Raw genomic sequence first — 72,089 nt, 5'->3', positions numbered from 1 at the left:
CACACGTACACTTTGCTGACAACACATCCAGGCAATGACAGACAGGGCCTGGTCATAAACCCTCTCTCATGTCTCACGCCCATGCGTCTGCAGCGCTGCCTGTAAATCTCACTCTGTTATTGTTTTAATAATACTAATGTTAGTATTATCCAAGTCGTAAAAATTTCAGACATCAAAAGACAAGAACCTAGGAGCTATATCAGGGCAGAGGCAAAGGGCAAGCGCCCAGCTTGTGAAAATAGCTGGCCTCGCTGAATCAGCAGAGATGTGTGTGAGGGGCGTGTGTGAATGTGTGTGCGCAGTCTGTGCACACCTGTGTGCGTGTGTTTGGGTTTTTGTACGGGTGGGGGAATATTACTATTACTAAGTGCAAGTGTGTGGGTATATTTATGTCCATTTGTGTGAAAAGCGTGTAAGCGTGCGAACCGCTAAGCATCCTTACTGTGCATAACAAAGCCCTCCAGCGGCTTGGTGAATCTAACTTTCTAGAGTTCCATTTTCTCCAAACCACAAAAAGCCCCATAAAGCCAAGCAAGCCATACTTTACTAATAGCGTTGAGTTCTATACTGATGCCTATGGTGCTGCTTATTGGGGGAAAGCACCCTTATTAGACTGCTTACAAACACATGACTTTGTTTTCCAAACCAACAATCTTTTAGCCAAGCCAAAGGGAGAGGGCTCTGAAATCATGTCTGATCCACATATAGTAATAAAAGTGGAGTAAACGTAAGACATGAGTCAAGTAAAAGTTCCACATGTCTGGAGTTTGTTGACGACAGATCATCACATCGGAACATCTGAACACCCAGTATAGGCAGTAAGACTCAACACACAAGTCAGCTGAATTTGTACTGTTCAGTATTATAACAGGTTTTATCTCTTATGCCATGTAGTGTAGGTTAACTCCATACCAACATTGACATATCTTGGTTTGGGGCCATTGACTTTCATTGCCGTGGCCTGTTTTGTTTTTATACATATGTGAGCAATAAAATTGGGCTGCTTAAATTCTCGGGCTTTGCCAAATGGGCCTATTTTATGTACCACCGAGCTTAGGGAGCGAGCAAAGGACAGTATGGGGGCAGGGGAATATAATGTGTGCCAAGCCGGGCATAATGTGTCCTGACACAACACATTTTAATGGTCTCTCTTCAGTGCCAAGTATTGAGAAATTGAAACACTTCAAGAGTGGCACACTGCGGAAGTCCACATTTTTGTATACTTAGGGCCTGAACTATTTAAATGTTACAAGAAATATCCCTGAGAAATGCATGGCAGGATTGTGTCTCTAATTTGCAGACATTATGAAATGCTGCAGTATTGTTTTCTAATTGCACGCCTGTCAAAACCATTAAAATCCAAAAAGCTACCATTTTACTTCTTGACATTTGATAGTAGGCTACGCATAAAAAGCATCAAGGCTTGATGATTCTTATCAAGGACATTGCATTATGGGTCCACTTAGAACTAATCTCATTGTAGTGGAATCTTGGAATGAAATCCGGAATCTTATATCAAAAGTCAAGATGTAATCAGCTCCATATGTACCTCAAGTGAACATTTCTCCTTAAAACTCATATTTCACTTCAAACCCTGAGTAACTTTTGAACAATGAGCTGAGAGCCATGTGAGGTCCTAGTGTAGAGCACAAACGTGTGAACCTCAGCCATCCCCGAGCCATATGCTAGTGAACACCCAAGCAAGCAGACAATAGCGGGGTTGTCTGGCCTCCGAGACCTAAATTAAAACGGTTTTCTCTCACACACCCTGCAGGGCCTTGTCGAAGGCCCATCATCGTACTGATCAAAACGCTCTGGTCACATATCCCGTGCACACATTATAGCAACGTAATGATATTCTCATCGTTATTCTCATCCCATACAATCTGGTTCTTGTTTGTTCCTCTCAGGTCGCTCTGTGCTGTGGTCCAAACGTCTGCTGTGAGTTAGTGGGGGCTGCAGAGACAGTGGGCGGGTTTCTTTGTACAGAGTTAGAAGGGCGGTGCTGACCAGAGGTGAGCCGAGCTGAGATGAAAGCAGAGGGCTGACGTCACTATTTGGCCATCACAATCGTGGTGAGATTGCAACAGATTGTTGACATTATCATCGTGATATTAGGCCTGGGTGGCCACTTCATCACTGCATGCTGAAAGGTTGTGGCGGAGACGGCATTCTGGCTGGATTAAGTCCTCCCGGTGCACGACTAGGTCAGGACAAAGATTAATCCCTAATTCATATTCCACTGTACTACAGTGGCACTGGCACGTGCGCAGAAAATAGCAGATTTATACAAGCTTGAGCTCGGCAAGTAATTCAGGCTCAATTCAGATGATGTCAGAAAACACAGCGCTTTAGAAAAGTAATGTTTTTTATTTAAACATACACAGACATAAATAAAAAATAAAAAACATTGAATGAAAAAAATCTAAAGGATGAAGATTTTATGGATATGCTACAATCACGTTAGAAAAACATTATATTCTGCTTTTGGCTAGGCAAGTGCACACAGAATTGTCAGGACAAAGATACATAAATATGCTTTCTAAAATTGAGCCCCTGTGTTTTAATATCAAAAAAGCGTGTCTACTATTTTGTCTAAGTGCTGCATAATGAATGTCATACAGACATAAAATATAAATGATTTTCTTTACAGTTGAAAGGTCATTTTAACAATGACCTATCTCTGTACATCTATATCTAATAAATAAATACTAATAGTGCATATTCCCATTTAACTCGGTGAAGAGGCAAATGAAAACCAAAAAAAAAAAAAAAAAAAGGAAAAAAAAACTTTTAAGTTAAAGACAGACCAAAGTCAATTTGGTCCCCCAAGTCAAAAGACAAGAGTTTGTTCGTGTCACCTACGGTCAGACAGCCCAGCTATCTGCTCTAGGATCACTTATATCTTGATTGTCATTGTCATTGCCACATGTTCTCCTCAGTTTGATATGACATTGGTGTGTCATTGCCTTCACTGTAGCACCCCACACATTGGACTTCACTCATTACCAAGGCAGAGAACTCTCATTAAACGTCATGGCTTATGCTGATCTGCTCATTCTCATGTTGGTGCGTTCAACTGTGACTGTATCTGTTGAGGGTTGTCTCGTTCAACCACGTGAACCGCTGGAGTACCCCACAGGTCTATACTTGGTCCCTTCCCTTTTCCCTCCACACCACCAAATAGCCAATGTACAAGTTCACACGCAACACGTTGCGAGCTTGTAGATCTGCTGTTTTCGCGGCATGTTCCTCTACGATAACATACCCAGAATAGGGACGCAAGGGTTCATATGGTTAAAATGTGAATGTCAATTTGCTATGATGTCATTTTGCCGTTCAATGCGAGGGTGAACTCTACACATGGGACAGCTGGCTACAATACTGTACGATTAGAGATTCAGAACTAACGACACACTACAAAGTATGTTTGTGTTGTTTAGGCTACTTACTACAATGGAACACAGTAATTCCTCATCACCAACTGTCTTGTTCACACTTATAATAAATGCCTTTCATTAAATCATTTTAGTATTAAATGTGGTGGCTCATAGCCACGCCTGGGAATGTTGTTATCATTACCCTGTGTTAATCCGCTAAGTACAAGCAGATGCTCCGTTAGCTAAAACGTTACACCGCTGAACACACGTACTCTTTTCCTGAAGTTTCCAAGAAAATAAGGATCAACAGTGATAAATCCTTTCTCACTGCACGGTCCTGCCAAAGGGCTTTTTGTCATGGCTACTCCCTTATGGTTTGCTTTTGTTAGCAGAATACACGTGTCTACTAGTCTAGTCCATGATGTTGAAGTCAGTGCCAATGTCAAAACTCTAGCTCATGTGTGTTCCTGAATGTTTCTTTCAACATGTAATGGCCAAAACCCACATAGAGTCACAACCGTATCACCAATACCATGACACCATTTACTAAACTGTCAGAAGATAGCCTCTATAGGTCACATCTCTAAACAGAAGCATCCAGTGCCATTTTAGAACCATATGTTTAAAGACTTTGAATAGGATGCCACGGAAGTGAATGGCCAGACAAGTACTCCCTCGGTGACTATCAATCCTGTATTTCTCCGCATATTCAAAGGCCGGTTGGTGAAGAGCAACGTATAAAAAGAACCTATACAATAAAAAAACACATTATTTCTTTTTGAACAGCTCAATAATATAAATCAGTAATCTTACAAAATGACAAGTGCTCGCACAGTGGTTCTTTGGCGTATCAAATGTTCAGTAGCACAACCTCCCTCCCGTTGCATGTTCTCTAAAAATTTCAGTTGCCCAGTTTCATGGCCCCGAAATACGTCCCTTTCCCCTCCGGGTCCAGCAACCAGGCGTTGGACACGTTGACGTACAGGGCGTCGCCCTCCTCCAGCCGTACCCCCCGGCCCTGCTGGGAGCAGTACATGTTGTAGTCCTTCTTCCCCCAGCGCATGGTGCTGCCCGTCTTCATCAGCACCACGGCCTTCACCACGTTCTGCTTGATGCGCTCGTGGTACACGTACTGGATGAGCTGGGTGTTGCTCACGTCGGGTGCCGGGGTCCTGGTCTGCCCGGCGCTGTCCTCTGGTTCGAGGACGTAGTAGCGGAAGCAGGTCTTGGCGTAAACATAGTAGAAGCCGGATTCTAGCACCACGAGTTTGCCCTTCTGGTAGTCCATGCGGTTGCGCAGTCCGTGTACTTCGTCCCAGTCGATTGTGATGTCCCTTGGCTCGCCCTCTGAAGAAAACCATGGCAATAAGAACAGGTTAGAGGTAATACGGTAGATGGGGGATGGGGTTTTATTGTGTGTGTGTCGTGTGCTTGTGTGTGTGTGTGTGTATATACTTTGAATACACACACACACACACACACACACACACACACACACACACACACACACACACACACACACACACACACACACACACACACACACACACACTCTCTCTGTATACAGTACATACTGTTCTGTAATATAGCATTTTCATTTTGTAGTTACAACAGGCTACATGAATTCATTATTGCTTACTTACTGCTTATTGTTTACGAAAACTACTTTATTGGTACTATTATGGCTACTATTATGGCTACTATTACTATTACACACTATTATGGCCACATCAGATACTTCTAAATTAAGTTTGAAGGACATATTGCATTATGCAGTCGAACAATCAAGGTCAATCTGTTCCAACTCTGGACTTACTCTTGGCGTACTCCTGTTGCGATTTGATGGGTAGATGAGCGGAGGGCAGGACGTCTTTGGAAGTCTTACATCGTCGGTTTTTCCTTGTGTCCTTCAGGGCATCAAGCACTGGCTCTGTCTGCACCTCCTGCAGAAAACAGGAAATGGTCATAATCGGTAAAGGGTAAACGGTGCATTTATATAGCGCCTTTATCCAAGGCGCTTTACATAGATTGTGCCTTACAATCAGCAAAATGGCAGCTGACAAATGGAAATTCACATCATTGTGGAGAGAACACTATATAATGAGTGTGTCAGTCAGACCACACTCTGTGGACAGTTGCTCAATGTCAGACTTTGTATAGTGACATCTGAAATTCACTCCAAGCCACAAATAGCTTAGCTCAGAAACAATGCCATTTTGACATGCCACACCACAGCTTTATCTTGCTGTCTCCTTGAATAATTATGCATTTGCATGAGTGAGTGAAATGTATATTTGTGTTAAATGGTATTTAATGTGTGTGTGTGTGTGTGTGTGTGTGTGTGTGTGTGTGTGTGTGTGTGTGTGTGTGCGTGCGTGCGTGCGTGCGTGCGTGCGTGCGTGCGTGTACTGTATGTGCCCATGCATTTGTATGGTTGTGCATGCATGTATAGCTGATAATAACTGTGATTTTTGTGTGTATGTTGGCCTGCAAATACTGTAAGGGGATCATGAAATCTCTTTCTCTTGGTCCAACGTGACCTTGCCTGTTACAGTAAATATCTTATCCCTTTACAGCGGTGGTTGAACTTGGTGCTGGAGGCTCTGTCAGCTAGACTGTCAGTGAGTGTAACCTTTCAGATGGATTGCGCTTTTCACATACTTGGCGCCGCTTATCTGATCAGCCCCCCGAGTGATGACTCTATAGGTCTAAGCTACAGTGCTTCTTCCTCAGGCAACACGGAGCGCATACAGTAGAAGAAAAACATGGTTTTCAAGCAGGTAAATAGTTACTGCAGCAAGGTTGCCAAGTCTCGTCAGCCTTTTGAGACGAGGAGAGCCTGGCATGAGACTCATGTTTTCCTGCTACATCTCTCAATAAAAATAAATAAATTCAGGTCAAAGTTCAAAGAAAGATAGACACTTTTTGCATTTGAATAGTTGCTTGCTGAGTTATAAATGAGTGAACATATTTCACTACCTTTAAATGTTTTAGCTAAAGTATATATATTTGTGTATGAAGTCAGTGTGCACAGCAATTGTACAAATTAATTTGTGCGACTGCATTAATGTTTTATGCACACACAATCATACATGCATTAGATTACATTAACTTTTTTCTCACAAATGTTGGTCCTAATGCTCACTTCTGTGAAGAGTATAAAGCACTGTCACGTTGAAAATGTTTCAACTTGTTTCAGAATTTATGGGTAATTTCCTCCGATTCAATAATCTCAGGTATGCCGGCAATGTCATCCTGCCGTCGCCTTATGCCAGGAAATAAAATACCACAGTGAAAATGAAACGGGCAAGCCCCTTAAACAGGCCACCCTAACAAGAACAGCACACACAGACAGTCAGACACACACATTGCCTCTTAAATACAAACAACACTAAACAAGCCAAAGAAACCTAAATTACCCCGTGACAATCACACCGAGACCGCGAAACGCGGTTCTGTGCACGTCAACATTGCACTGTGCTAATATTACAATGTAATATTTACTCAAAACCCGAACTTGGACAGATTTACACCGCTCTCAAATCTAAGATTAGCACCGTCTGTCCTCCAAAAACAATTTGCTGCACAAACATGTTTATAGAATGGTGGTACGGAATGAGACAAGGGGGTAAACAAGGACTTGCCAAGGCCACTAAGACATCATCAACGTCTGTGCTCCCAACTGGCCTTACATTGTGTGGATCTGTCCCTGATTTGTGGTTCGCACTTGACCGCCTCATACCTTTTTCACCAGCAGGATGACATTGTATAAACAAGGGAGCAACAGCTTGGCTGTTTTCTGGGTGTACAATGGTGATGCTCAATGTCAACGTGACCTACGGTTGAGGCCGTAGCGCGGCGAGGGGGAAAAGCCACACACTGTAGCAGAGGGGGCTATTTAAAGGTGCTTTCCACAGAACTAGACCTAGATAATGTTGTCTCCGGGTGAATAATGGCACACACTGTCATCTCACTGTATATGCCTCTGGGCCAGAGAATGCACAGCGCTGCAAGGCTTTGGTTTTTAGTCCTATGACTTTATACTAGATGTAGCTCAACTTCTGTATTATCTTGTTGAGTGGTTTCTGCCTCAGAAACACAAGTCTGTTCACTCACAACTTGGCCAACGAGAGCGGGGCAATCCTTGTATGTTTAAAAGTGCATCAATCAGACAAATCTCCGAAAACTGTTAAGTGTTCACATCGTGAGTCAGTGGTCCCAATTCACTGGCTTTTCACCATCCTCACCACTCCCAATAGTTCAGACCACAGCCCCAGATCCAGCGTAGGCCAGGCCTAACATCCTGTCTTCCATCAAAGGGCATGGAGCGTGTAGCTAAACAAGAGAGCTGACAGCTGTCCAGTGGGGCCCGCTCTCTAACAAAACCCTCTGGTCTGTCAGAGGAGAGCGGCGGTGGTCCAAGGGCAGACCCTAACACAACACAGTGTGGGCCAAGTGGACCTGTCACCCTGACACCTCATAAAGCTCCCAGCATGCCTCACTCTGCGCCATGGGAAATGGCCGATAGTTGATGACACAATGAGCTCCTCAGTCCAAAGACAGGCTGGGTGGTTTTGTCTGAGGACTCCACCGGGGCTACCCGGGGCAAACACAAATACATAATTTCAAAAGGAGTTACTGCATAATGGGAAACCAAACACAAGTGAAGCAAAGCAGCCCTTTTCTTCTGTGTTGTTTTACTTCCTGGAAGGTTTTTGCTTGTGCATGGCAAAAACCTGTGCCAAGAAAATGGCGGCGCCTTCCAAGAAAGGAATTAGAGAAAAACCCCTATCAGACCTCAACAATGGAGCATTCCAACCTGACCACTCCGTTATGCCACCCTTACTGATGATTGAAGGTTACCGAGGACACTTGGCAACCACAGATGGCAAACAATGACATCATGCAGAAGCACAAAGAGTTGATTGGTTCTCTCGCTTGTCTTGGCTGTCAAATCCAAACGTTTGGCCAAGTCACTAGCTAAAGTGTCAGCGGCACTCCCATTTAACAACAACACTTTCTAGTGAGCCACATCACAGGCTAATATTGGTGGTGTCCTACAAGAAAAAAGAAAACACTTAAAATACAGCTTCATTCATAAGCTATGGGACACTACTCTATATCAAACAAGGTGTATTTTCCGCCCTGTGGTCTACCATCACCAGCCTTCCTGACCACCACTGGTGGAAGGCAGTATGCACCACGGCACTAAGCGAAATTACTAAGCACAGCATTTAAAGTGGTTAAGCTTTTGTTTGTCTTTAACTATTCTTTAATTATGTAATACAAATTCGAAGGCAAGGCACATTATACCTCCAGTTTGGAACAAACATAAGAAAATAATACCTATCATTAATGTAAACATTCTTAATAACATGTTAATAGCCTACAGGGCTTTTTATGTGGCATAAAAACTTTGGTCTTGTTTATACCATATAACTGCGAGAGTGGTAGTTTTCAAATTAATTTTGTTTCCTGGTATGTTGATGACATGTGACAATCAAAACAAAACAAAATCTGATAAAATGTTTCTTCCTAACCTTCATGAATAATTCATATTTATTATTCACTTGGAGGACCATGTTCTGATGGAAATTTAAATTGTTGGTGTTCTCCTTTTCTCATTTGAACCAAAAGGTTTACACAGTAATTTCTGCGGTGAGTGAGGTTCATGAACCCTTGGGCCCTTTCGAAGAAATAAAACCACACGGTGTAGTAATATAAAATGAGTGCAAAACAAGCACTCTTCATCCGCCAACTTAGAACTGCAGATATTTTGTTGCTCTCAGCAATAGGCCTATCTCACAGAATTTCCCCGCCCCCTTAATACGCCCCCTTTCCGTGTTAGTGGTGATAGCGTGACGTCACTCCATAGACACTACATGTTAACAGAGGTAATTTAAGAAGTCTACAACTTTTGTTTTCTCAAGGTAAGGTTTGTTCTATCTGTTCGAGCTGATTTACCATCTTGTTTTCTTCATAATAATATTGGTCTGTCACATTTTTACATTAGGAAATGTACTTAGATTCTCCAGAGAAAAAAACGTGTAAATGCTAATGTTAAATGACACCACTATTTACCGGAAGTGGGCGTGGAAAGCGGGCTGTGAGATAGGCCTATTGGTGCATCTACTGTGTCATATAACAGGAAGTAAAACGGTTATAAATAATGGTGTAGGCCGTGCTCCAATTGAAAAGAAAGTCCCTGCTGTTGTTGTGTTGTTTTGCACGGGGTCATGCAGGAGACAACTCACCTCTATGGGTCGGTGTGGAGCTGACGACAGGTCTACCTGGAGACAGATACAGAGAGGTTAGAGGTCAACGTTTCAAAACAACAACAACAACAACAACAACAACACCACAATCATAGCCGCCCGCGGCCCCTAATGAGGACACAAACCTAGCAGGAAACATTTCCACAGCTCCATGACAGGTGTGAGTGGGAGGGATATTTCACAAAACTTTGCAGGAAGAGGAAGACGAAAATAAGTGTGGGGGCTGGTTGGATTGGAGCTCTTTTACCGCATGTCACTCCCCTGGCAGATTTGCCGCCAGACTGCCTGGCTGTCACAGCATGGCCAAATTAAAAGTAGCTTTGAGAGTGAGTCACTCTGTGGCTCAATTGTCAGGGGTCAGCTTAACTCACTGTCAACTATGAACACAAACTAAACCGTAAACAAATACTTTGTCCTTTGCCTTTTTGTGTGTACTACACCACGTGCATACGCACACACGCACGCATGCATGCACACACACACACACACACACACACACTGTACACACACACACACACACACACACACACACACACACACACACACAAGCAGCGTGTCAAAATGCCCTTACACCAGCACATTCCTGCGCAGGCACCAGGCACGGCACTGTGCAGATTCCTGCTCCCATGTCTCTGTCTCCAGTAAGTCACACAGGTGTTTAAAGACCAGTGATGGTGCAGTGCCAAACAAACTGTGGTCCATGCTAGGCTATGACTCAGCTTCAAAATGCTACCACATGGTGCCATCAGGGTCAGGAAGGATAGGCATTAGGCATGGAGTATTAATTCACAACCCAGCACGCTGTCTTTCATGTAAATCGAACTCTGGCCAATCAGACTGAGTCTCGTAGCAGAACTGCGATTAACAAGGACGCTGATTACTCCCCACAGCTGCACACATCACAGAATCATATTTCCCCAATAGACAGAATACAACTACACAAAAGTATTGGCTTTCTCCCTTAATTTCTTGGATTCTTCAATTCCACTCTGGGGCTTTCAGAGTCAACTTCACTCTCACTGACTCCCTGCCACCAACAACCCCCCCCCCCCCCCCTCGCACACACACACACACACACACACGCACACGCACACGCACACACACACACACACACACACACACACACACACACACACACACACACACACACACACACACACACACACACACTGTCTGTACTTTTCTGTCTCTAAGAATTCTAAGAAGACATATTTTGTCCTGGACACAAGTCTGGCTTGTGTCCAGGACAAGTTACCACCACGCACCGATGTGTTTATCCCAAAAACAAGCCAAACAGATCTGACACATAAACATACAGTGGAGTGGAGCGAGAGAGATAGAGAGAGAGAGAGAAAGGGGGGCTGGGAGGAGGGAGGGGGGGCTCAGAGAGAGAGAACTTTTCAAGTAAAGCATCTTGACAGAAAGGAGATGCGGTCTCTTCCATTGGCTTGTCGAAACACGACCATTATTCAATTCCAAAACCGCCATAAAGTAACAAAAACAACCGGGGCCTAATGTAAATGTTGCTTTTACAAGATCACAGATATGTACAACGAAGATAAGACTATAAAGATGAGTTAGCTATACCTGACAAGCCGTGAACTAACTGTGTGTGGATGCATGTTTTTACCAGTTGTAATATATTCTGAGAATTTGCAGTGTCTCTCAATACTTTATGTGAAGGATAACATGACGGCATAAATTTATACCCAGAGACTTTTGTCTTGATATTTTCCAGAGAGTTCAAATGCATTTCCAAAAGTGTTATTTTCAGTCCATGGCCTTGAAGAAACCTCTGTTTATTCTCAAAGGTCTTCACTTTTGACAGATAAATTACAAATATAGCCCAAATCAAATGGCATGTAAACATGTGCATGAAAAACTGCAGGCAGAGGCATAAGTGAAAACATCTGCAGTTTGCAAACAAGACGTCTTGCAGAATGACATTTGTATTTACAGTAGAGCCTGAATTAGCCTACCAAGATTTATCACCCAAACGGAGCGATGCTTCAGATAAGGTTTTGCAGCCGCAGGAAAATATGATCTCGCTGAAATAGCTGTTAAAATGCAACGCCCTAATCTCCGTGGAAAATCTCAGCAGCAATGCGAGGTGATGCGTGTGAAAGAACAGCACTGCGCGCTGACAGCGGAGTAGGCCTACAGTAACATACCATGACCTACGCGGGCAATGTTCAAACTTAAGTAAACACACTGAGGCGCAGCGCCTTAAAACAGAAACCAATTATGTTTCCTTTCCTTGTAACAGGAGTAGGCTAGTCTCAAATCCTTATCTCAAAATTCTCGAAAAGCAAGCTTCAAATGTTCATTATCTTTCGCCTACTCTTGTAGATTAGATCCGCTTTGTAAACGAACCCTGCGAGCATGTATCATACTTTAGTCTACCTTTAATGGTAGACATTAAAAGATTGCGCTATGTTGACACAATTTAATTCTCATGCAGTTTGCCAGATATAATTATTGTGGGCCCACCTCCACAATATACACGTACACATTTCGAAGAAAGTTGTTTTCAAAGAAATTGAAAGTTTAAGCAGCCAAATATGCTGTCAGACAAGCACTGTGGGAAAAAAAAGAAAAGAAAAGCGCCACGACAAGTGAGAGGCAAAGTGTCGCATGCGTTGCATTGAAGTGAAGTGTGTTTGAGCGTGCAATAGAAAGCGTTGCCTACCTCTTGGAGGTAACCTGTCAAGTGTAATAAGATCGCCACGCTCGACGCCACCTGAAGCAATCCCATAACAGCGAGCGTGCCGAAGAGCAGCGGCCGGTACGTGGGTTCCGAGCTCTGCACGGGGTGGAAGCGGTGCTGCCCCGACTCAATGTCGACCGTGTTCCGAAGGTAGCCCCGGTAATCGTTATGGTTAGCTGCCATGGCTGAGCGCTGTGTCAGGTCCTCTCTCCTTAGTGCAAGAAAGGCAATTGTGACCGAGGAGTTCTATAAGCGGTGGGTGGGCTGGGAGAGTTCGGCTCCTTTGTAAAGCAGGCAGCCAATCAGACAGATGGACGGTACGGAGAGGGATCTCTGGTGCGTTGATCGCTCTCCTTGCAACGACGGAGTTACGTTACGGGACTGTCTCACACCGAACGACAGACAGACCGACAAGACAGAGAGACAGACGCGATCGCACTACAGGTAAAACGAGACGTGCGCCTTTATTTGCTCTGTGTGCCGCGGTGCTACAAAAGGCCCTTCAGCAAAACGAACTGACGTCACGTGAGCTTTTTACCCCTTGTGTCACAATTCTTCATTTAGGCAACAACAGTAGCGCCTCGGGGCTTTGATTGCCACAAACTAAAAAACAATAGCCTACCTGTACTGTATGATCAAAACAAGATGTCATCTTAACTGTTATGTTATAACTAATAATTCTTTATTATTATTAATAATTGAATCATGTCATTTAATTATGACACATGATCACACGCATTTTAGCAGCATGGTCATTAAATTAATGGCACACAAAATGTAACTAATGCAAGTTATGAATAGCCTATAACTTGTTTGTCTATAGCCTACTATAGCGGAGCCTATTACTATTACTGTGCCAAAGCGCACAAGTCTGCATGTGCGCGGCCTGTACTAGAAGGTGGCGCGCGCATGCATTGGCCTGGGCAGGGCATGGCCAGACCCTATATGGGCCAGAGTCCAGACTAATATGATATTAGTCTGGACTCTGGCCCATAGGGTCTGGCCATGCCATCACGCACATACAGTTGGGTGCCACCGATATTGTCCCTTATCATTTGACCCATTTAGGCATGACCTCAAAATTTAAAAAAATCCTTCTAAATCCTCCAGTTTTCTGAAATAAATATTTTCACGATTTTTCAAAAATAGCAGACCTACAAGCTCATAGCGCCACTCGGTGGCGCGCTATGAGCTTGTAGATCTGCTATTTTTCAATAGCTAAATTATAACATAATATTTAAAACACCAAAAGGGGTTCCCGCCCAAAATGGGTTAACTGTCCTTTTGCGCAGATCACGCAAACCTCGAGTCGATCGATCTACAGCCATAAAGAGAGAATTAATAAATATAAATCCAGATTACATTTTTGTCCAAAGAAGCAAAATATGTCTTCTTATTTGGCATGTATAGATACATGCCAAATATGCACAGCTAAACATAGGCTAATATTTCATTGGTTGTAGCCTATATAGTCACACTCACTGAATATTTTAAATTCATATTTATATATAATTTATTATTATTAAGTATTAACCCTGGATAAAACATACAATGATTTCATTCTAAATCTAAATCTAAATCTAAAACTCAACCGCAATAAATATATTTCAATGAATTGCACATATAGGCCATGACAAGGCAACACACCTAATCTTATTCTCAACAGCAATGAATCAATGATATGTGGTAGATTTGTGAAAACACAGTGAAAGGAATCCACTTCTGATGTATAAAAAAAGTATAATAGTTAAATGTAGTGGTCACTCTCTCTCTCCCTCTCTCCCTCTCATGCACACACGCACGCACGCACGCACGCACGCACGCACGCACGCACGCACGCACAAAGAGAGAGAGAGAGGTTATATCCTTCTAGGAACTGGCCGGAGAGACTCATTCCTTGAGTAACTCCATGGCATTGTTTTGGTGTACCAGAAAATCCGTCCATCCGTCTTTATGAATAAATTCATGAGCAACTAGCACTTATTGGATTTACTGACACCCCCACATCCCCCACACATACATACACTTGTCCCAGACAGACACATAGGCTACTCAACTGTTCTTCTTTCGGCCACCTCATTAGCTGGCTGACAGACCGGCGGTCACAAATACACAGAATCTAAACGCGGCGGTGGGCTCCTGTCAGCCCAGAGTGACCAACCTCGCCTGTTTTCATGGTGCCAGCATGCAGCAAAAAGGAACAACAGTGTAGTATTTGAAAAGCCAGCAGAAAATATAGCCTCCTTTTTGGGACAAAGGTTATTTTAGGCAGAAGCAGTGACAATGGAAAGGGGGGGGCGGCTGTGGGGGGTGGGGGTAGTAGTAGGTTTGGGTGAGTTTGCGAAACCCAAGCGAAAATCTCTGGGTGCCAGAGGAGTTCATGGGAGAAAGCAGGCTTTTTTAACGTCTCTCCACCCCCCCTCCCCAAACCATCTAACCTCATGGCGCTAGAATCATTTAATACTCCATCATTATGGGCTCTCTGACTTCATAAAACCACACACATGATTTCGGTTATGTTGTAGTAGGACTATATTTCCCTTGCAATTGCTCTGGGTTATTTTTTTTGTTTTTTTACTGCACTTATGTTGATTCTTTGCTTCTGAAATGTACAGCACGAGCATATAGGGACGTTAGCCTCTCGCACAGACAACACCATCTCTTTCACTTTGCTCTGTCAGGCGAGGCCCATATATAATACCACCTCCTGCCATCCCCGCCGGTGACCTTTTGACCTTGTGGCAAGATCCCAAGTGACCTCTTGCACTTGGCCGGCCGTGACCATGCGTGGTTTTTGGGCAGATGGCCATATAGATGTGGTACCATTAAGACCCATTCTCTTGGCCAGGGGGCTGTTTAATACACCGTGAGAACCCATGTTTAGCCGTGGTTTTCCTGTGTCCTCAGCTATTTCCCCCAGCGCTCAGGAGCGGCGGCCTGCGGTCAAGAGGAGCGGAGGCAACGGTTTGGGTGGTATTCAGGTTAATGTGTGCATACACGCGTGCGTGCATGTATGTGCGTGTACGGATGTGCGTGTACGGATGTGTGTGTGTGTGTGCGTGTGTGTGTGTGTGTGTGTGTGTGTGTGTGTGTGTGTGTGTTTGTGTGTGTGCGTGTGCGTGCGTGTAAGTGGGCACGGATGCGTGCGCGCGTGCATGCGCGCGCGCGCGCGCGTGTGTGTGTGTGACAGACACTGTGAGCGAGTAACGTTTTGGATGGTATTAATGCCCAGTTTTTTGCCATGTGAGCCATGCCGAAAAATGAAACTCAATGCTCCTTCAGACGATGACAGACAGCCAAAAGCCCTGCAGCTGATGAAAGGGAGATGAAGAGAGAAAGTTTAAGACACACACACACACACACACACACACACACACAGACACACACACACACACACACACACACACACACACACACACACACACACACACACACACACACACACACACACACACACTACCATACACCCATACATATACATTCAGAGAGACAGACAGAGAACACGAGGACGTGTGTTTACTTGGCTGCGACCCACACATGCCTTGTTATGTGCAACTGACTCTCTTTGGTTTTTAAGAGCATTCCTATTTGACCATGCCCTTGTCCTCACCCTAACCTTAAACTCAACAACGTTGCACTTGCCCATGAACTCTATAGCTATAGCATCAATGAGCAGTCCATCTTCAGACAGAACTGGGTCAGGGGCTGAGGGTTCATGGGTCAGGTGGAGCCCACAGGCCATGGTCCTGCACATGCAGCCCCCAGACTGTGGAGTCACCGTGAGCAGGGTCCGGCCATTCTGGTCTGCTCCTGGCTATTTCCGTTTCAAAAGCAACCAGCAAGATTCCACTGGATTCAGCCCGTTTGGAAAGCGAGTGGGCCGACATGCATGAATTAGAGAAGCCAATTATGAGGGAATGGTTGAGCTGCATGTTGGCATATACATATTTAAACTGTTACATTTGGCATGTTTAGTTTGTGATTAAATGTGCATTCTGGAGTGATACTGCTGCATGCCTTCTCAAAATTCCTGGGGAGCAAAAGTCCATTGTGCACCATATTCTTCACCCCACTATTTATTACCGGGCTCTTTTATCTGAATGAGAGGCACTATACTGTTGCTCCATTCAGTCTCACGACATGCAGAGTGGTGCATTGTCTCTGCTGTCACTCCCACATCCTCTGTGGTAAGGGGCTCAACCCAAGTCTGACATGAAAGGCACACATCACACACGTGCACACTCGAATAGACGTGCATGGCTGCATGCACACGCAGACACCGGCACATCTTCTATATACTTGAGAGTCCTCGCATCAACCCATCACAGACACACACCCCCCTATAAGCCTGACACCCTCCCTCCGCCCATTTCCCCAAGTTATTACACGGCAACCTCTATAGCAACGCCAGTGTTTACACACCCTCTTCCAATCCCCTCCCTTCTCCATCACGTCTCCCGTCACTTCACACTGTTGTGCGGTTTTTATCAAAACTACACATTTGAAAAGAAAATTGGAGGGGGCGATCACCCTGAACAGGGATATTCCGGGTCATTAGGCGGATACCGTTACAGTTGATGTGTGTTGGTTTGGGGGGGGGGAGTCGGGTTGAACACTGAGCACACAATTAATGCAAGGCACTCCTGGTCTGTGTGGAGACAAGTCAAATCAGAATGACAAGGTACACTGTTGCAGTTGGCTGCCGAATCACGCGCACCATGTAATTTGTATTATTAAGTCTTCATTTTGCTGCCGCGGTATTAATGCCTTGCTCCTCGGGTTCCATATGGAGTTGTTTAAGTGGCAGCGCGTGGATGGATCCATGCATGCAACAGGAGGACTCTCATCTTCATGCCTGGCCAACGGGGGCAGGGAGACGTCCTGTGAGCAACCCTGGCAGAGGAGAGCAGACCGCAGTGTTGATAGATGGATGCTGCCGGCTATGCATCAGGGAAATGTAGTAAGACACACATACAATCAGATGCACACATCCACACGCACACAGAGATTCATACTGCTACTGTATAATGTTGATAGACATAAAGAGACCCACACAGATACAAATACAGAATATAAATATAGAAATAAGAAGACACAGACACACACATATATGACATACATATACAAAACAATTATGTGCATGCATGTGGGCACACGGCTATAAAGGACGCAAACACACTCGCTGAGTGGGAACCGAGTGTTTCTTGTTTAAACAGCGTGTGAACACACATCTCGCTCCCCCACTTTGCACCCACCACACTCACCAAAAAGTAAACACAAAGTCTGTCAGCACTCCCCCAGCACTCCTACATCCTCTCACGGTCGTCACTAGATGGCCACCTTAGAAAGGACAGAAGTCCTGCATAATGTTTAGGAATGGGTTGAATTAATCAAATGTAGTTCATTTTAGCCATGGGTTTGATTAATTAGTTAATTGCAAATAGGTACGTTCAATATGGTTACGCTTAGGCGTAGGTAAGTATCTGGTGGACTTCTGTTCTTTCTAGGGTGGCCATCTAGTAACATCCTCCTCCCACCATCAGCTGCATCCTTTCTGCTTCCCTCTCCCCTCTCATCGCTGTCACTATTACGCTGAGAGCATCCTGTATGCTAACAATAAGGGCAAAGGAAAATCACAATTTTCCTGACACTAGCAATTATGAGGAGATTTTCCACTGACGTTATTACAAAGTAGCATGGAAGCAAATCCGCGTTCTAGACATTCCAACTGGACGCTGGGTTCCATATATTGGTTGGTGAGACAGGCGCACATATGCTAGGCGTGTCACTCGCAAACACCATGAAGGCAGCTTGAGTTTGTCACTTGTTGTTCTTATATTAAACGCTGGGGAGGGAATGCTGCTCCGGGAGGCACACGCGAGAGAGTCGCGAGAACCATGTCCTGTATAAGTTTGATGTCTTGGATGACCTCCCGGCGCATCGTTCATCACCAAACCACATCTCTCTTGTGAAACATTAAATTCCTACAATAGGATGTGCACTGCCAGGCCCTCGGCTGTCCAGCTGGGTGGGAAGGAGGAGGTTCGGGGGAGACTGAGAGGAAGAAGGAGGGAAAAACACCGGGAAGGGCCCAGTGAATGACATCAACACAAGATGTCTCCCCGCTTGAGTCGGTCATCTCCAAGATCCCCCGCCCCCCACCACCTTCCTTCTCTGTGGTTTTCATCAAAGACACACACCACCCTGTCACAGGCTGGCTGGGTGGGAGGCTGCATGTGCAGAGAACCTACTCAGGAAGGAAGTGACCTAAAATCTTACAGTGTGGGGATTTGTCAAGATGTTTCCTCACCCTGGCACACTCACAGTGACACATACACCTACGTACACACACCTGATTCATTCACGTCAGGACTGTGGGTTAGCTAGTGGGCGCAGGCAGACGAGAGATGAGACAAGACACATCAGGTCCTTAGAGGCGGATGTGCTTATCTTAATCGATCGCTTATGTGGATGAAGCGTGACTATATTAGGGCTCCGGTCTCACCGCACCGCAGTGGAAAACAACGGTGGGCTGCAGTGAATGGCGGGCCGTGGGATTGCCATGTTGTTTCTGTGACTCAGACAGAATTACTTGCCCTGTTCACAGATAATACATAATATTATTTGCAGCGTCTCTAGGTCCCCGGCTGAGCTCCATCTGCTGTTTCCGATCACCCCAGTCAAAACAGACTTCATCGGAATTGGGAAACACAGGCAGGGTCCTCTTGACTAAGATATTTCCCACTCCACCCAAGGTCCCCTTTCTCATCTCACCCTGTCATTTATAGGATAAACAATCGTTATTTAGACGGGATTCAGCTGTTCCTCCTGAACAGTGCTCTTATCTAACCCTCTGGCCTGTCCTGTGCTTCCCTCTGTGCTTTCTGTCTCTCCCTCAACTCTGTCTCCCACGCTGATGGGTTTCGTTGTGCCAGGCCGGGTCAGTGTGTGTCCATCAGCCGGACTGTGGGAGAGACAGAGTTAGGCTATTATTCCATCCCCACTGTTTGAAACACACACACACACGCAAACACACGCACGCACACAATTATCACTTTGTGAGGATGTTAAAAGCCTATTTTATGCCATTTTTACCATTTGGGTATTTGTATCCTGAACCCAACCTTGAACCTAACCCCTAAATGCCTACTGTAATCCTAACCGGGACCCAATTCCGAATCTTTTACTAATTGTAACGTTATCTCTAAATCTTATATAAATTACCCTTTCCTTCAAGTGGGCCCCCCCCCCACACACACACACACACTCACACACACGTATACGCATCACATACACCCAAAAACTCACCCAATAAGCATGCACACACACGTGTAGAGTGCCCACACACTGACACACACTGCATATAGTGCCAACACATACAGTGCCCGCACGCAGCTGTTTGGAGATGAGAACTATGGTTACCACCAACCACTGTGTGGTTACAACAACACTCTGCGGTCACTCCTGGAAACAAGAGGCTAATAGTGGTGACACGTCAAGTGGAGTGGAGATGAGTTCTCTCCTCGACTTCTGAAAGGTGTTTCCTCTAATGGGATCGCTCGTCTCCGCATCGCCAATAAAATCAACAGGATTTAAGGATATGCTCCACGATTGCTCTGACGATACCATGACATCAGCATAAAAAAAAGAAGAAAAAAAAAACATGTGTCTAATATGTATTGGAGTGAAGACATAACAGGAAAGGTGACGTGTTTAGGTGGGGGAAACATAGATTAAGGGACTCACTGTCAACAAGGCCTCGCGGCACGTTAGGAAAACAGAAATCGTGTCCAGAAATAAACGTGTAGGTGTTGTATTGACTGAAGAGTACAGTAGGCCTAAGCTTCTTTTTCCTTTGTTAAACCCGTTGAGGGTAGAAAACACCACACTTTATTTCCGAGCCGCAAACGTATGCATGTGATTAGAGTTTCCACTTGATGAATTGTATTGTGACATTATTACATTATGTAATAGCCTGCCTTGTACAATTATATTACTTGAATTACTTGCTATTTAGGGACAACCTAACGTGTGACGCTAATCAACAGCTCTATTCTTGGTTGAATAATTTGCAAGAAAAAGAAAAGTTTTTCGAATGAACATTTTTAATTGACTTGTTAGTTGTACTGCAAAGCAAATGCAAAACTATTTTATTTATATAGGCCTAATGTATATGTATTGTATCTTTGTACTGTCTGCAAAGCTTCAATACATGGTATCATCATACCAGGACAGGACCAGGAAACGTCCTACAGTATTACAGTAGATCCCCTACAATCTGAGGCATATGTTTTGGTTCAAGGATCATTGAAGGTCAGAGAGAGAGGAAAAAACATGCCACAAAGGCATACAAATCCAGCAAGATACTTGCTAATTTGTATGTAAAAGGCCTTTATTTAAATACGGGCTACAAACAAGTTGTGCTTGAGCCATTATTGTTTAAGATAACATGGCATAAGATAAGATAAACCTTTATTGACCCTGTCGGGAAATCGAGGTGTTGTAACAGCAACAGCAGTAAAGCAAGAAACGCCTGTAGGATATAGAGATAAGAATAAAGAAAACAAAATAATCTTAAACATCAATTATCCAAGAACAGAACAAAACAAAACAAAACAGGGGTGTTTCTGGCAAAGGCAACCTATAGGCAGTTGGTGCAGGATGAGGATGGCCAGAAACGTCACTTAGTTGTGGAGTCTGATGGATACTGGCAGAAGGGACTGTTGGAGTTGCTTGTGGTGTGCCGAGAAGGGATCAGTCTGTGGCTGACTGTGTGCTCCTCATCCCTGCTAGCACATCATAAAGGGAATGAGTGGGCTTCATTCAGGACAGCATCCAGCTTCCTCCTCCACAACCACCTCCTTGTTAACGCCAACAACGGAACTTGGAGCTTGTTCCGTTTTTTTGGCATGCCTTGTGTTGGTGTTAGCTCCCCAACACACAGTGCCGCGGCACAGAAGGGGACACTGACTGCTACTGACAGGTACAACGTGTGCAACAGCCCGTTGCGTATGTTGAAGGACCACCTGAGCCTCCTCAGGGAGAACAGATACTGCTCTGTCCCTTACTGCAGAGCAGTGCTTATGCCAAACCTTTTCCCAAAAGAGGCATTTGACGTCTACCCGGGACCCAAACTATAGTGAAAATAAAAGCTCACACAACACACAATGCAACGTGTTGCGAGCTTGTAGATCTGCTATTTTCACTACTTCATAAATGTATTTTTTTTGTGCCAACGGTGACACAGGGGAGGGCGATGGCTCACTGGCATACACTAAGTGTGAGTGAGAGGTTTTTTTCTTTTTAAATTAAATATTAAAAAATATATACAAATTACATCCTGCACATAATTCTACATTCATTCAAACTGATAAATCTGACTGGGGAGAGTCTGAGAGATAGGTGGGTTATAATGATCCTTTCATCTTGAGGTGTAAGAAAATAATAAGGTTATAGCTAGCTGTTATAGCCTACGGACAATCAAAATCATTTGGAGATATTTAATGTTGATTTGGTGTCATATTTGATATGGCACAATAAAATGAAAACATGGCACACAAAACGGTTGCTGACCCCTGCTATAGAGGGCTTCAGAGTTATCAGGCCAGTGCAGTTTATTGTTTATATAGGTGTCCACCATAATAATAATAATAATAATAATAATAATAATAATAATAATAATAATAATAATAATAATAATAATAATAATAATAATAACAACAACAACAATAATAACAACAATAATAATAATTTGGTTTATGGAAGAGATAAATAGGCCTACTTGGGCCAAGTTGTATAGGAGAACACACCCTGTTTTAATTAAATTATAGCAATTACCAAAGCAACTGCCATTGATATAAACGTTGGTAGTAGAAAAACTCTGTGTATTGTTAAGGCCTTGGTATCGCAGCATACTACAGTGCATTGGTCATTCAGTTCATCCCCAGATCTAACCTCTCTATGTTCTGCGATTAACCACCCACCCACGTAGGTCTATAAGGATAAAGCCCACGTGAATTAAATGTAACGATTAAAAAGCAAAAACAAAGGGTATTTTGATCGGGCGCGAGTAAACAAAAGCCGATGTAGAGATGATGTAGCTGGATTTCCCCTTTCTAGCACAAAGCCCTGTATGTCATGGATTCCATGGCCTTGACTCAACTCCCCCCCCCCCCTCTGCTATCCAGTGGACTCTCCCAACAACCCAGTCGTTTGTTGCTGGGAGGGAGGGAAGTGATGTCATAGGGCTGTTGAATCACTGGTTGACCCTGGATGGGGGGTGGCGGTGGGGGGGGATTCCAAGCCAGTCAGCCAAGCTGGGTCTCAGCCTATCTGATGTCTGATGTCACACACAGAGAGAGAGAGAGAGAGAGAGAGAGAGAGAGAGAGAGAGAGAGAGAGAACTTCCCACTGGTGGTATTATGGTCAGCTCCTGCCTTGAAAATGCTGACCAGTGGATTTCTACACAATGATCTCTTTACATTAACTTTCTTAATAGTGCCCAGGGAAATATCATTTAGACATGTGCACAGTGCACATTGCACAACAATCATCATCATCATTTGAGTAATCTAGTGAGACAGTGTGACATTATAATGTGGGTTTAATTCGGTGTAATTCTACAGTACGTCAGACTCCTTGTTCTGGGGTTTCTGTGGTCATCATGTTTTAAGGTCAAAGTTGCATATTGGATACTCACTCTGCTGTGGCCATCCATCCACCACCAATGATGCCAGGCGGCAGGTGATTCACACTAATGTAAGGCCACTCAAATCAGTGTAACATCAGCAAGCAGTTAAGGCCCCTGTCTCTGTAGGCTGGCTACCCCTGCTGGCCTGTGACCAAATCCTGCCTTCTCCCCTATGGCCCTCCTAAAATATCTTCCTCTTGGCTTATAGTATATATGTTGCAACAAAGAAAAGAATTAGGGGTCGTCCTTTCCTCACTTAAAAAAACTAAAACCATATAGTGGCATGAAGGAGGGCGCTCTCAAGAAAACACAGCCGAGTGTACTTAAAATGAAATAGTGTGAAGTGTTAAAGATCCTCTTTGAGCCTCCTGTACTTAACCAGCTAGGCACCATAATTCGCACTAATCTCTTTTCACACCCCCACATATCCTCTCATTTAATGCCTACTGGAAATGACTTCACTCCAGTCCGGACACCCACAAGTTGAACATCTCTCCTTGTATGGTTGGCCCGGCAACGTCTCGTTATGTGTCTGTCAACAGTCTCCAGCAGATCAGAGATCTGCTTGGGATCTGCTTCTCTGACACATTCCTCAGCTCCTGTATCACTACTACAGCCTGCAATTAGGCTTTCCTTCCCTCCTCCTCCTCCATGGCTTTCTTCTTCTTCCCCCTCCCTGCGCGTCAGACAGACACCTCCATTCATTCACAACACACAGAGCCATACGCTGACAGGCACTGGCTATTGTACGGAACATATTACCTAATTATATACGTGTGTGCATGTGTGGAAAACCATCTAATCCACAGAAACAATGGAAGTGTTGTGCGGCTGTAACGGGGCATATACGAACTGTAGCACTGTTGTTAAGACAAAGTAGGTTATATGGCTGTGTAGTCTATTTTGTGTTTCCCTTCGCACCTGTAGGCCTACAGAGCTAAATGTTGAGTTAAATTAACACTGATTTTTAAGTATACATGAAAGAGGAGAGTCTGTCTGTCACCATGCACTGGTGGAGTGACAGCTTGTTTATGTTTTAGGAGGCTTGTGTATCTCTGCAGTAGTAAAACGCAGGCAATTAAAAGTAATTCCTTACAAACGCTTTTGGTGGAGAAATCCACCCTAAAACGGCATGAGAGAGCAGTTTTCCCCAAAGCAAGAAAACACAGATGAGTTCATAGAACCTTTAAGAGAGCAAACAATAGAACAACTCAACGGTTTGTGATTACAAGAATGTGACATTTCTATTTCCTTTTTGCATTTGTCATGGTTATCAACAGACATTTGGAGCTTTCATCAAGTCAGTTTCCCAGTGAAATGTCAGGAGAAAATCTAATTTCATACTCCAAAATGTAATGTTGCACAAATGTCATACTTACCAATTTGATATTCTAGTGGAATATAATGTAATAATATATCTCTGCTCATAACCTCATAACTCCAAAATGTTCATTTTTCAGGAAATTAAAAAAATATATTTTTCAGGAAATTAAGAAAAATATCCATCACCCACAGCTATTATATATTATATAATAGCTGTGGGTGATGGATATTTTAAGCAGTTACACCTGGTGAATACACACCTTCTGTGCATTGTGAGAATAAATCAGCCATCGAGACAGAGCTCATTATATTCTTATTTTTTACTCCACATTACCATGTGGTTTCAGTACGGTAACCACATGGCAAATTTAGGCATGGTAAGCAGTGAAATGTTGCGTGGAAATAAGAGTACTTTGAACTAAGAACCTTGACTGTTTGTCGAGCCTGTTATACAGTAATATGACCATGCAAGTTTGTAATAATCTCTTTAACCAATTACTTAGTTGACCAGGGTCCCCAAGGACTGTACTTGGCCCTCTCAGTTTTTCACCCGAGTCACACCAAACTTTTCTGAAAATAACCTTATTGTAGATCGTCTATTTTCAATGAATGTTAAGCTGTTATGACTTGCCTAGAATAGGGATGGCAGGGTTTACATGGTTAAAGGGAGGCGGAAACTCGGAGAACATGAAAAAGCTTTATTGTCTCACACACACACACACACACACACACACACTGTAGCTTTAACATTGACAAATATAGTGCTTTCACTTCAAGCTTAGAATGTGTAAACTATTCAGCAATGCCGCTAGGGGAACAAGTAGTGTACAGTGTTATATAACTTACATAAATTATTAAATATCTTATTTGGCAAAGGATTTTACGAGGAAGCAGGAAAAAATAAAAGTACAGATTTGCCTGTCTTAAGGTAGGAGAGAGGCTCAAAATGTAACGCTGGAACATCAGTAACATACTAGACTGATTGGTTGTTGCTAAATGGGCATTGATTCTCCGCAGGTACACATTCATCTTTCACCAACACAAATGGAGCGCTTTAGGAATGTACGGTACACTAAAGAATGGTGCAGTAAAGAAAGAAAGCAGATGTGTTGGGAAAGAGGGGCATGGAAATTTCATAACTTGGCTAAACATTCAGTACATTTGCACCTACTTTTCTGTGCTCTCCCCATTTATCAAGTCCGCTAATCTCAATAGCATTCCTCATCTCCTTACATAAACCCGAGATGCACGCCACACATCGTGTCTCGCAGTTTACACATCTTCAGCACGCCCTCAATAATGTCAATTTCTTCCACAGTTTTTGAATACTGGTTATAACTTGGATATTTGAACAGTAAAATACAGGTTTGCCTGGATGGTGATATATTTACAGTAAATTGTAAACAAGCAACACCCCTAAGTTTTAGGACGCTTGGCAGCCTAGAGATAGAATATAGCGGACAAGGCATCAGCAGAGGCCTACAGCAAAGTGTGGGGAGGTTGACAAAGAAGAACCCCTAATCAGTATTAGGCCTATACAATAATTATAACAGTAATCATATTCAACTGAAGAAGTCAATGAAGATTTAGCCATGCAAGTGAACAATAGTTAATCAATGACAATAAATCAAGGTATTTTACAGGGTTTCAAACTCAAGAAACACAGACTTCCCATCATTCTTGGACCAGAGAATGTTTAGTTTCAGACGCTTCCCCCACAAAAACTGACAAACATAGTTCCTGGTGATACTCATTTGGAGCTGGTGGTAACCCTCAGGGCACGGTGTGTATGAGGACTGACTGAATGCAGGCTCAGTCACCTAGACATGTCAGGTTATTGGGATGTTACTCAGTCAAGGAGGGGAGGGGAGGACTGAGGGAGCCAGAGTGGAAATGCCCGGCCTGTCCTTAAGTCTGGTCAAAAAGTGGCTGATTGTGTGGTCCCGTGTGGGGTGAAATTCAGGGGTTGATGAGTGTATATGTCTACATATGTGTATGACGGGTGAGGGTGGGATGTATGGTGCAGAAATTGTGGTGGCCACATTCCTGCGTCCCACACGGTGACGTGAGGAGCGTGGGTGACAGAATGTGTGACTCTGGGCTTGAGCTATGAGAAGGCTGCCAGCTGTGGCTTGGAGGTACAGGCTGGTGACCATGCCTTTAATTAGAGATAAGACTATATCTGCGTCACTGGATCTTCCCCGGAGTGGACAAGGAGACAGACACCACCCCGCCAAGCATTACACATTACAAACATACAGTAGTGTACCTCCATGATAGTCCCACTGAGTGTACTAGGGCTGGACTGTTACCATCCTAGCCATGTTTTGGCAAAATTAAGTCTTCACCAAGGCCTCCTTCATTAAAATTTTCCGCACGCCATCTTCAAAAAATATATATACTACATATACTTAATGGCTCAAAGAGAACATCATCCATTGTAGATAAATTTATTTTTTACCGTGTTCTGTAAACAAGGAAATTGTTGCATGGTACTATAAGCACTGTTGGGGCATTGTGTCCTGTTGCAAATAAATACGGCCATCTTAATACTGACAAGGCAGCTTTATTAAGTATCGTAAACCATTATCTTTTCAAATGAAGGGCCCATTTGACCATTCTGGCACAATATATTAGGGTATGAATTCATATAATACAGATATGAGTTTTCCAACTTTAAAAGTAACAAACTGCAGGGTTGCACAAGGTTCAAAGGCTTGATATATACTTAGTTGTGCTTGGTATTGCTCACCAAAAATAGATGATATACAAGCTCACAATGCGTGTGAACCTGTTGGGTTCAACATCTGTGTGCACAACATAGTATTAACCTTTTTCCACATTAAATGTTTCTGTTACCTCGGAATACTTGCTGGAAACAGTCTGAATAACAATAAGTGCTACAGACCAATACTTGACTGGGGCAAACAAAGAGCGTCCAAAGAATACAATGGAATTTAATATTGATCGACTATTCTGTGGAATGATTCAATGTCCTGTATTGGGACGATAATGTGATTCCAATTATCTGGAATCCTTCTGGCACTGATAATGCGAGGGTGTGGTGTGGTGTGTCACTGGTCTCCTCAACATGTGGAAACATCACCGCAGAGGTGAGCTGTGGGTTTGACATCATCAGCCCAGCCGCTACGGGGATCCCCTAACAGAAAACACATTCTCTTTCTCGTATTTCACTCATCGCTTCTCCTCGTCTTTTTCTGGTACAAATGGACTGGGCCTTTCTTTCCCTCGCTCTCTCTCTCTGTGTCTCTCTCTCTCTTGCACAAGGGCAGCGAGGTGTGAGTGCTTCAATATAAAAAGGCATAGGTGGGTCGGTTCAGTAAATCAAAGCATGTGCTTATATGCTTAACAAGAAAAAAAAGGAACTGGGGTGGAAAGAAAAAGAAAAAAAGCCCTACAACATAAGTACTCGAGGCATGCAATTCCAAAAAAAAAAAAAAACACACGCACGCACGCACGCTCACAGCCATGAAAATAGATTACAACAGCTCATTGGTATGGCGCCCTCTAGGGGTGGCGGTGTATAAAGCCCTATAACGACACTACAGAAAAGGTTCACTGTACAAGGCAACAGACAGGTCAGGAGTGGGGTGGCATGTGAGCAGTCACTGTGCTGCAGCGCTGCTGGCCATCTCCGTGTGGTGCAACACTGCTAGTGCTCACTAGAGGGCAGGGTTCACAGATACACTGTAAGCAGCATGGGGTGTGTGGGGGGTGGAGGTGATGGGTTTAGGGATGACAGATGAGGGGCAGATAAGACAGCCTAGGAGTGCTCCAGCAGCCACTGGAACAGGGGAGTCTGGTGGGCTTCTCCCCCGACGTGGGGTGGCTCTGCTCGGGGCTGGAGCTGGCCGTTGGACTGGGTCTCTTCACAGTAGCGCAGCAGGGCCTGCAGGAGTTCTCCCACCCGCCACTCCCTCTCTCGGAGCCGTTGGACCACTGTCGGGAGCTGGAGGGGCAGACAGAAAAATGCAGACGTGTGACGACGATGGTGAACATGATGTTATCTAAAAGGTCAGCGGAACGCAGCCTGTAGGCTTCAATTTTGGCGGCACGGAGGCACACAAAGCGCATGGTCATGTAAATAGGTTATGATCTAGCACGGTGGTTTCAGGCCGAGACCCAAAATTGAGCTTGTAGATCAGCTATTGTCACTACTTCTTAATAATTATTATTTTTATGTATGGAATTTCTTAGATTTGTTGTATACAATTATTTTATATGTATTTAAAGGGGAATTTCTCCCTAAACCTTTTTTTTACAAAAGTAAGTTGATAATTATGTATATTGACAAAAAAGAAATATATATATAAAAAAAAAAAGATATAGGGGAACTGGGGCTGGAGCTGGGGCTGCTGCTGGGGGGTCTAACATCAGCTCACGTAGACCAGGAAGAGTGCAGTGTCAACAATGCATGGAGTGTTGCTGTCACATCATCTAGAACAGATGTGAACAAAAAACAACTGCGCGATTGAATAGGAGTTCTAGCGTTAGACCCCTCCAGCCCCAGCTTCATCTCCAGCTGCATAATTATGAACTTACTTTTGTAAAAAAAGGTTTAGGGAGAAATTCCCCTTTAAAATATACACGAGCGCATGGTCATGTAAAAATCACACCCGTGTGAAGTGAGGGGCGCTCTTATCATTGTAATATACTCGCTTTTATCATTATACTAGAGCGGTGCCCGTAGGGCACTGGCCTACCAGGAACGATGCAAGTTGGAAATGCATGCCCCACCCAGATATTATGAGTTGGAGCCTCTACACTATAGCGGTGCCCGTTGGGCACTGGCCTACTTTGACCATATGGACCCTGGGCAGGGGCCCTGTCCAGAGCCCAGGCAGAGGCCTTTTTGTGGCGGTTCTGGACAACCGTGGGACCGACCGACTCGACACCGGGCACTGCACTCCCTGTGGTGGGGTGGAACGCGTGTGTCGAATTTGAAGTCGGTGGGGCGAACGGTTCTCCAGTTACGTGGATTACGTACGTACGTACGTACGTACGTACGTACGTACGTACGTACGTACGTAGTACTACGTACAGAGACTTGGTGAATTTATAGATAGAAGATAGATACATAGCCGATTAGCCATTTGCTCAGACACATATGATGTAAATTCTCCTTTCATTGTCAATGGCAAATGTGACAGAGTTAGGACAAAGAGCTGTATATAGGAGAGGCTAGCGCCACCTCTAAAAGGTAATGGGTGGAGTTGTGATCCAGCAGAGTCGTCACCTGCTGAAGCTCTGTGCCGACGCTCAGTTGGACTTGCGGCAGGTCCACCATGGAGGCTGCCGCCCACTGCAGCATGCTCCTGAGCTGGGGGTCAAGGGTCACGGGCAGAGGGTCATGGCTGAGTTCCCTTACGTCAGAATTCACCACCACCAGCAGGGCCCTGGGAGCCTGCACCTGGGTCCTGTCCACACGCGCCGTCCCTAAAACACAGCAGGAAGAGGAGAAACTCATATTCATCAATTGTCTCAGATGCCTACCAACCTACTAACTGTGGCAAACATGAACACAGCCACAAACAAACAATCACACACACATGTATTTCTCCCTTCCTCTGCCTCTCTGTACCTCACAGCTGCCCCTTGGGTATCAGTCTCCTCCCCAGCCCTGTTTCATTCTGTCCTGGGTTCTCACACCCCCACACTGCACTAGACTTACGTCTAGCTTCAGCCCCACTGGGGGGCGTTCACGCACGCACACACACACTGTGGTTGAATGTGGGGGTGGTAAAATCCCCGACTATAGCATAAGCAGGCAGACAGACAGAGGAGACTCAAGTCCAACTGTTCTGAATCTATAAAGGAGGGGGAGGAACAAGACCTCAAATTAGGAGAGAGGCCCATCTTTCCCCCCTCCAATTCCCTTCCAGAAGTGTGCTACAAGAATATCCTATATCATTTTTACTTTTTAAGTAACATAGCAGAGATCATTTTAGTGAATTGTATTCAAAATTATGTTACGTTTGTAATTAGAATGGAATTTATTAAGGATAGCTGGAAGGTAAACCGTTAGTGTGGCGTAGATAGAAAAAACATCCTTACCACTAGACTCCTCTCTGACTTCAGTCTCCTTGTCTTCAGTACAATCACTGCAAGGCAAGACATACCACACAGATTAGAGAAAGGGGTGGGTGGGCTACGGAGACTGGATGCAAGAGCACACAAAAGACAGGAACATAAGCACAAAAGTATTTATATACTATGCAGTCTCTTTGATGTAAACATAGTGGGAGTTATAAGCCAAAAAGCAATGCATTCAATGCAATCCTGGAGAAAAGGAAATCTTAGACACTGCCTGAGGAAGTAAGTGTTTTACAGACATCTTCCCATCCTACAGTAAATTGACATTCCTGCTTAATGCTTTTTGTCAAATACCAGCAGATAAAAACACAACGCCTTGCAGTGCTTGATAAAAACACAACGCCTTGCAGTGCTTGCCAACACTGGAAATACCTTCTTCAATTTCCAAACTGTACTCCACATCTTTATTTTGCAAATGTGCAAATATTTGCTGTGTGACGTGCCAACAGGTAAACAGTCATTTGAAATGACTCATTTCTCCCACTTTTCAGGTTGTAAATCTGAGTCTTGTTGACACAGCCCTTGGCTACAGACTGCGCGACTCTGCTCGTTGTGATACGAGGATATCATTTTCTTTCCGGACGGAGGACGTCTAGAAGGCTTTCCGAATTCACTTTTTCTTTGTTTTTTGCGCAAAGCGTGGCAGTGAAGACAAGTTGGCATAACTGTGAGGGGTGGGTGTGGGGTGGAGTGGAGTGGTTGGCTAGAAGCGCCAATCTGCTAAAGCCATGCAGAAAAGCAAGCACAGACGCCAGACACAGATCGACAAGAAGAACTTTGGCAAAGGGCCTCAAGCGAACCTTACGAGATGCCACACACAGCATGCACACGCTTCACCTTGAAAATCTGTTATTTATGTTGACCAAGTGGACCCCGTTAAAGGGGGTCCAGCTGGTCTAACATACACCGTTTACGGTTGTAAAACTCTGAGAGTTTAAATGAACACTGAAGATTTGACAGAGTACGGTGAATCAGGTGTTAATGTGCCGGTGACCAACCTGTCACAGGGGGAGAAGGACAGGTGCTCATCACACACATCCCCCTCCAGGCCCAGGCTGCTCCAGCTACTGCTGTTCCCATTGCTACTGGTGGAGAGAAGGAAGGTACACTGAAATCCCCCCGTCGTGTTCATTCAGAGGGAAATTCAACCTAAATCCCATTGTTTCCGATTGTGAGGAACCCATTTTGGACCGAGTTAAAAACATTCACTTTGAAAGAATATTATATTCAAAGATTTGCGCCACATTTTTACAAAAATAGCAGATCTACAAGCTCATAGCGCGCCACCGAGTGGCGCGCTATGAGCTTGTAGATCTGCTATTTTTCAATAGCTACATTATAACAATGTTTAAAACACCAAAAGGGGTTCCCGCCCAAAATGGGTTAATATTAGTGTGGGGGGAAAAAAATTACCCTATGTCTTCGGTGTATTTCCCCTCGAAATAATAATGACAATGATGTGAAATGACACGTAATCGTTTTTTACGATGTCAACGTTTCACTGAGAAATATACATATGGTAATTTTTTCCCCACACTATTTTATCCCACTCACTCAATTGAGGGATTTAGGCTTAAAATCAGCTACGTTTTCCTTTAACTCCGGGAGTATACGAATGGAAGCAAATAGACCCTCACAGGCCCATTTGTACACTCTGTTAGATTAAAGGACCACTTCACCACTTTTCAACATCTCTTCCTATAATTGGTCCTAACTAATGTTCATGATAAAATACCACAATTTTTTTCTACTCAGGTCTGTGTCTCATAGGAAGGCTGTGGGCAGTTCAGAAACCCGTCCACCAGTGACATCATCGATGGTGAATCCAAGCTAATAGAAACGGCAGGCTTTCTTTTCCTGAAAAGTTGCAATGCAAATTGCAATACAAATCTAATACAAATCTAAATATATTTAAAAACAAATCTTGTTTAAAGAAAAATCTGACTAATGATGATGTCACTGGTGGACGGGTGTCCGAACTGCCCAACGCCCTCCTATGAGACAGACTGAGTAGGAAGAAATGGTGGTGTTTTATCATGAACATTAGTGAGGACCAATTATATGAAGAGATGTTGAAAAGTGATGAAGTGGTCCTTTAACACTGAGCATTTTACTGTGTAACAACAAAGGACACAATCACTGTCAAAGTGTGTTCGTGTTTGTTGTGTTTTTGAGGCCATATATCATAACCTCAAATGACACCCGTGTGATTTGTGATCCAATAATAACTTCTACTGCAATGGAACAAACAGACAAGCACATTGTCAAAGTGATGAGCAGTTACGCGAGAATTTCCAAATTATACTTCACTCGAGCGCTATAAGAGTCTATGAAAATAAAATAAAAAAAAGTTAGGGGAATGACTAATGGCTTAACATCACCTTACCAACAACAAAGGTGAGGCTCAAAACAGAAGAGGATTCTCCCTAAATGATGCACGTCTTTCCATCACTGATCCCAGTGATCCCTGTCTGATGTTGATATAGGCATGCTACTGTGGTGTTAGATCATTACATTCTTGTCTTCTCTTAACCCATTTAGACCTGCGCTCGATTCTACAAATGTCTTCTAAATCCTGACAGTTTTCTGAAAAAGCTATGTTTCTATGTCAGTCGTTCTCAAACATTTTCATGTCAAGGACCCCCATCTCAAAATATGTTGTTCCATGAACCCCTCAGAAGCAAAGATTTGAGTTAAAAACATTTGCTCTGAAAGAATATATATTCAGATCAGATTTTCACAATTTCTCCAAAATAGCAGACCTACAAGCTTGTAGCGCGCCACTCGGTGGCACGCTATGAGCTTGTAGATCTGCTATTTTTCAATAGCTAAAGCATGACATAATGCTTAAACACCAAAAGGGGTTCCCGCCCAGAATGGGTTAATCTCGTTAATCCCGTGCATTCCAGTGGGAGGCCGAGCTGGCAACAGAAGTACACACTAATTAGTCAGTGATTAGCCCGCTGGCTGTAGCCTGCATGCCGTCATACTGTGGCGTAGAGCGCACAAGGGCAGGGTGGTGGTTATTTTTGACATCTAAAAATACCTCCTCCGATATGCATTCCCTTGTCTACGGGTTTCTCTCTGCGGTTTCGTGTGAGTGACACATGCTGACAGCTCCTTCATAAGTCCGTCAGCGTGCTCTGTGCCTGCATAAGGCCTCAAAGGTGATTCTTTTTTTTCCCTCCCCTCCCCTCGGGTCGTTTCATCCGCGCGGCGGAAATGGTTTGGAGGAGGCTTTTGAAGAGGGACTAAATGAATTACACATGGTGGACTTTGTTCTTGTGGAAACTGCACCGGGGGCGACAAGAACGCTCAAAAGACACACCTTTAGAAAATATTATGATACCTTCACTTGGCCCGGGAGTCCAAAATAACTAGCTGCTCACACATTCTGCTCTCAGTACCTCAGGACAGAATCTCGCATGTTGACTATCTTTGCTTCCATAGAGATAGCAGGCAGCGCCAGAAAATATCAACAGCAGTTCCCACACTATGCCTTGAGCCTATGACTTGAGACTGGGTGAGACCACGTTGCTGAGACAGCCGAAACTCAGATCTTCTTGTGTACTCTCGTGCCCATGCTCACATCTCACTCACACACACACACAGTACAATGTGCTGGTGTCCGTCCATCCCAGGGAGGGAAACCCAACTTCCTTGAAGCAAATCTGATCCATTTACTCCAACATTCTAATAAGAACTTGGCTGCGGAGGACCGCTAAATCAAAATCTATAACAACATTACCATGAGAGAACACATGTGTAATGCAATATTTGCTCAAATCAGAGAAAATTGGTTCTTGGCAGTGGAGCACCAGCGAGGCTTGCCATGACCTGGGGAAACCTCACGTCCGGCCGTGGCCACGGGAGACTCCTTCCAACCCATGACTGACATGAACCATGGAAGAACGTGCCTTGTACGGCACTCAACTCCCAATTGCTAATAATAGTACTAATAGTAGTGGCAGTAATGATGCCAGATTAACAGGACTGGAGAAACTGGAGAAGCTTTACCCTGTGCTTTAACGTGTAAGGATAGTTGTTAAATGGAAGCAAGCTGGGTTTGGAAAACACTTGGCAACCTTGAGAACATAATTTGAGTACCACACTTTCGTCGTGCTGCTTTACTAGAGCACGATCATCTAACCACTCACAAATAGTGCCATATACCATTATGATTGTATTATAAATGCATTCATATATTACGCACACGCACGCCAATAATTCCCCTGTGCCGATTTATTGGGGTGGCTTCAGCTTCACATTCAGCATAGTGGCTGCTGTCATTTACATTTAGGGTCAGATGTCATCAGCACCAAAGTAATAGGGCACCACCTACACTACAGTATTACAACTTGGTATTAGGTATCACTTACACAAGCACTTCTTCTATGGATATATACCTGAATATATACACAAGTCGACTAGTATTTACATTTTTTGTTGTAATTTCGATTCACTTATTACCTGCCGATTCTTAATGACTGATGCTAATATCTCAGCTTGCAAATAATTTAGATACACATAAGCAGGCTAACATTAACTTATACAATCTTAACCCCTCCCTCCAGTCCGTTTAACTTTGCAAAGGAGTTCAAAGAACGTGAGGAACCAGTGCGACGGCTTCAAGCCATACGTCCATCATATGGGATCTACACTAGCTACTAGTAGCATATAGCTCAATGGTAGCTGCTGTACTATTTACAATTTAGGCTTGAAGCAGACGCTCTTATCTAGAGCGACTTACAAGCACAAGATCGTAATAAGCAGAGTAAGCTAGAACTCTAGTCAATAAACAAAGTAAAGAACAATGTAGTGCCTCAAAGAAACTATAGGATACCAAAAACAAAGAACCTAGCATCTGTCTAAACAACCTAAATTACAATTACAATTCTAAATTACATTCTGCAATAACATGCTTCTTCTTCTTCAAGAATGCAACTATGGTACTATATACTATATGGCATAGTAGTTGAAAATAAATGCATGTAAAACATACATGCGTGCTGCATACATTGCAACAAATCTCATTGACAAACCAAAATCGACTTAGTACTCAACATTAAACAGTTTGTCATTGGGGAGTTAGCAACGTCACGTTGCAGTTTGTTTAATGTTACAGTGTCAAGACAGTATTAGAGCATGCAGCTATGGCAGAAAGACATATGTGCTCTGCTAAAGGGGTGCATAGTCAAACTCACGAGGCGTCGCCAGCTTTTGCATACTTTGGAGGGAAAACTCGTACCAGCGTACTTTGATGTCAAAATGTGTGCCTGGTAACGAAAGATGCTTACAGGTTGGCAGGTCTGCACCCTGCACGTGGATGTCAAATACACAACCTCTGAAACTTGGCTTACGTGATCATCAACAAAACCATGCCAATAAGTCACATTCAAGGTTGTTGGTGCGTCACACACTGGCAAAAGGCACACACAGAGAACTACTGGGTGTGCAGAAATTTGAAAATGAATAGGACTCTGAAATCATCATACATACCTCCGTTGGAACCTGGATGTACTGTACCTGTCACTAGAGGAGGAGGAAAGTGGATTCAGAGTACGGTACCTGTCACTAAGGTGGAGGAAGCTGCTGTTATCATCTGGGGGCTCGTCCTCAAAGCTCAGGTTGGACCAGCTGCCCAGGCTGTCATCTCCCACACTCAGCTGCTGGGACATGGTCGACTCAGTGGCTTCCCTCCCCGGAGAGCTGCCGACACAGAGGATGGAAGGGGGGAAAGGGGACATGATGATTCAATTACATTTCTTTATAAAATAAAACAATGTGCAACTCACGCTAAGGAAACGACTTTGAAAAGGCTAAGCAAGAAGAAATACAGACATTTCAACCTATAAAACTCAAAGAAGATAATGCATAACTAAGGTGAACATCGTGCAGTCGTAGTCAATGCAGTTGGAGGTCATGGTTATCAGTAGCATGGTTTCCTAGAGGCATAGTGAAGTTTTAAGGTAGTTCTCCACCGCACAGACGTTGGCAGGCAGTAAGCATTGGAAAGCTATTGTTGAATGGGCGGTGGGTACACCGTCGCGTCGGGTTCGAAGTTGTAGGGAAGCAGACTTGGTCGTCTTTCGACCATCGGGTAGCAGCGGGCTGACGGAGAGGAGATTAGAGCTCTCTGGTTGGTTGATAGGGACTGATACAGTGCATATAAAAATGGTATACAGTATATATTACTACAGCTCACAGGACTGTGTGTGCTTACGCAAGATGGCTTTTCTCATTCAAACACCAGCTGAAAATGATGATTATGATGAAACGTGGAATGCGAAAGGCTCCTGTGGTGAGTATCCTACATTAGGCTACTCTAATCATGCTAGCTATTTGTTATATTGATCCATGCACGCAGTATTTTGTTGTTCGTTTTAATTAACAGTAAATATGAAAGATATGATAAAGCAAACTAGTTTAAATACATATAGCCTTGTGCCCATGCCCTAAGCACCCTGCAGCGTCTGTATCATTTCTCAAATGATTTAAGCATGTACATTGTTCACATGTGTTTTTTTGTTGAGAAAGACATTAAGCCATTTTTAGCGCCATAGTGGCAGTTTTCTTTCCACACATACCAACCGACTTCATTCAACTGCCAGTCTGTTTGGTGGAGAGCTACCTTTATGGTGTAGTTAGCAAAATGTCAAGTCAAGCATGTCGTTTGTAGACACTCAGTATCAATGTCCATCCACATTGTACTTTCACTAGAAAAATAAATAAATGAGTGATGTTTAAAAGGCGAGATGAATGCATGAAGTTGTAGTAATGAAAATCACTACAAACACCAAGAACTGTGAAAACTTTTACATTACTCAATGGAAGAGAGGTCAATGAAAAACCAAACGACCAAAATCCCGTTACTGTCTGATTTCTCATCAACCAGACCAGAACTTTACAGCTAGCCATAAAGAGTAGCACATGCTCAGGGCAGTAAGGGAAAGCTACTGTAAAGGTGAGTGTGTGTGTGTAGTGTACCTGGCGTTGGCGGTCTGGCAGGCGTTGGACAGCGCCGAGGCCATTATCTCAGTGGTCAAGCTTTCAGCGTAGCTAGCCCCGTCGTGGCCGATGCCGCTGTCTGCATTGAGGCTGGTGTTGCTCAGCTCGCGCTTGGCCGTCTCCATGGCCGTGGACACCATCTCCTCCGCGAAGGCCGCGCTGCAGTCCATGTGGATGTGGATCTTAGGGATCTCAAGCCCACAGAGTCGCTCTGGCCCAGAAGTGCACTCCTGAGCCCTCGTCCTCCACTGGCCTGTCTGGTGTTGGTGGTGGTGGCGGCTGGGTTTGCTGCAGTAGGGGCACTCCTGGGACTGACAGTAACGGCAGGTCCTGTCCCCCAGAGTGGGGCCCAGAGTTGCGCTCTCAGACAGCCTGTCAGTGTGGGAGCATCTGTCCGGGCCTTGTGCCCTCTGGTGCTCTCTGGCCGCATGTCCAGCTGAGGCGAGGCTCATCTCCAGGGTGTCGTCCACTATCTTTCGGGCATAGTGCTCTATGACCTGCATTATCCCACTGCTGTAGACTCCATCACACAGGCTGCCTGTACTGTGGTAGTGCCTGCCTTTAGCCTCCTTGGACAACAGGGGGCAAGAAAAGGAGTTCCTGATGAGATTCTCCGTCATGCCTTCCAATTTGGATTGCTTATAAAGGCATGAATCCGTCAGAGACTTGGGCAAGCGCACAGAGGACGGGCGCAGCTTGCGTGTGACATCACAGGTGATGTTGTACGCCAAGGACTCCGCAAAGTTGACCAAGTTGCCGTACTCCCTCTGGCTTTGTTCTTCAGAGTCCCTGCAGCTACACTGGCCCTCCTGACCTGAAGGAGAACTCATCGTCCCTATTCTGTCCCTGGGAATAGAACCCTCGTAGCCAGTCGTCTTCCATTCCTCTGGTAGGGACCTTGAGGTGTGAAACCGGCCAGTGGAGGGTCTCTGCTTTATCTTGCGAGCAGCGTGTGCCAAGCCAAGTTTGATGGAGCGGTAGGCCAACCGGCTGGCATACTGGTCGAGGACCAACTCCCTACTGCCTCCCTCCTTCTTGAGAACCCTAATGAGGTAGCCGGCATATTCGTCCGTCACGCTCTCACAGCTGGGGTACTCAGAGGACAGGCCAGAGCTGGAGGCAGTGGTCGTGGTGGAAGACGAGGGGGAGGGAGGGTGGAGGACAGAGTTAAGCAGGGCACTGGACCACTGCTCGGCCAGCCTCCCCACTCTGGAGTCTCTACTACTCTGCTCTGTACTGGGGAGGAGCTGGTGGTGGTAAGGAGGACATTCTAACCTGGAGTCCAGGCTCCTCCTCCTGGGAGCTCTGCGGTGGGGACACTGTTGTCCAGAGCCCACCATCCTCTTCACGTCACTGATGACCTCTCCTGCAACCTCCCCGGCATAGACCCACAGTGTGTTCAGGGTCTGCTCCGAGAACTGGGCCGTCACGCTGTCTCTCCTCCCCCCCTCTTCTCCTCTCCCGGCCGTGCTGTCCATCGCCGTCCCCAGGGTGTCCATCTCCGTCGCCATAGAGACAATGTGGTATGCCAGCCTCTCAGCATAGTGGAGGGCTTCCTTGTTTGACATTCTACGACCCGATGACAGGTTGAGCTCAGGTCGGCGAACCCCCGTCTCCCAACACCTGGCAGCGCCAACGACACCTCCATCTTCTTCCTCCTCCTCCTCCTCCTCCTCCCCCCCTTCCTCATTGCCCTCCGCCTCCTCAGACAGAGACCTCATGAGTTTGAGCATGAAGTCGGCCTTGTCTGCCTCGGGCGTGGAGTCCTTTGACCCCGGGTCAGGCTGATCGTGTGGAGTGGGAGGGGGAGTCGCAGGGGAGAACTCTTTCGCCAGCTTGCCTTTCAGCTTTTTGGAAAACTGCCTGATCTGCTTCTCCTTGGACAGCTCAAGTGGCTGCTGGGGGGTGGAAGGGGGCGTGCCGGGGGTCCCACTAGATTTTAGACTAGAGCTTGGGGACGAGTCACCACCGGGCGCTGGTGACTTCCGCCGTGCTCCTGCTTCTGAACCCGGCACGTCCAGTGTGTCCTTAATCATCACGGGGTGCGTCTCGACCATGGGTCTGGTCCTGGAACTAGGCTCGCAGGTGGCTCTATCCTGACTCTGAGAGGGACTAGTGTAAGATTCAATGGTGAATCTCTGCACAGTCACCTCTCCCTTCCTCATAGACCCACAGTCTGTACTATCATATCTGAAGCTCTCCTGGCCAGCTCCATCTTTTGAGGGGGAATCTGGGACATCATCACTGACCGTGTCCGTTCTGGAAGAGGAGTCTCTCCGGCTTCCCATCTTCGTGAAGAACTCGGCACAGTCACCGAAACCCTTTTTCATTTTTGTGGCAGTTATTAGCTCACATGCCTCGTTTACGATCATATCCACCATGTTGCCAGAGAAGTTCTGGAAGGGTTTTTTCCCTTGGGAGGGCTCTCCCTCTGCGGCCGGGTTCTCATTGTCATGGGAGGAGTCGGTCTGTGTGGCTGTGGTTGTGTCAGAGGAGGCTGCCGTCACCAGGCTCCTCCTTGGGCTGGTCTGGGAGGTGTGACAGACCTCCTCAGCAGACTGGATATGGGAGAGGGCCTGTCCAGCCTGGGGAACAGGAACACAGCTGGCCATGCCAGACACAGTTAACAAGGCTTTTTTCACTGTACAGCCAGATTCTTCACCTGAGGGACCAGGGGCTGCTTCCGCCGGGCTGGTGTGGAACACTTGCTGCTGGCCGTTGGTAGCACTGCAGGTATGAGTGGTGGTGTCCTCTGCACTGACATAGTAGATGTTGTCTAGAGAGACGCTGATGGCTGCCTGACTTGTAAAGGCCACGTCAGCCTGGGAGAGTTCAATGAAGGCCTCTTGGAGAACTGACTCAGACAGATCCGAGGCGTAGGAGGTCACCACCTCCTCTTCTTCCTCTTCATTAAGCCCAAAAGGCCAGTTGCTCGGGTTGAGAGGGGTGGACGGGTGGGAGAACTGACAAACCTCCATCATGCCCTCAAACACTAGCTCCTCTGCGAGGTCGGCAGCAAAGCTTGCCACGGTGCTGTGGAACATCCGCTTCTTCACGGCGAGGAATTCCTTCAGAGCGCCGGTTACAGCCTCTCCAACCAGGAAGCCAGCCAGACCACTGATGGCCCGCTCTTTCAGCACGTAGGCATGGCGCATGCCAATCTCATGGAACGCCATCTGAAACACGGAGGACGTAAGCCGGGCAGCCAGGTGGCAGAGTGTGGTGGTGCAGGTGGACACGCCCTTTTGGAGGTCTCGCAGGGCACTGCCCAGGCTCATCTCCACCAGATCTGTGGCAAACCTCTGTATGCCATCCTTCAAAGACTGAGACTTCTGCTGCAGCTTGGCCACGGTCACGGTTTCCTGGATGTCCGACAGTTTCATCAGGTGACCCGATGGATTCTGGAACTCCTTATGGCAGACACAGCTGAGGTTCTTGTTGTCACTGATGTCTGTGGGCGACTGGTAGCCACACACGGAACCCAAAATCTCTTTGGAGAGACTATTGGCAAAGTCAGAGTAAGTCTTATATAGTGAGCAAAGGTCCTGGGGTTTACGCAATTCGGAGCCATCCCCTCCATTCCCGTCGGCCTTCCAGAAGTATTCCAGAAGCCCACTCCCACCAGTGTCTCCCAAGGGACTGAAGGCCGATGAGCTGACGGGGCTGAAAAGTGACCCGCCGCTCTCTTCACAGGAGGTTCGCACGGGCCGGGGAGAATCGGGAACGTCGGAGTGGGGGGAGTAGGGAGAGCCAGGTTTCAGAGGAGTGGGTTTCTTCACATTAGCAGGGAGCGTGGGCTGGTCAAAGCGGTGAGGGTTCATGCCCTTGGTGGAGCAGCCTCGGGACACGTACTTGGAGCCACTGACGCTAGTCTCAGAGGGCCTTTTTTTCTTCTTGTGGACGGTGGCGGAATGAGCGGCGTCCAGGGGCAGAGTCAGAGTGCCACACTCTGAGCTCAACTCGTCCAGATCGTCAAACTGATCGAAGCTGTCAAAGAACTCACTGACCTCCGAGTCGGAGTCTTCAACTCGCTCTCGGGGTCCCCCCGGCACCTGGGGGATGTCCAGCTTCGCCAGCAAGCTCTTCTGGTAACCCACCTCGTCCAGGAAGATGATAGGGCTCGGGCTGGAGCCGTCAGAATCCTCCGAGTCGCTGAGATTGGTCGAGGACGAGGGTAGACAGATTCCAGGGTTATAGTGGGTCCACTGGGATTCCACCCCCGACGACCTCTGCACAGTGACAGACACCTCGGGCTGTTTGGCTGAAGACTTCTTGGAGGAGGAGCTTATGATCACACGGGAGCCCGATAGGTCCTTTCGTCTCTTGTGGGCCGGGACCGTCTGGGATGCTACGTCCCTCTTTTTACCATGGTAATAGGGTGATGCAGCTGGAGACGGAGATATGTGGAAGAGGAGAGAAATGTGTTAACGCACTGATTTTGTGCAACAAGCTCAAAGTAAAATAGGACCAAGCTCAAAGTAAAATAGGACAGCAAAAGAGAAACAAATTAAGGGAGTTCAGCAAAGGAAACTATAGAGCTGTCAGTCAGTGTTTATCCAATTCATTCAGGGCCACTTTGCCTTCTATCGTCTCACTCAACAGCCAGCAACTAAGCTTGCACTGCGTTGATTGGTTAGAAAGATCCTTGATCACTGTGGCATTGTCATTTTAAAACCAGAGTGGAGTAAAGAGAGAATGGAAGTCCAAAATATTTGATCGTCATGTGGCGTCAACCATGAATCAGTTCCCGGAGGTCCTCTGGTGGGCGTTTTTAATGCATGATCACACTAGTAATCAATAAATCCAGCTATTTACAATGTACGTAGCGTATGTAATTACATCAATGTCATAAAGTTGGCTTCTATTTAAGTGTGAACAGCTAATGTTACCAGGCTGCCTGCTTGACAAATTTTAAGACGTTAACTTGTTAACTTGGTTAACAACTATATTGCTGTTGCTTATTGCTTTAAAACCTTTTTTAACCCATTAAAACCGGGAAAGCATCCGTTTCATTTTAGATTTTTGTGTTGGCTACAGTATGCAAAAATAGCAGCGAGCTTGTACATCTGCTATTTTTAAACACTTGAAAAATCTTGAAAGTGTGAGAACTACCGATTTGATTTAGAAGGCATTTTGTAGAATCAGCCTCAGCTCTTCATGGGTTAAAAGTGCACCACAAATGGTCTTATGTTCTGTTGCAACGCTACAGTGCTGGTGAATAAAGAAACCAGGAAGCGCTGTGTGATTATTGCTGTGATTATCAGAAAATGAAAAACAGGTGCTCTTTGGAGAGGGACCAATTGTAGGTTAACACGTTTAAGTTCCTTCCCTTGACAACCTGTCAACACTTGGCTGACAACCAAGAGTTAAAAGCATGTCCAACGTGTCCGAAACGCGTTTTTCTTTTTTAACTTTGCCAAGCCAACAGCCATGATTAAATAAAGTAACTCAACTGAGCGGAGTTCCTTGGATCTTTAAGTTCACCTGTTTTTTCACACTTGGATGTCAGCCTACTACTACAAGGGAAGGAACATAATTGTATTAAAAAGGTTTGAAAATAATTCATCCATTGGATTGGAGTGATTGCAGTCAACAGTCCGTCTTTACGCCACTCTGGTTAACCCATTTTGGGCGGGAACCCCTTTGGTGTTTCAAACATTATGTTATAATTTTGCTATTGAAAAATAGCAGATCTACAAGCTCATAGCGCGCCACCGAGTGGCGCGCTACGAGCTTGTAGGTCTGCTATTTTTGAAAAATCGTGAATTTTAGATGGTTTAGAAGGATTTAGAAGATTTATTTTTAATTTCGAGGTCAGGCCTAAATGGGTTAAAACCCATCTACACAAGTTCTTATGCATCGTCACCCGTGTCCTCTTCCTCCAGATGTTCCAGGGCCGTCACAAAGTCATCCTCAATCGATGACACAGACTGGTTGGTGTCGTCTTCCTCCTGGTGGCAGGGTTCGGCCGTGCCCCTGTGAAGGGCTTGCAGCTCCAGGGCGTAGCGGACACCTGCTGCGTAGCGTCCCAACAGGCCCACCAACGATGACACGCAGGCCTGAGTGCAGGAGCTCGGGCCGGGACCGTGTCTCAGAACACATATCGCCTTTAACCAGCACTGTGTGCAGAGACAGAGAAATAGAAAAAAGAGAGAAAGTTCAGATTAGTATGATTTAGTGACACAAAATGATAATAATAGACAACGTAATCTATTCTATGATTGAACATACTGTAATAGGTAGTCCTTGCCATGAACAGGCATCTATCTCAAAATCACTGCATCATTGAGAAACAAAATCAAGAGAAGTTGACAAGTTAGCATCGAGGCCACCAGTAAAGGGCCACGCCAGAGAGGAAAAATAGGTCACGGAAAATCCATCCAGCTTCGACATCTAGTGCATGTTGTTTGTCCGATGTATTCATATCTTGAGGCAGAGATGGTTTCTTCTCATGAATCACAAAATGCAAGTTATCTTGCATACAATTCAGCACCAAAAATAGACTTCTGCCTATGTATTACAGTTGTTCTGAATCTGATACCAATACTAGTGTCATAAATGCCTTCGATACAGCCTAGAATTCTGGATTGGGTCTCTGTGAGTTAAGTCTATGCACCGATCCGATATCACATAATTTATCACAAGATAATAGCTCATTTAAGTTACACAGGAAAACAACACATACAGTGCTAGCAGAGAGTGTAACGTCAAGTCAGAGCTAGCAAAAATGTCAGCAATCACCAGTAAAGTTTTTACCCAAGTGTATATATATATATATATATAAAATAAAATAAAAAACTATGCCAGTTGTAAATACATCCCTACTGCCAAGGAATAATCATCTCAGACATACAGATTAAAAAAAACAAATACAGCACTTGCAACCAACTGGTGAGGAGAGTCTGCGTACCATCAATGGCTGTCACGCTACTGAGAGCCCCAGACACAAGACAAGCTAATCATCTGAGAGCCTTTGGCTTCACAAACTCGCTGGAATTCACATGGGACTTTTCTTTCTCCCAGTACTACAGACGGGCAGCTGGAAGTGCCTTGTTATGGCTGTGCTCTTGATTGCGGTTTGATTATTTGTTGCATATGCAGAACACTTCACTACTTAGCCCTACCTCTCGTCTGTGCCTGCGCTGTAGGGGCAGGCGGTCCCACTGTCTGCAATACAAAACCCACAACAAAAGCCATACGGTGGGCCACAGGGTCTTAACCCTGCACACACAGCTGCAATTTCGAAGAAAACAAACTTCTTCTGTCCTGCCACCTGTGTTTGCCTGAGAGGGTGAGAGCAACATCTCACAGCTGTGCGTATACAACGAGGAACCGCACCTTTGGTCTGAAAAATGAAGAAGGGGTGAAAACGGGGGGGGAGGGGGGGGGTGCATACTTAGTTTAGACTAGTCATTGGTTAGATATGGGTTAAGTTTAGGTGTGCTGCCCCATGGGAGGTTAGGGTTAGGGTTTGAGATAGGTTGTAGTACTAATGACTGGTCTAACCAATGACTAATCTAAACCAAGTACTGTCTAAACTAAGTACCCAAAACGGGAAGGTTGTAAACAAAGAGGAAGTGAAGACCTTTTTGCTGTGCATTCGCTCGGTCTCATATCCCTTTTCTCCAGTGTTTGTGGTCTGCTCACACGTGCTACACTTATACACATCTAGAATGTATTCTTATGAAGTTTTCTCCTTTGACACAGGTCTTGGTCATGGTCTCTACCTGGGTGCCGGTATCCTTGCGTTCGGCCAGCCAGCGGGAGTCCTTTAACATCAGCACCTCGTCGTTCTTCAGACTCTGGATGTGGACGGACTTTAGCAGCTCACACAGCTCCCCCGGCAGAGAGGAAAGAGCCTAGGAAACAGGACCAATAAGTTAGCCTTTGGCTCAAATAGTAGACTGCTAGCTCAGATGAGAAGTGGTCTCAGCATAGAAAAATAATGGGTGTCGATCATCTAGGATCCCAGATCCTGTGATAATCACATTCATTATCAGCACTGCTAATCTGATAAACTTGATACATTACATAATGACCCAGTACTGTTTATGAAGCCCGTCACAGGGGCCTAAAACATTTATACGGAATAAAGTCGAGCAATTACTATAGTCTAGTTGCCTCTGGCAACCACACTAATAACATTTTAATTGCAGACTCTAGCTCTACAGATGGATGTTGAATGGATCTTAAAGCCAGGGCAACGGATCATTTTAAATGCTGGATTACAGGAAAAAGATGCCCATTGACTAAAACGTTGCCCAACGTCCTTATTGTGCAAGCGTAGACAATGTGCGGGTCATTTTATTGTATTCTAAGGCTGGATATTCAAATTATGTGGAGGAGATTTTTTTTAATGTCAGAGTGGACTGAAGGAAGTCCACCCTCACAAACTCATTCATAGGCCAATATTCCACAAGTAGTACGGTCAATACAGTGTACAGTACATCCAAGAACTTCCTCCACTGGTGATGTCATCACTGTGCAGTTCCATTCTCCTACCTGTTGGATCACCTTTTACATATTTTCCATTTCCATATAATTATATGAAGAAATAAACTGACATTGTCATTTCGATATGGAGTAGTATTTAAACATCAGAAGTTATCCCTCATCTGCAGTCCTACGTTTAACCCATTTTGAGTGGGAACCCCTTTTGGTTATACATTATATTATAATTTAGCTATTGAAAAATAGCAGATCTACAAGCTCATAGCGCGCCACTCGGTGGCGCGCTATGAACTTGTAGGTCTTGTAGAACTTGTAGGTCTTTCCGAAAATTGTCATGATTTAGAAAACTTTTTTTTAAAAATTTCGACGTCAGGCATGAATGGGTTAATATGAACATTTTAACCATCATACACCGTACTGTAAAGCTTACCTGAAGAGTGACATCTTCACCTTCACAGTGACCAGGCAGACACACAAAATGGATCTGAGGAAGCACAACCATGGTCAGTCTCAAGGTCTTTCTTTTACGTGATTAGACGTTGTGTGCGTGCCGTGTGTGTAGTAGACAAACCTCTGTTAACTTTGTTGTGTCCCTTGTCTGCAGCTCCAGGTCGACACTACACAGCTCTTTTTTGTTCCTCAAAAGACTCTTCACACACTGTGGTCCGCTGTCACGAACAGTCTACAAACCCAGACATTTATATAATGAAGTCCAATAGCAGCGCTATCAATTGTTATTAAATACAACAGGCTTTGAGGACCATGTGGAAAACTTTAGCGCTAGCGATTTGGCCAAAATACTATCGACAGTTTCGTCACATGGCGTCACTCATTAATGAGTTCCCGGAGGTCGTCTGGTGGGCGATATATTGATTGCATTAAACAGAGACAGAAGTTAGAACTGTTGGTCACAGTAGTAATCAATAAATTCTTCCAGAGAAAATACCTAAATCTAAATTTCCGAGGGCCCCTCCTATGCCCAGCTTCCCGGGATTGTGTGAAAACAAACATTGAAGACGGAAAAGTGTAGACTCAAATTGTGATTGGCCGGCGTGATTGGGTGGGAGGTGTGCCATTGGTTGAGCATCGCATAACGATTGTGCCACGGGTGACACCCGTTGTATTATGTGGCTGCTAGAGAGATGTCAGGTATTGCGCAATACGCAAGAGATACACTACCTCTTAAGCTATGCCCGTGGCTGTTGTATGGCTTTGCGAATGCTTTCATTGGAGTAGTACGATAAGAGGATTGGCTGATTTTGGCTTTTTGACTCAAAGGATTTCAGGAAGAAGACTGGAAATGCTGGGAAAAAATATTATATTATTATTATAACCTCTATATATTATCCTATATAGAGGTTTAATGTTTGTTTTTAGTTCAAAGTTTGTTTTAAAAACGCCATTGACAATAAAGAGAATTTAATGTTTGTTTTGTCTCGATGTTTGTTTTACATCATGTTGTAAAACAAACGGGTGTGATTTTTTTGCATATATATATATATATATATATATATATATATATATATATATAGGGCTGAAAAGTGAAGATGGGAAAGTGAGGATGCAAATTGTGATTGGCCAGAATGAGATGATGTATGGCAATGTATGATGAATGATAAGAGCGCCCCTCACTTCACAGTTCAAAACAGGTGTGATTTTATATATCACTCATTCTTGAGATAAGGAATAACATTTTTCTAAAATGGGACATTTATGCACTTCATAACTGATTCAGGTCAACTCCATCAGACACACTAAAATCCCTGTTATTTTAATTTGATAATTTCAACAATAATATAAAGTGACTCCTCAGTCATCCTATAATGGCTTTCAGTAATCAAGTTAAGTAATACAATTAATTAAATATTTGTTTGTTCCAATATTACACTATTCTGAAATATCCCATTTCTAAATTCCTTCATTTGCAACCTTGACTTTCAATATTAGAACATAAAAACAATGTTGTCTGTGATTGGTTAGCTGATTTGCTCGTTTACATATGACGTACATTTTTTTATGTCAAATTTACTTCAATGTCAATGGCGTTTAAGGTATTGATGTTTAATTTACGTCATATTTAGCGGACATTTGACCCAATTTCTCCGTTCATGGTCAATGGCAAATCTTGAGACTTGTGGGGACAAAAGCTGTTTAAAGGGCATCAAAAATAAAGGGCATCAAATCAAATCATCGCTATGGTTGGTGATCAGCCAATCACAAGCCAATGTTACTTTACACAAACCCGGAAAGCTGGGCATAGGAGGGGCTAGCGCCCTCAACAAAAACAACACGGCAAAGGAGCGATCATGGATATCATGATGACAAGGTAAAGTACACAACCTAAACCTCTAAAGGTTTACGATACAGTAGATCATAAACATGGGGGTTGCACCTCTTTCCGGATGGATGCTCTGGTCCTGAGTGGGACTCCTCTGATACGGGCGCAGGCGTCCATAGCAACAGAGGGCTGGGCGTGGCTGGCTGATTGGCCCGCCACTCACCTATTCAGAAAAGGAGCAGAGAGAATAAGTGATGGTTGGTGGACCACTAGTTTGATGGGAGTATCACGTTCCATCCCCACTCGACTCCCATATAAAAGCCGAGAACTGTATCACTTTCTTTTCCTCAATCTACACCAGAGTTACAACAAGACCTGGAATTTCCATCGGTCTTTCACGCTACTACTGTAGTCAGTGTAGTGTGAAGGCTCCCCACAACTCAATAAAAGTAGTGATGGTATCAGTGAGCTGTGAAAAGTGGAAGCAACATTAGGAAGAGGCCAATAACAGGGAGTACAATCTGGAGCGGTCAGGAGGAGTGTGATTAAGTCCCGAGTGTCAAATAAACAGAAATTAGGTCTTAGCCAGCCATTCTTTAACAAGACCAAAAGGTTTTTAAATGATGATTAGACAGGCTCAAGCATGCGACACAAATTACAAAGCATTTAACCTGACTCATGAGAAACACATTTTCATGATTTGGGCTTGTGGGTCTTTTGTTTGTGCACAAGGACATAATCTTATAAGAACCTTGTGAAAAATATGAAACGGGTTCTTAGAAGTAGTTCAAGACTTATTATCCTGACGGTGAGGTTAGTATAAATGTAGGCTCATTTTTTCCTTTGAAATTCTTTAAACACTCCGGCCTGCATCAATGATCAAACAGTGAGGCAAGAGAACAGGGGTGTGTTCTGAACCAGAGGAGGGGAAACACACTCGGTAAGCATGACAGCGCTAAAGGCGGCAAAATATTTACAGTGTACAAGGAGGAAAAGTTTCCCAAGAAATCCAAGCCTTTCCTTTGAGGTGCTGTCCAAAGCAGCCGGTCGAGTCTAGACACACGGGCAGGCGGTCCTACGGATCAGCCCCCATCCTGCGCCCTGAGAATCGGGAGGAAAAAGCGCATGCCACTGGCTTCCTCTGGCAATCCAGGCCCTGCTAGCTTCTCACGGGTGCATTAGCGGGCTGTTCAAAAACAACAAAGCCAGCCACTGCTGCCTAACCTCAACTATGCAGCACATCCCGGCTCAGTCATGAGAGAAGGAGTCACAATGATGGCCATTATGGCAGTGAATATGCATCTCTAGAACAGGCAGGGTTGGCATTAGCAAAGCCGCATGTTGTAGCCTGTGGTGTGCGTGTGTCTGTGTGTAACTGCGTTTTGGGATGCAAAATGCACCCTATTTTAATCCCTGCCTACTAGGTCTTCTTTGAGCAGGCCACCATTGGGCAGGCTAAGAAAACTGTGTCTGACCCCTCCCATGTACTATACCCTGAGTATATGTAGGTTAATGCCGTCAGGTAGGAGGTACAAGGTCCATGCGTGGAAATATAATTGGTACAAGCATCCTTTGTCCCTCTATCAATTATACCCCGGCCCTTAACTGAGTAGTTGTAGAAGGTTTTGAGATGTGCTAAGGTGCTGCTCTTTTTTTAAATAGGCATGTTGGCTTGGGTGATTTATTTATTATTTATATGGTGAAGGGTGATATAGTATAGGCCTAATAAGCTGTACGAGTCACTGTGTAGTGTGTACCTTATTGTTTTGTAATACTATTTTGTATGCTGCGGGTCTGTGTGTCCAAGACAAATGTCTCCCCTGGGAGACAAAATAAAGTAACCTCGCTCGAACCTTGTTTTACATAGCCTCAGCACTCATTGGTTTCTTAACTTCCTCAGGGTTAATTTCGAATAGATAAATCCATGTCTCCAGAATCAAAATAGATCTTATTTAACTAACCGAGCAGTTGAGTTAAGGTATACCAAATGTAATCTTGATGTAAATTATTAGCCCCAATTTGCAACACTTGATTTTTTAGAATCTAGAGTTGCAATACCCTCCATTGACAGCCCATTCATCCAAATTGCTTTTGCGATCAACATTGCAGCTGTAGGGAAACCTTGACTTATCCTCTTTCAAACGGCAAAGCGTTTGTTTCATAAAAATACACTGTAGACATGTTATGTCTAAGCTACTTTCTGTCAAGAAATTCCATGCCGCGATACTGTTCAAGTGTTGGACTTTGGAAGCACTCGTTTTTATTAACGGGTCGTGCTGCTGCCTCCTGCATCATGTGCAAATTCGAAACAGGTGGTACGCCGGGCCGTTCAGTGACTTCAACGAGTGCTTCCAAACTCCAAGACTTAGAAAAAGAATCACCTGCACATCATTTCTTGGGTCAATGGGATGTCAATGGAGGGTATTGCAACTCTAGATTCATCCCATTATAAAAAAATCTAGTGTTGCAAATTGCAGCTAGTAAATTATGAAACTTCCAATAATTCATCTGGTAGAACGGCAGCACGTTTTTTGAGGGGTACTGGGGTAGGGGTCTAATCACCTTAACAAAAGGTAACCGTGTAGTCAGAGAGTGTGCATCTTGCAGGTATTTTCAACATGGAAAGACACAGCATTCCGTGAGACCAGAGAAACCAGGTTGTCATGGTTTAATGAAGTTATACTTTGTGTACTAACTTATACGTTTGCTGGGGGAAAAGGCAATGACACTATGCTTGCATGATGATGATGACATGGACTAGCTACTGACCTCTACACGGAAACAAAACAAGCATTAATAAGCTAAGCACTCAGTCACTGAGTCATGAGGAACAATTCATGTGATGTCCACACAAAGTGTCACAAGTTAACATCCATTTGACACATACCTGCAAAGGTGACAATTGCTAATCCGATAAATCATCGCAAATACATAATTATTACGTATGATCATGAATGTTAATTTTAGCCTATGACAACCAGTCACCCACTAACAAATTGTATCATAATATTACACAAATTCAACGGTCGGTGACTGCTGTGTAATGAAAACAACAACAACAACAACAACAGCAGCGCAGCAGCAGGATACAGGAGACCACCACTGTATTCTCTTCACGTTGGATGGAGATGTTTTCAGATGATTCAATTAATCGACGTTATTAAAACCATGCAGTGCCACGCTCACAACATGTAGTAATTTTGAAGACACACAGAAGAAATCCATACATTATGTCAAAGTGACAGAATTACATTAAATATCATATTATTGTTGATAGTTTGTCAGTCAATATCAATAATATAGCCATATAGCATTAAAGGCCTCGTTCAGCTCGGCCTGTGATGTCAGCTATCAGTAGCAGCAGGCTAACGTTAGCAGAGTCAGGACACGGCAATACATTACAGGCGTTAACTATCAAAAGAAACGTACATTAGTGGCGGTTTACTGGATGTCCAAAGTGTCTTTGTCGAATGGTAATGTCTCTCACCGTTCAGTGTAGGACTGTGGCAGGGTTGACGATATCCAATGATTTCATGTGCGCCGTAAGGACGATTCGTTCATTTTTGCACAGCTTCTTTGCAGCAGGATGTAGCTAGCTTGAGAGTAGTGTGTTTTTGTAGCACTTCAGCTGGACTTGATGCAGTCAAAGCATGATCGACCCGGATCACACTTAGCTACATATTATGTAATGAGTAATACGAAAAGATGTCGCGGCGTAGGGGGTAATCCTTTTCCAGGTGACACATTTGGATCAGTCAGACTTCAGAGCCCCCCTACTCTGAAAGCTCATACAAAAGACTTACTAGACGTCGATAAAATACAACGGTATTCTTGGTTAGTTTCACCTACTCCCGAAATGAATAAAAATTCCCATCACCAAAAATGACAGTCCATGAAAACAAGGCTGATTCAGGCGAAGATAATCGCACACAGACAACACAATGTTGCGCAGCAGCAGCACTCTCAAATAAAGTCGAAGACAGATGAGTCGATTGTAACATTCTATCTGCACTCACGCCTTAATTGCCTCAAACAAAAAATGATTGATGCAATGTTAACATCTAATGAAACATTTTTTACTCTTAAAAAGGTGATTTTATGTAGATTTTATGTAGAAACAAAGGAAATACATCCAGATAGCTTTTAAAATGGTGCAGAATAAAGTTAGCCCTCAAAGCCTAGCTTGTCAAAGTGTGTCTGGCAACAAAAGGAGGAAGACACGGCTTTTAAAAGTGCACAAAGTAATATTTATTTACAATATAAACAATAACTTAATTAATCATATGGGGTGTGTTAATCAGTGAAATCAGTATTGTAGGAGAGTGGATGTGTGGTAAATGTAGTGTGGAGTGTTGACTGAGGGGTGCTTAGCTGAGGAGGAATGTGTAGAGAAAATCCTGATTGGCGACTACAATACAGACATGCAACGAAAGGAAGCACCTGTGTTTAAGTCATTCAGTAAGTTCTGTGATCTACATAGTGTCAGTCAGCTAATTACCCAACCCACTAGAGTGTGTGATTCTACTCAAACTGTCATTGATCTCATTCTGTCCTCGGACAAATCCAGAATCTCCAAGAAAGGGGTTATTGTATGTGGGCTTAGTGATCATTTTATGATATTCTGTACCTGCAAAATACAAAAACTTAAGACCGGCTGCCACAAAACAGTCATATCAAGGGACCTCAAAACCTACTCTAGTGAGGTCTTTAACCAAGTATTGGAGAGTCTGGATTGGTCCGATGAGCTTGAATGCACACATGTCGAAGAAGCTTGGCTTGGCTTCAAAACCAAATTTACATCAGTACTGAACAACATGGCTCCTTTGAGAACCACCAGGGGCAAAACCCGCTCGGAACCATGGATGAATTCGGACATACTGGCTGCAATGAAAGCCAGAGACAAAAAATGCTCTGAAGTTCTAAAATGCAAGTCAAAGCTAGCCAAGCGCTTCGACAGTGTTCGCCAAGCTCGTTTGAACAACCTAAATACACAACGAATCAAACTACGAAACAGTGTAACTGCCATGACCAAATCAGCTAAAAGTAACTTCATTAATGATAAAGCTGAGGAAAACAAAAACAATCCTCATGAGCTCTGGAAGCTACTAAACAATCAACTAAGCTATGGTCAGAAACTAAAAACCAGATTTTCGAACATAAACATCAAATCTGACAACACTCTCATCACTGACAACCTTGATGTGGCCAACTACTTGAATATCTTCTTTACAAACATATCAACAACTCTGGTTAACAAACTGCCCTCCCACTCTGGGCTCTTTGGTGTAGAGCACATTACAACCTTCTACAAAAACCTAGGTGTTTGTAAAGACGATTTTAAACTAGTTATGGTAACAACTGATGAGGTAATTAAGAAACTGAGTGCCCTCCAACCCCACAAGGCCACAGGCCATGACAACATTCCCTCCAAATTTCTCAGAGACTCAGCCATCTCTATAGCTCCAATCATCACCCACATAGTAAACCTCTCCATCAAACAGGGACAGGTCCCCCAAGATTTCAAACTGGCCAAAGTAACCCCCTTGCACAAGAAAGGGAGTAAATTAGACCCCGGCAACTACCGCCCTATTTCTATTCTTAGTTCCATCTCGAAAGTGATGGAAAAAATAGTCTATGAACAGGTTGAAAAGTATCTTGCCACTAATAAATTATTGTACGAGTTCCAATCTGGCTTCAGAACATCCCACTCCACTGACACATGCCTCCTCTATTTGAGCGACCACATCAAACAAGAGGTGGACGCTGGCAAATACTGCGGCATGGTCATGCTGGACCTCCAAAAGGCTTTTGACACCGTGAACCACTCCATACTGGTTAACAAGCTAAAAGCAATTGGTTTCGATAGCACATCAGTGAGCTGGATGCAATCCTACCTGGAGGGGAGAGAACAGATGGTGGAAGTGAACGGAACACTGTCCCCCCCCCTCCCAGTGAGCTGTGGCGTTCCACAAGGAAGCATACTAGGGCCTCTACTGTTCCTAATATATGTAAACGACATGACTTCAGCCTGTGACTGCAACTTGTTCCTGTTCGCAGATGACTCAGCACTGCTGGTCTCGGACAGGGACAAACTGCAAGTTGAAAATGCCCTCAGCTCTGAACTCGGTAGAATCTGCACCTGGCTCGCTGATAACAAACTATCTTTACACCTGGGAAAAACTGAATCCATTCTCTTTGGCTCTATTAGTAATCTCAGCAAGGCAAATGGCTTCTTGGTTAGAGTGGGTGACAATGTTATCACACGTAAAGATGAAATTACCTACCTAGGTTCCATCCTGGAGGCTAATCTTTCCGGTGATAAAATGGCCACCAACGTAATCAAAAAAGTCAACCATAGAACAAGATTCCTCTACAGGATCTCCTCACTGGTCAACAAAAACACCTTGAAGACCTTAACAGGAGCCCTTGTACAGGGTTTCTTTGACTATGCATGCACCTCCTGGTACCACAGCACCTCAAAGGCCCTTAAAACCAGGCTCCAGACTTCCCAAAACAAACTGGTCAGGCTCCTACTTGATCTAGCCCCCCGAACCCACCTCACCCCTGCCCACTTCGACAGGCTGGAATGGCTTAGGGTCGACGACAGAGTACAGCATCTTGCAATGGGTCTGGTCCACAAGATTCGATACACCACCAAGATACCCATGTACCTGTCTAGATACTTCCTTAATGTTAACGAAGTCCACACCCACAACACCAGAGGGAGTGCAACGAACCATGTACAACCCAGATTCGGCACAAACAAGGGACTAAATTCTTTTCGCTCCTATGCCACCAAAATGTGGAACGCCCTACCAACTGTCATTAAGACATGCGAATCCCTTGACTCCTTCAAAACCGCTCTCAAAGGGCACCTACGGATTGCTGCAATTCGAAACTGGCCCCCGTAAAATCTGAATCCCCCCCCCGCCCCCCCCTTTTTTCCCCTCACTGTATATATTTCTTTTCCCTTTTTACCTCCTTTTTGATGAATTCTTTTTTGATGAATTCCTGTTCTGTCTATAGAAGTGTCTATTTGTACGTCTCTAAATGTTTTGATGATTTGAACATGGTGGACCCTGTTGGAAACAAGTGTAATGCTTAATTGGGTCGTCCACTCACAGTTAACAGCCTTTGTATTGAGTTTGTGCTTGAAATGTACTGTAATTCTGCAAACTGTTAATAAATTCTTCAATCAATCAATCAAAAACTGGTGCAAACCAAAGACTATAAACTAAAGTGTTGCTGCCACCAGGAAGCGAGAGAGGTTGTGTCAAACACCCAGGCCTTTATAGAGCACACTGGGAATACTGGCCAGTGGCCAGGTGCTCCCAATGCACTGATTGGCACCCCAATTTCCCATCTGCAAGCCGTGAAGACAGATAGCCTACAGTACAGACCCGGGGCTGTGACGAAGTGAAATGAGGTTTTTAATATTTGCTTGGTTAGAGAACCAGGATGGGGGCCACTTAATCAATTTTCAACTCATCTTCCTATAATTGGTAATTTGTAGGGTTTCTGTCCTGAAATAGAGTCAAGATGTGCTTGAATCTTAATGTAACCACTTTAATGAATGCCTTGGGTCCAAATTATATAGAAACATTTGGTAATTTCATATTTGTCTCCACCAGGCCGAAGGCATGGGGAGAGAGTATGTTTTGCACTCCGTCCGTCCGTGTGTGTCCGTCCTTCCGTCCGTCCGTTACCAGCTAATCTCCGGCACCGTTAACCTGGTCGATGCCAAACTTTGTACACACACTCCCTGGATGCCAACGATGAACCTCTGCCCCACATTTTCCAGAACGGCCTGTTATAGCGCCACCATGAGGCAGCTTTTCACATTTTTTACCTAAAACTGCACTGATCTGAGTGAAACGTTGCATGCACACTCCCTAGAGGCCAAGGACAAACCTTTCCGCATCTGCCTTTTATAGCGCCACCAGGAGGCCGACTTTTGTAAAACACATTTTTTGATATTACTCCTCCAGATTCTGTCCAAAAATCTCACAAATCGTTACACAGTATCTCTATGGTCATGTGCTCAAGTCGGATCTGTCCGATATTTCATATTCCATCCTAATTGGCTATAATTGGCTTTCACAGTTTGCCCCGTTTTGAACAAAAGCCTCAAATCATGAACGCAGCATGACATTTATGTGAAATCTTTGACACATTTTCTTACTAGGCTGAGGAATATATCCCACCCTTTTCACATTGGCCTGTTATAGCGCAGGTTGATTTTTGCAAAACACATTTTTGGAACAAAATGCCTCAAATCATCCAATTGCCATCAAAGGCGTATGAAGAAATGGCACCCTTTTCACATTGGCCTATTATAGCGCCACCAGGAGGCCACAACCTGACCTGCCCTGGTGGAGACCTGTGCCCCGAGGGGCACTTTTTGTCTCCACCAGGCCGAAGGCATGGGGAGAGAGTATGTTTTGCACTCCGTCCGTGTGTCCGTGTGTGTGTGTGTGTGTCCGTCCGTCTGTTACCAGCTAATCTCCGGCACCGTTAACCCGGTCGATGCCAAACTTTGCACACACACTCCCTGGATGCCAACGATGAACCTCTGCCCCACATTTTCCAGAACGGCCTGTTATAGCGCCACCAGGAGGCCGACTTTTGTAAAACACATTTTTTGATATTACTCCTCCAGATTCTGTCCAAAAATCTCACAAATCGTTACACAGTATCTCTATGGTCATGTGCGCAAGTCGGATCTGTCCGATATTTCATATTCCATCCTAATTGGCTATAATTGGCTTTCACAGTTTGCAAGATTGCCCCGTTTTGAACAAAAGCCTCAAATCATGAACGCAGCGTGCAATTTACGTGAAATCTTTCACACATTTTCTTACTAGGCTGAGGAATATATCCCACCCTTTTCACATCGGCCTGTTATAGCGCCACCAACAGGTTGATTTTTGCAAAACACATTTTTGGAACAAAATGCCTCAAATCATCCAATTGCCATCAAAGGCGTATGAAGAAATGGCACCCTTTTCACATTGGCCTATTATAGCGCCACCAGGAGGCCACAACCTGACCTGCCCTGGTGGAGACCTGTGCCCCGAGGGGCACTTTTTCTAGTTCTAGTTGTATCTGTATGTTGTTCACTTCAAGAGTTATGGTATTTTATCTAGGCCTACATCGTATGGTTCGTTTTGGATAGTTGCAAGAAAAGGGTTAAAATGAACCCCCAATTGTGACATTATTTGACCTGGGCAACAAGAAGACATCTTCACTAGACACCATAAGGGTCCTAAAAAGCATGTGGTAAAAAAAAGAATACACCTCAAACATTTTGTACAAAGATAAGTATAGATGTTATTTCATGATGTACGATGATAAGAGCGCCTCTATGGGGCTCACTGACTCTCACATCACCTGTCTCTATGATGTCAGCCATTTCCATATATAGAGTTTTATGTCAGTCTTGCCAAAATATGGAGGTGAGTTCCAGGTTAGCCTATAAATACTTTGCAATAGCTTGTGGACTTCACGTATAACTAAAGAGACTTTGCCCACATACACAATTCATTTTGAAAATGTTGACTTTACAGGATGGTCAGGTCAACGCAGGAGGAGAAAATGAATTAAATTCTGAAACATCAAACAATAGTTCAGGAACTAACGCAAACGATGTAAGTCCGCTTTCTCCTGGGAACACCTTATCGTTTGGAAGTAATACACCTGCAGCAGACGACCAACAGAAGCTGCTTACATTCTTGCAGTTTCTGAAAGAGAGAAAATTGATAAAGACTGCAGAAACATTACGCACAGAAACAGGTTTATCAGAAGTAGAAGTTTCAAAGGGTCTTAAGTCTTTAGGTTCGGGTGGTATTACAGGAGCCGCTGATCCAGAAGATGTGGATGCAAAGTCAGTACCCAGACAGGTATCAGTCTCATCCTCTACTGTCTCGGCCAGTGCAGCTCAAAGGACATCGAAAGGATCCACTGGGACTGGAGAGGATCAACCAGACCTCAGCCATGTGCTGTCATGTGCATACGGCCAGCAGGGGGATTCACGTCTCTACGAAGTATATTATAGCAGCCTAAAGAGGTTCATAGAAGAAAGCATCCTGGACTGCCACAGAGCAGAACTCTCTCAGGTCTACTATCCACTCTTTGTCCACATGTATCTTGAACTGGTCTACAACAATCATGAGAATGAGGCTAAGGCCTTTTTTGAAAAATTCAGTGTGAACCAGGAGTGCTACTATGAGGATGTCCTCCGTGTTTTGTCCGGCTTTTCTAAGAAAGAGCACATGCTGGGCAACAACACTATGCTGGACTTCCGCACAAGCCAGTTTGTGCTACGCATCTCCCGTGACTCGTACCAACTGCTGAGGAGGCACCTGACGCAGGAGCATCAGGAAAACCGGATCTGGAAAATCATACAGCAGCACCTTGACATCGAAACCTTTGATGGCATGCCACGCAGCAAAGCCCAGATTGACGCCATGTCAGGGAGCCTGGCTGGCGAAGCTAAGCGAGAGGCCAATAAGGCTAAGGTATTCTATGGACTGCTGAAAGAACCAGACATTGAGTTGCCCATTGATGAGGAGGATGATGAGGTGGATAATGAGGAAGGTAAGCCTAGGAAAAAGAGAGCTAAGAAGGACGGCACAGGTTCCAAGAGCAAGAAACAAGACCCTAATGCACCCCAGCTGCCCAAAAAGATACCCTTTCCAGAGCTGAAGGACTCGGACAAGCTAGACAAGATCATGTCCATGAGGGAGGCCACTAAGAGGATTCGACTTGGACCAGACACACTTCCTTCTATATGTTTCTACTCTTTTCTCAATGCATACCAAGGATTGACAGCAGTAGACATCGCAGATGACTCTAGCCTGATTGCCGGTGGCTTTGCAGACTCCACTGTACGAGTTTGGAGTGTCACACCCCAAAAACTCAGAAGGGTTAAATCTGCAGCAGACCTCTGTTCAATTGACAAAGAGTCTGACAATGTTCTGGAGATAATCATGGATGAAAATTCAGCCAGTGAATCTAAAACCCTTTATGGGCACAGTGGTCCAGTGTATGGCATCAGTTTCAGCCCAGACAGAAACTACTTGTTATCAAGCTCTGAGGATGGTGTTGTTAGGCTTTGGAGTCTGCAGACCTTTACCTGTCTGGTGTGCTACAAAGGTCACAATTACCCAGTGTGGGACACCCGGTTTTCCCCCCACGGATACTACTTTATTTCAGGTGGACATGACAGAGTTGCCCGTTTGTGGGCAACTGATCACTATCAGCATCTGCGGATGTTCGCTGGTCACCTTGCTGACATAACTTGCACCTGCTTCCACCCAAACTCCCACTATGTTGTCACAGGCTCTGCCGACCGTACCATTCGCCTCTGGGATGTCTCGACAGGAAATTGTGTGCGCACCTTCACTGGTCACAAGGGCCCAATCCATGCCCTGGCTTTCTCTCCCAATGGGAAATTCCTGGCATCAGGAGCCACTGATGGCAGAGTTCTTCTGTGGGACATTCCTCATGGTATGATGATTAGTGAGCTGAAAGGCCATACAGACACAATTTACTCCCTCACTTTTAGCAGAGACGGGGAGATCCTTGCTTCTGGTTCCATGGACAATACAGTTCGCTTGTGGGATGCAATGAAGGCATTTGATGATGTAGAGACCGAGGACTTCACTACAGGGCACATCCAGCTAACAGATAACTCTCAGGAGCTTCTGTTAGGCACCTACATGACCAAGTCCACAGCGGTAGTACACCTGCACTTCACCCGGAGGAACCTACTGCTTGCTGCAGGGGCATACAACCCATGTGGAGGCTAATTTGTTTTGAATCAAACAACATCATTAAATAGATAGATAGATAGGAGGCATATCCATATATGGGTATGATGACATCAGCGATCTCCATGTAGCCTATGGGCATAAAACAGGTACAGAGATCTGCATGGTTGTCCAGAGCCACAGATCTGATCGCTATATGCACATGGTCATGCGTATACAGACCCAGTATGAAAATATGGAGCGGGTTTATCACCAGATATTTTCTTACCTCAACATAACGATAATAGCTTAATAATAGCTACGATGCTTTTTGAGGGGCGCCGGCCCCTCCTATGTCGAGCTTTGAGGCTTGTGTGAACACAAACATTGAAGGCAAAAGTGTGTAAACACAAACACGTGTATACTGTAAACACAAACATTGAAGACAAAAGTGAGGATGCAAATTGTGATTGGCCAGAATGAAATGATGTATGATGAAGTATGATGATGAGAGCGCCCCTCACTTTACACAGGTGTGATTTTTTAAACCCACTTTGAATGGAATGTAAGGATTTTTTTTGTTTTCAAATAACCTATGTATGGTGTTACAGTGGTTAAACAGATTTTGATGCAGGGCCCACTATAGAACCCCCTCCAGGACTCATGGAGGGGGTTGCCTAACTACAGCAGTAGTTAGGCTGTAGTTACTACAGCAGTAGTTAGGCAAAAAAGAAAAAATCACACCTGTGTGAAGTGAGGGGCGCTAATATATTAAAGTCTAACTCATGTTGATTAGGTGATGTAATGGTGATGTATAAAACAAATGGTGCCAACACAAACATTAAACCCATTAACATTAAAGAGACATGATGTAATGAGGCACATTATGAGTTTTTATGACGTACATTTTCCCTTCATTGTTAATGGCATTTACAAAACAAACATTGAACTAAAGACAAACATTAAACCTGTGTATAGGAGGGGCTGGCGCCCCTCAAAAACAGTTACAACTAGAAAATTCTGGAGAATTGCAAGTGTGGTTGGTACGATGTATGATGATGATGATGATGTATGACCCACATGGTGTCAAAAGGGGCAGATAAAACTAAAATAAAATAAAACCAAAACCTTTTCGGGTTGCTCAAATTAAAGCCGGGCAATTACTATAGTGTGGCAACCACACTAATGACGGAGGTGCGCCGTCTCTGGCGGGCTTGAGCATCGAGAGTCACCGTGGGTCGCCGTTCCCAACGTTTCGATGGCTACTAGAGCAGACTCAGCGCCGTTCGAATTATTGCCCCCAATGCCAGCATAGAGCAATATGTCCCAAAACGGAGGACATTTACATTTAAAAATGTAACAAGTGTGAACTTTTTCATTACACATTCCATTCAAAGTGGGTTAAAAAAGCACTGTAAGCAAATGTTACTGTTCACTAAGACTAAGAAGTACTAAAGGTAAGAAAAGAAAGTGCCCCTTTTCTCCAACATCACTGAACAAGGTGACCAGCTCAGTGGCCTTGTGGTTAGACTCTAACCGTTAGAGTGTCCGCCCTGAAACTGGGAGGTCGGGGTTCGATCCCCGGCCGGGTCATACCAAAGACTGTAAAAATGGGACCCAATGCCTCCCTGCTTGACACTCAGCATCAATGGGTTGGATTGGGGGGTCAAATCTACTAATCAAATGATTCCCAAGTGCGGCACGGCTGCAGCTCACTGCTCCTTGGCTGCGGCTCACCGCTCCAAGAGATGGGTCAAATGCGGAGAACAAATTTCACTGCAGTAACGTGTGTGACACATCGTACGACTTTGACTTTGAAGTGGTTTTGTTGTAAATGGATATGGTCCACCAATATGTTAAAATTTGGTTCATTTGTAGGGGTGTAACGATAGTAACTGTATATCAATATGTAAACAGCAAATATCGTTAGACTTTGTATCGTATCGTTTTGAAATGGAGATAATCATTTGATCAATACTAAGTATTTGTGCATTTTATTTAGCAATTTTAAGAAGAAAAAATAAAAAGATTGGTTTAATTACTTTGCCATTCCATATAGCTATACACTTGGTCTATCGATAAATGTGTGTATTCTCTGTGTTCATGTCAAGGCGTGGGTTTGTCCATATGCGTTCAAATACAATGTCCATATATTTGCCAGAGAATCACTGTGTTTACTCATTTATATGCATAATAATACATATTTCCCTTAAAAAAACTGCAATATCCACAAGTTTCACACATATTTAATGTATTTCCTAAATAGTTACTATATCGATTTCAAAACATTGAATCGTATCGTAGAAAGGAAGTTATGAACTCTAAATCCTTTTACAACTTTAACGATCTGTGCACACATGTAGGCCTATAATTAAAAAAGCACAGAACAAAGTAAAAACAAACACATTGTGTATGCATTCGATTTTTATTGAAGAAGGAAGATATGAATAGGTAGCCTTTTTAAGGCAACTCGCATATGAACAAAAGCTGAACGATTTATTTATTCAGAATACAAAAATACACATCTCAGTGACTCCAAATTGTAATAAATAGTTAACCATGCATTATAACCATAAAAAGGCACAGAAAACAGTCACTTAGTAGTCATAGAAATGATCAACTACTTTACCAAAAATCATCCAGATATGAATACATGGGTGACAACTGTAACATTATATTCAAAATGTGAAAACACAATACACATTATCATTTAACCCTAGGCAATAAATATGCAAATGTTGTTTATACCTATGATATTTTTAGAAATTAAAACTGTGCCATTGTAAACATAATGTAAACAAATTAAAGTTGCTTCTCACCCATCCTGTTAGAAACCATGTCAAAGTCTACAGGTTAACCTGTCCTATGAGATCCTTGTGTGGGTGGGTTTGGTTGGTTTTTGAAAACCAGGCAGTATGCAGCATTATTTACAAACCACTGGGGGGGGGGAAGCTCAGAAAAGTAGGTAGTTGGCAACTTCCACTTTCTGTGGAAAAGTCAAACACTCTTTTGCCTGGCGTCTAGACCAACACACTTTTCTTACTTAGCTGTGCGTCAGTGTCGGGCAACGGCAATAACCTATCTTTGGTTGTCACAATGTACGTGTCACACGTGTCACAATGCTGCAACGTGAGCTTGTAGATCTGCTATTTTCCGTGTGTAACACCAGCGCACAACTAAGTATAAAATCAGGCATTACCGAACCAATCAGACACGTTGGACGTACAGATACCATGACCATATATACAGAGAGCTTGAAAACTGTGTCAACTGTGTCAAAAAGGAATCGCTTTTCATTTGGTGACTGAAAGGGTGGATGTTTAATGGGGGGGGGGGGGGGGGGGGGGGGGGGGGGTTAGCCAGCCAACGTCACAGCAAAAATGTCTCACTTTGAATAGTGGGCTATGATTGGTCACCCACAACTCTGGGGTGAGAGAAATGTAATTCAAACTGAGGAGTACCAGACCAAACTCCACAGGGATTTTTTTCCCCTGTTGCAGATTCGTCTGGTTTCCAGGCTAGGGGGGGAGGGGGGGTGCAAATGTAATGAAAACCACATAGATCGAGGCAAGCTTTATAGCAGCATATCAACAACTGCTCTCATTAAAACACAAAGTAACAGAAAGCCATCAAAGACAACCCCTACACCTGGACTAGTCTACTTTAACCCAGGCTGTTGTAAAGGAAAGTGGCTATGTGTACTCTATAGGTCCACTGTGTCACCAGCAAGTAAAATGATGAATATGGATCTGTTGAATGAGTAGAAGGCCTATAGGCCTACTGCAGTTCTGTCCAGTATTTGAAACAAAACAAAAAACACTTGATTACTAATTTTAGTCAGGCAGTGGTATAACTTAACGGACAAAAACTAAAGAAACAAATGTGTGTTTTTTAGTGGCTACTACGTATGATTTTCAATCACCCCTGTTAATTATGGGGTTGAACCCTTTTCTTTTTACGTCTCTGAAATAACTTACTAAACGTTAAGACATAGTAGGCCAACTTCAAATACAATGCTAAAGTATAACTTAAAGTTCAATGTGTAACCTGGTAAACCATTGTCTTACATACCGGTAAGGAATTTTAGAACAATTCCATTAGATCATGTTGGGACAAAACCTGGGATGCAAAGATGTAGTAATGTGATATGGCACCCTCTGGTGGAATATCAACAGTATTGATTCACATCTCTGTTTTGCTTTGTAATCCTATGGCCGAATCACATTCTTATTAAATTTTATATATACCCTATTCAGGGCACAACTCAGGGTGGTGCTAACTTTAAGTAAGTATAAACAAAAACCACAGAACAAAAATAAAAAAGGACAAGTTTGAATCATCTTTTGTCTTATGCAGGAAGCATTACCAGACAATAATGCTCTTGATATGGGCAATATAACTAACGATGATATTGCTGTGAGGATGGACAAATGAAATATTGGACCATGGATCAAAAAACAAACAAAAAATAAATAAATAGAGGTGAATTGAATTGCTAAAATCAGTAGCCAATGATATGCATACAGTTGATGATAGTACAATTTGCCACTGTTGTCACACACGCACGTGCATGTGGGAACACACACACACACACACACACATTCCCTCGTGCACACAGTAATACATAGTGATACATATGCAGTATATGTACTTCATAGCACAACAGTCACACCTGCCCATTCTAATCATCCACTGACAGACCTACTAAAGGAGAATCTTCTCGGAAGCACAGAGGAACAAGGACCTAAAAACTATAGCAAACTGATGGAAGAAGTCTGCAGTCAGTATAAGAATTGAGCAGTCTGTCTATAACATGGGTTCATCTGGATCCTCAAACAATGAGGAGGACTAACAATGTACAAAAGAAAAGCCCCCCGCCCCACGCTTTCAGTTTCGTCCCACTAGGGGGGGTTACCACGTCAAAGAGCTGCAGAGGACAGATACTGTATCAAAATAACACAAGAGAGAAAATATTGCACCATCATTAAAATACAACAGCATCATCATGTACAAGAGATCAGAACGGAATCGATAACCCACGATCGGTGGTGTGGTGCAATATACACATTCCTATGTGTAAAGCTGTGTACAATGCACACCATGTCAGCAATATACAAAGGCATTAGACTACAACACTTAGTGTTTGCATACACCGGTATACTGTATATACAGTGCATACTATATATATATATAGATATATACTGTATATATATAGATATATATAGTATGTACACACTTAGCATCACATATACAAATATACCCTGTAATGCCACCGATCTTACAGAACAGGAAAAGTAGTGTTCTATCAACATTTAACTCGTTGCAATAAAAACAGAAGAAGCTGCACTTGAGCGATTCTTACACAGGTTTGCAGATCAACTGCTCTTCTATTGTATTTTTTAGAAATCAAAATCTTACCTCCTATAACCATTAAAATAGTGTAATTGTGTGAAATACTGAATGAATGTTAAAATTGCTAAGTTAAAAAGTTGAGGTGAATCTCTTAATTCTGTGAATGATATGAGGATTTGCACTTGCATAATGCAAGGAGTAAAAAGTGCCTTGTAAAATATTACTTAAAAAAACTACAATATATCGGCTTGGCTTCAACAACCTACGATGAATTTTATTTATTTTATTATTATATATTCTTTTCATTTTCTCCCAATTTAGTCGTTAAAGCGGTACTATGTAGCATTGTTTCAATGAATAAAATCTCACTTTGTCCAATCTGTATGGTAGAATATGTTAATACGATATAACTTATACAATTGGGGTGGTTGTATTTTGTCCCCCGTGACCTTTTACTAAGACATTTAGATTGTGTCAAAGGTCATGTTTCTCATCTGACACAAATTTGGACTTGATGGTCAAGATTCAATTCAACCAATTCAACCATGAGCAAGCAGGCAGGCTCTATTGTCTCAATGGTAAAAAAAAGAATAATCTGGAAACTGGGTTCAATTTAGAATCTGGGGTTGAAGAGGAAGGTTATATAGTGCAGATATAGTTCACGCCCAAAATGACTTTTTCTTCTATTGATTACTCACGCCATGGAGACCTGAATTCATGGATATGTTTTTGTTTTTGTCACATTCCTAAGGCATACTTTGATGACCAGCTCCCTATGCTCCCTATTATAGCTCTTCACGGGGCCCCCAATTCTGAAAATACCCGAAGGGACCCTAGACCTGTACGGGTCGGATCCATGTTTTATCATAATCACTCGGGCCAGGTCGGAATTCGGCTGAATTCCCACGGATCACAGGTCTGTCTATCGAGAAGACCCGCACTACTGTGTGACCGTGTATGCACCAGGCTGCGACACGCTGCACTGGTGAAAGAGCAACACAATGAAGTGCTGTTTAACTTGTCGTTTTAGGCTGGTTTAGAACCAGATTATTACCAGATTTGAATGGAAAACACCTGCATACAACCATGGATTCCTCATCGGGTTTTTAAAATCTCTGAAATAATCGGATCTCGGTCGATAAGAAAGAAAGTCGGAACGGCTCGGAATCGGACCAAATTGTCACAGGGTCCACTCGGGCTCAGTGTCGTCATTTGAAAGAAATCTTTTAACGGGTCGGAAACAGATTTGTGTCCATCACCCGTTAACAGCTCTACTCCCTATACTCCCTATGGAGACACAAAGGAGACTACTGCTGGTCATCAAATTATTGGCTTAGAAATGCGACAAAAAAAATAAAAATCTACGAATTCCAAGTCTCCGTACTACGGGGTGAGTAATCAATAGAAAAAAGTATTTTTGCGGGTGAACTATCCATTTAAAGCCAATTCGAAATTCCCCTCTCACTGCTGACCCCTGCTGGTAGGTGTAAGGTTCAGCGGGAGGGTGCAGAAACGAAATGTGTCTCTACACGTGATGTCACCAGCCCCTTCTTTGAACCTGGCAATGAGGAGTTTCACCAGGAGAGCGTAACACATGCAGAGGAACACACTATCCTTCTCAGTTCCGCTCCCCGCTGAACAGGCACGCCTAGACCTGTAGGAGTTGCTAGCGCAGCAACAGAGGTTGGCCTCGCCATCTCGCTTCCCAACTGCGAATATGGGCAACTGTGTTTGTTGGAGCGGCCCCACCCAAGCCGAATACATTGTGGAGGATTCGAACCCCAGTCCATGATGGGAATAAACTTTATCCCTGATGCCTCCTTCCAAAAAATTAAATTACTTCCTGACTACTAATAGCTACTAATAACTACGCCCCCCATATAATTTGTAAGACATAATAACATCAAGGAATAAAATATGTTTTGTCTAAAGAGGTGCTTTCTGCGCTACGTTTTCAGATGGTTCGGTTTGGAAGAGTCGTGGACATTCACTTTGGTACTGATTTTCACATCAACAGAAAACACGTGTCAACTTATTATAGCTAAGGATTTCTAATAATTATACCTCTTCAATGCTGTTTTAAGTTCTTACAATGTCTACCGATAAAGCACATTTCACACCAAGTGACTTTGAAAATATGGCACTTGACAAGTCTTTGACACATAATCATCATGCAAATAAAATAAATAAAAGCTAGAAAAACATCAAGCATGATTCAGACCAAAAAAAGGATGCTTTCAGTAGTAACAAATGGCATCGTAATACTTAAGTCATATAAAACTTGTTCAAGTGTTATTTTTGCACACAAAAAAATCAAGACATTAACCATGCAATTAAACATAGTATATAAAGTTGAGCGAGCGTAGCATGCAACAGCATTTCACCTCTCTTCTCGGAACACCGACGGGCACCTCGCAGAATACTGTCTTGACTGTGACATTACAGCTCTCTTCACCGGTTCCCATTGGACAACACAAACTGTCGAAGCTTTCCTCAAGCTGTGCTAAAAGCCTCCATAGCTGTCTAATGCGACCAGGCACGGAGCCAGTAAGCGTCGCCAGTCCACATGTTATTGAACTGAACTTCATTGTACATACACAGCATCCCACAGAGAACACTCATCATGGAAGTCCCAGGTTTTGCTACTCTGACTTTGTCATCTTGAAGTGGACAAGCCAGCTGTTGATGACGCTGGGTTTAGTTGCATACCTGATTCTGTGCTGTGAATGGAAATTAAGTCATAAATGGCTTCTTTTTAGTCAACATTCATAACTTCTTTTCGCACTTCCATTTAACTTTCATACTCATCAGCTATCATTTTGGCACTGAATCACGCATACAGTACAGACACACAGACGAACACACCGACGCATCTCAGTCAAAACTCTTCCAAGGCTTTCTCAACACACGGACAGATGAAATTCTTATCATCCTTGGAAATACCGAGCTTTTTCCCGTGCTGCCTTCGGTGCTTTTGGTGCCCCCAGCCTCTTCCAGTGTGGTAAAGAAGAGGAAAGCTTGTTTCCCCTTTCTCCGGTAGCTTGTACTTGGGTGTTAGAGGTCGACCATGGTGGCCTTGGCCAGGTCCTTAGTTCCCTGGAGAATTCTCTTCATATGACCCACTTTCGATATCCCCAGATCCTGCGGAGAGAGAAAAAGACTAAGGACACTGTCCTATAATCCACTCCAGCCGTGTCGCGCGCACACATGCACAGTCACACGCAGCATGCACGCACACATTCTAGCCTCAACAGCATACAAATAATGTCATTCCGGTATAGCCTATATAACTAGATACTTACTTATGGTTTGCAGTTGGTACCCAATCTTACATCTGTGGTTTAGTTTAATCCATTCAATTTATTTACACGTCCACTAGCTCTACGTGGAAGTACATATAGAGAGATATTTAACTCAAGTAAGATTTTTGTCGTTATTATTATTATTTGTTTGCATATTGTGTCTAATATTTGATTAATTTCTCCTATTTTTGAATATGTGAATATGTATATTTGTATGTGCCTTTTATTTCATTGTTAATGGTACAAGATACCGGGGTTGTGGCTCTTTCAGAGCGGGAACTCTGGGGGGAGGGAGGGGTAAAAAAAAAGTTCAAAAAATTAATTTGTATGCCATTTTTGACTCATGTGACTTGAAAAATTAATAAATAAACTTTGATCAAAAAAGTAAGATTTTTGTCAACATTTTTGTTTATTCATACTCCATCATGAAGATATCCTCACAAGCCTACAAGCAATCTTGGCTATGACTGAGTCTAGAAGGTTCCTATTCTGAGCAAGGATCTGCAGCTAACCTACTCATGTGGATTTAGCCATTTACTGTAATGGTGAGCCCCACAGTCGGTCGACACTTTTAAGAGAGGACTAAAAAAAACGTTCCTTTTTACCAAAGCATCTTTATAGCCTTGCCCTTATGTTTTAAATGTTCCTGTTCTATTGATGTTTTTAATGGTGTGTTGTTTCTTCTGCTTTTATTCATTTGCTGTAGCACTTTGAGATTCTGACGAATATAAAGTGCGTTCTAAATAAAATCCATTATTATTATTATTATTATTATGGTATGACACTGAATGAGACATACTGCCACTTGTTTTAAAGTCACCCTTGACGGTCTCTGTGCCAGATATGTGTGTCTGTGTGTGCTACAACACTTTTAGCTTTGGTCATTTTTATGCTGTCATTACCAGCCATGACAGGGTGGCTGGCATTGTTTTCCCTTTGTGAGTGTGTGTGTGTGTGTGTGTGTGTGTGTGTGTGTGTGTGTGTGTGTGTGTGTGTATGTGTGTGTGTGTGTGTGTGTGTCATCATGGTAAAATGTGGGCCTTGGAGAACGTAATGTAGTGGGACCTACTACAGATTACAGAAGCGGTTTTCAGTACAGTAGTCTGTGGACAGATTTTGTCAACAGATCCCAATGAAGACCGAGACCCCCACTTTACGCCATACAGACCGATTTGGTGTTGCACGTAGTTGATTTTCATTACATTTTTAAAACGAAAATATGATACATTTCACGTACAGTTTGCTATGGGCTGAGAGGTCAGGAAGGACGCATGCCTTGCATTATGCATAAATGACATTAACCACATGAACACTAGCACTCCTATTCTGGGGCGAATATGTGGTGAAAATATCTGATCTACAACCTGGCAACGTGACATGATGTGAGCTTGTAGATTGGCTAGACATTTGGTGTGAGTGAAAAAGGGAGGAGACCAAGCATAGAGCCCTGGGGAACACTGGTCAACTAATTATATACTGTAGGGCAGAGGTTCCCAACCACTGGTACTAGTACCACTAGTTGTAATTGAGCCCCCCTCTGGTGGTACACAGAGGAGTCGCCCAAAACAGGAGAAAAAGTATAGTATTTAGTATTATAGTATTTTAACTAAATAAACAAATAATACATGTTATTTATTATGAATGAATGAACATGATGATTGATGATTCAGAACATGATCAAATTAGACAAAAAAGTCAAAGAATTAAAATAAGTGCAATTTAGAAACAAATACAATAATATTCCCAAAACAAAAAAACAACAAACAAAAAAACAAGCCTCACTGGCCGCATTATTTTTTTTAATTCTTATATTATTTATTATGGTGGTACATGGAGAGCCAAATATTTTCTTCGGTGGTACTTCAGTATAAAATGGTTGGGAACCAATGCTGTTGTAGGGTATAAGTAGTTAAAGCAGTGTTTGATCTGTGATTCGCTGTAAATACAGGATCAAGTGAAGCTTCCTTTCAGAGTATGTCCGTTGCTTTGTGTATAGCATACCAGTTTCACACCACACTGATTCCGGTGGTCACCACCAAGAGGTCTGCATGTTGCCTGCAGTTCAGACCACCTCAGCTTAGCCAAACCCAGTTCCAATGTCAAACGCATGCATGCATGCACGCACGCACGCACACACACACACACACACACACACACACTGGCCCAACCTCACACGTTAGCCTCAACCCCATCCAGTCTAGCCAGTTTCAGGCTAACCATACCGATCCATCATCCCACCCCATCCCAGGCCAGCCTGAGTGTCACCCAGCCTCCCAGAACTGCTAGCAGTGACCGAGGGTTCAGCGAGTCATAACGAGACAGTATGGCACTAAAGCAGCACTCAAGACAGAGGAAGCCAAGCAGAGCAGTGCAGCACAGCGCACGCAACAGGGGGGGATAGCTGACAGGCAGAAGAGTATACCAGAATTACAGACATCCAGAGGAAAATGAGAGAGAGAGTTCATTGGAGGGGTAGGGTTCATATAACAGTGAGTTGTGAAAAGGGTTGTGTGTAAATCAGTTTGTTGTGTGTGTGTATATACCTTCAGGTCCCTTCTCTCCAGGTGCAGCAGTTCGGAGCCCCTGATGTCGTGGCGGGTGAAGTTGTCCCTGTATTCTCCCAGGCTCAGCTGTTCCAGCCAGACGCCCACCTCCTCTGTGCCCCACCTCTCCACTACACACCCACACGCGCACACGCATGCACACACACACACACACACACACGCACACGCACGCACACACGCACACACACACACACACACACACACACACACACACACACACACACACACACACACACACACACACACACACACACACACACACAAACGCAGAGCAGAGAGGGGCTCAAGAGTGCCACTCATGTACTGTATGCACGCACGCACACACACACGCACACACACACACACACACTCTCTCCTACATGTCGTTGATCTTAATTTATACTTCAACACACGACAATGTTGCTTTTATGAAAATCACCGGCTTTCAAACGAAAAACACGAAGTGACAACGTTTTCCGCCTGAAAGCCAGTCAATGACAGCCATGCGGCAGATTATAAATTAGGTTTTGGCATAATCACTTGTCCAATTCTCTCTCTCTCTCGCTCTCTCTCTCCGTCTCTCATTGAGGTACACCTCGGGGAGCTCACATTCACACAAAAAGACAACACAGCCACACCATCTCACATGGGAGGAGAACTTGTGGTACAACTGGAAAGAATTAAACCAGGGGAAGAGGGAAGGAAGGAGAAACGGAGGAAATGGGGAACAGGGCAAGTAGTGGTGGCAGCTGGCCGGCGGAAGGAGGAGGGGTTAATAGAGCCAGAGTTGGGTTCATTACAAGGCGCTGGATAGAGGCGTTCCAGAGAAGCTGAGGGCATGCAGGTTTTCCACCAACCAGAACACAGAGAGGGAGTAGGAGGTAAAAGGGAGGCGGAAGCCTGTGCAACCTGCAGA

General features: G+C 44.0%; 4 protein-coding genes across 12 annotated transcripts in view; 1 reads left to right on the top strand and 3 right to left on the bottom strand.

Moving 5' to 3' along the window:
- Window positions 1–2,359: 2,359 nt before the first annotated feature.
- Window positions 2,360–12,561, bottom strand: tnfsf11 (TNF superfamily member 11). Its single transcript, XM_079518077.1, has 4 exons — window positions 12,345–12,561; window positions 9,635–9,670; window positions 5,197–5,323; window positions 2,360–4,727 (listed from the first exon to the last, which is right to left on the bottom strand). Exons 1-4 carry the CDS (start codon window positions 12,543–12,545, stop codon window positions 4,282–4,284), a joined length of 810 nt encoding a protein of 269 aa, XP_079374203.1. The 5' UTR covers window positions 12,546–12,561; the 3' UTR covers window positions 2,360–4,281.
- Window positions 12,562–25,058: 12,497 nt separating this feature from the next.
- Window positions 25,059–52,153, bottom strand: akap11 (A kinase (PRKA) anchor protein 11). 6 transcript variants are annotated; one of them, XM_079518137.1, is made up of 13 exons: window positions 51,656–52,153; window positions 49,204–49,327; window positions 48,341–48,449; window positions 46,520–46,630; window positions 46,379–46,432; window positions 45,225–45,356; window positions 43,364–43,616; window positions 37,477–41,884; window positions 36,058–36,198; window positions 31,488–31,574; window positions 30,451–30,497; window positions 29,633–29,832; window positions 25,059–28,345 (listed from the first exon to the last, which is right to left on the bottom strand). In XM_079518137.1, exons 3-13 carry the CDS (start codon window positions 48,401–48,403, stop codon window positions 28,160–28,162), a joined length of 5,682 nt encoding a protein of 1,893 aa, XP_079374263.1. In that variant the 5' UTR covers window positions 48,404–48,449; window positions 49,204–49,327; window positions 51,656–52,153; the 3' UTR covers window positions 25,059–28,159. The 6 variants fall into 6 exon arrangements, with proteins under 6 accessions (XP_079374263.1, XP_079374262.1, XP_079374261.1 ...); XM_079518136.1 differs by lacking the exon at window positions 49,204–49,327; XM_079518135.1 differs by lacking the exon at window positions 49,204–49,327 and having other exon boundaries at window positions 51,714–52,153.
- Window positions 52,154–57,500: 5,347 nt separating this feature from the next.
- Window positions 57,501–60,036, top strand: LOC306934838 (transcription initiation factor TFIID subunit 5-like; the record flags this gene model as incomplete). Its single annotated transcript, XM_079517647.1, has 2 exons — window positions 57,501–57,505; window positions 58,158–60,036. 2 exons carry the CDS (start codon window positions 57,501–57,503, stop codon window positions 60,034–60,036), a joined length of 1,884 nt encoding a protein of 627 aa, XP_079373773.1.
- A 6,685-nt stretch (window positions 60,037–66,721) lies between these two features.
- dgkh (diacylglycerol kinase, eta) overlaps window positions 66,722–72,089 on the bottom strand; it is a 69,952-nt gene continuing 64,584 nt past the window's right edge. For 3 of the 4 annotated variants that reach the window (XM_079519236.1, XM_079519235.1, XM_079519238.1), the window contains 2 exons: window positions 71,174–71,304; window positions 66,722–68,469 (listed from right to left, as the gene is read on the bottom strand). In XM_079519236.1, the coding sequence (XP_079375362.1) occupies window positions 68,383–68,469; window positions 71,174–71,304 (218 nt within the window). In that variant the 3' untranslated portion in view covers window positions 66,722–68,382. The remainder of the gene's footprint in view (window positions 68,470–71,173; window positions 71,305–72,089) is intronic. The other variant, XM_079519237.1, reaches the window with a different exon arrangement.

The sequence above is a fragment of the Electrona antarctica genome (assembly GCF_951216825.1).
Source record: "Electrona antarctica genome assembly, chromosome: 13".
Classification (NCBI taxonomy): Eukaryota; Metazoa; Chordata; class Actinopteri; order Myctophiformes; family Myctophidae; genus Electrona; species Electrona antarctica.
The sequence above is the reverse complement of the archived record's forward strand: the minus strand, read 5'-3'. Positions and strand labels throughout refer to the sequence as shown.

Coding starts and splice junctions, on each gene's coding strand:
- tnfsf11 (XM_079518077.1), bottom strand. CDS start 12,545: ATGGCAGCTAACCATAACGATTACCGGGGCTACCTTCGGAACACGGTC. Junction 9,671..12,344: donor TGACAGGTTACCTCCAAGAG/GTAGGCAACGCT, acceptor ATCTGTCTCCAG/GTAGACCTGTCGTCAGCTCC. Junction 4,728..5,196: donor GCAACAGGAGTACGCCAAGA/GTAAGTCCAGAG, acceptor GGTTTTCTTCAG/AGGGCGAGCCAAGGGACATC.
- akap11 (XM_079518137.1), bottom strand. CDS start 48,403: ATGGACGCCTGCGCCCGTATCAGAGGAGTCCCACTCAGGACCAGAGCA. Junction 45,357..46,378: donor GTGAAGATGTCACTCTTCAG/GTAAGCTTTACA, acceptor CCTGTTTCCTAG/GCTCTTTCCTCTCTGCCGGG. Junction 29,833..30,450: donor AGTCAGAGAGGAGTCTAGTG/GTAAGGATGTTT, acceptor GCTGTGTTTTAG/GGACGGCGCGTGTGGACAGG.